Here is a 70492-nt window from a genome sequence, read left to right as displayed (position 1 = left end):
GGTCTTGGTATGACAAAAGATGAGCTCATATCAAATCTGGGAACAATTGCACGATCAGGATCAAAGGTATGGACATTTTTAGATTAGACACATTCACAATTTAATATTTTGACTAAAACTAATAGATTTATAACCCTGATTTTTTGAAATAGGCTTTTCTTGAATCTTTGGAAGGAAAAGAAGGAGTAGATGAGGCATCTAAAATTATTGGACAGTTTGGTGTTGGTTTTTACAGTGCCTTTATGGTAGCTGACAAAGTAGAAGTCTTTACAAAATCTTACAAAAAAGATTCTGAAGGTCTTTACTGGGTTTCTGATGGGTAAGAAGATAGATTTAATGTTTTTAAATTTATTTGATAAATAATGGTTATACATTCAATGATTACAATTAATTAAAACATATTAGCTCAGGCTCATATGAAATCTCTTCAGCTGAGGGAGTTCAACCAGGAACCAAAATAATTATCCATCTACGTACAGACTGCCGAGAATTCAGCGATGATAAAGTTGTTGATGGTAATACAATTTTAAATTAATTTTTTAATTTTATTTTAAAGCCTGATCATTTTAAATAATAAATTTTTTTTTAAGGCATAATCAAGAAGTACAGTAACTTTGTTAGCAGTCCTATTTTCATCAATGGAGAAAGGGCAAATACCATTGAGGTATTTATATACAATTTCAATCATTCTTAAATTTAAAAATGCAATATTTTGAAATGAGTATTATTTATTAGGCTTTGTGGGCTATGGATCCAAAAGAAGTTAAGCCCGAGCAACATACTGAGTTTTATCGGTTTATAAGCAATAGTTTTGATCAACCTAGATTTACAATGCATTTTTCAACTGATGTTCCCATTAGCATCAAAGCCTTATTATACTTCCCAGAGGGTAAACCAGGCCTCTTTGATTTAACAAGAGATGCTTCAGTGGGAGTTTCTCTTTACAGTCGCAAGGTTCTTATTCAAAACAAGGCCGAAAATATTTTACCCAAATATTTAAGGTTCATGAAAGGTGTTGTAGACTCAGAAGATATTCCTTTGAATTTGAGCAGAGAACTGTTGCAAAATAGTGCCCTGATCACGTAAGTGTTAGACATTAATGACTTAATAGTTTAATTGATAGTTATAAAACTTCAAATATTTTTATTTTAGAAAATTGAGAAATGTTTTAACTGCTAAGATCATTCGCTTTTTGCAAGACCAAGCTAAAAAACATCCAGAAGAATACCTTGAATTCTACAAAGACTATAACACTTTCTTCAAAGAAGGACTTGTCACTGCCACAGATGATTCCTCAAAGGTAATATATCTTAATTGGTAAAAAAATATCAATAAAAAATCAAATTTTTTTATTAATTATTGAATTACTTTGCAGGAAGAGATCGCCAAACTGTTGCGATTCGAATCATCTACCAAAAATGCAGGCGAACCCACCAGTATTCTTGAATATGTTGATAGACTTGCTAAAGATCAGAAATATATTTATTATTTAGCTGCACCCAGGTAAATTTATATTTTAACTGATTTTTATCAATTTAACGATTGAAAACATTGAAATTTGAAACAAATTTTCTAGTCGTCAATTGGCTGAACAATCGCCTTACTACGAATCGTTCAAAAAACGAAACTTGGAAGTTCTGTTCTGCTACGAGCCATACGACGAATTAGTTCTTATGCACTTGAGGAGATTCAAGTCTTTCGATGTCATATCGGTTGAGAAAGAAATGCACGAGAACGTCGACGAGAAGGATCAACCTAAAATTGTGAACGAGGCCGAAATCAACGATCTCATTTCTTTCCTCAAGCTCACCTTGAAAAACAAGGCTTACGATGTTAAAGTCACGAATCGTCTTGAAAACCATCCATGCGTGGTGACTGTACAGGACATGGCTGCAGCCAGACACTTTATTCGCACGAAGAGTCATCAATTCAACGAAGATATGCGCTATAGTCTGTTACACCCACGATTGGAAATCAATCCGAATCATCCATTGATCAAGAAAATTGGTCAGCTGAGAAGTACTGATCCTAAAATTGCTGAAATGTTGACGGAACAGGTAAAATTGATTTTTATAATCTATAAAACAAAGAGGAATAAATCCGATAATTAACTTTACAATAATTTTTAGCTATTCATGAGTTCTATGGTCGCAGCTGATCTCGTTGAAGATTCAAAAGGCCTCTTACTAAATATGAATCAATTGTTGACGGCAATCTTGGAGAAAGTGAAATAAAATGTTACTTTCTGTTATACCAGAGCGGGCTAAACCGTAGAAACTCGGTAAACTACCTTGCCGATATCCGGTTACTTCGACGTTATCGTTACATGTGTCATGTGATTTATGAATGACTGAACAAATATTAATCTTGATAAGATCAGACTGGATCTTGCTGTTGTTGCTTTTGTACATAAATGTATGACTTGTCATTTTTTAAATAAATGTTAATTATTGTAAAGAATCACTCTAATTCATTTAGACAGACTTTGTCAACGCTTAAAGTGAAAACTTCTAAGGAGCTCGTGCGTAGAATCACCATCAAAGCATCTAATACTCATCTAAGTTCCATGACAATTTAATTACAGTCTCTTCTCCTTCGAAAAAAGTTTACGCAAAGAGAGTATCGAGTGACTTTCTTGATGACAGGAGACGCACAAGACAATAAAGTCAAGAAGACATGCGCGTGTCGAGCATTGATATTTAAGCGAGTCAAGGAGTTCTCGCGAGTTTATATTATTAAATTGGCTACTCGAGAAGCCCCGCAACAACGACACAGCAGCAGAGTGTTATAAATAAAAAACAAAGTGAGACGCGCGCAAAAAAAAAGAAAAAAAATCCTCGGACGAGAGCTCGAAGTTGTTTTTTCTCACGATAAGTATATAAGAGAATTAAGCTCGTATAACGTCTTTTATCACGGATGCCGCCTCGGGGGGTGCAGGATATATATTCACATGAGTCGAGAGAGAGCGAGAGAGAGAGAGAGAGAGAGAGAAGAAGGGAGAAAAAGACTGACTGGCGGCAAAGATTAACGCTCCTCTCCTCGAGCTTTATATACCTGCGAAATGGAGCCGCCAAGCGCGCGATAAGAAGCCGAGTAAGCAAAAGCTCCTCTCCCATCTGGACTCATCGCTGAGCTATATATAGCCGTCGTCTCTTATATAATACTTATACACAGATACTCCTCCGCTGCTTGAACCATTTGGATTTTGCACCGAGGCTAAAAAGTCCAACGCTAAGCGAAAGCAGAAGCGGCAGCTTGTTCTGACACGCGGCAGTTATCGCAAGCTCGGCGCCCAGTGCAGCAATGATGAACGGACCTGTCCGTGCCACCGGACTCTCTTCTCTGCTGCTGCTGCTGCAGCATCAGCCCTCGCGTAGGCAGAGCGACGACGAGTGTTACTCCCCCCGTTTTGTATACATTATCATATAAAGTTGATATTGTGCATATAAATTTTCAGCTGTAAATTAAGGTCGAGCGTATTTGAAAGCTCGTTACAAGCATTAAGCCAACGTTTTTACAATTTTTGATACTAAAATACATTCCTAAATGGAAACAGAGATTGTCACGCAAGTATAATATCGAAAGAATGGCCTAAAATCGGCCGCAGACCTAGACCTAGATCATTCGCGAGGAGTTTTTCAGACTGGAACACACGAAGTGTGCATTGCGAAAAATTATAATCTCTTTTTATTTCTCTCACATACTGTATTAACGACTCCAGCTCACTGCTGCTGCCGCTGTAAAGTCTTTTCATCCGTGTCGCCTATGGTACAGAAATTCTATCACGGATCGTCACGCGTTACATGTGTCAATATAGAATGGAGAAAGAAAAAAAAGGGAACGAAATCCACAAAAAAAAAGGATATAAAATAAAAGGGAAGCCGATATTACGAGGACGTGTAAAATAAAAGGAGTCGACGAGACCTCAATAATTCATGTGCACTGCATCGTATGATATCGATATCGATGTTATAATCTAGAAAGTTCAAGATACAGTCAAAAACTTAGTCGAGTCATCGTTGATTCAATTTCCTTACGACAGACAAATAGCCCAATAATGTTTTTCAATATGACGGACAATTGTATTATACACGTAATAAGCAAAAGGATATGCCATAACGATCGGTCAATATGCGTCGCGAGTCGATGTAGCGCGTAAATCCAAACACAGATTCGGTAGTACACTGCAGGTGCAGCAGCACACGTTACAATTGTTACACGTCGAATTGTCACGCGTGACAATTTCACGCACGTTTGCCGAAATGTGCCGAAATTTTCGTAAATACACTGATACACAATTAAATGTATTGTGCAAATATATCGTTAATCGGAACAGGGGATATTTTAGACGAATAATACGTGTGGCTTTGCGCAAGTGTTATACATTCGATCTGGAGCGAGAACAACTGCTGCTGCTGCACACGCCCCTGTCGAAACAAATCGTGGCAATAATCGAGAGTGTGCGGGTGTGGGACACGGTGGAAAATTTGAAAAGTATAGCAGTAGGCCAGTTTCGAATCGAATGGGATCGTATTGGCTAATATATATAATATAAAAGTCGATCGAAACGCTCAGCCATACGTCAAACGCAATTTTCAAGCCCGAGCGTGAACTGCGATCATTTATAGAGAATATAGCGCGATCGTGCCAAAAGTGCATATGATATCCAATAGTGCCTAGTTTTTATTTATTTTTCCAAGTGTCGATAATTAAAAACATTTTTTGGAATCTCTCGTCTCGACGTCATCATGGCGAGTCGACTGGCGACGATGTCGTTGGTGTCGTCGTTGCTGCTGCTACTCGTGATAGCGGCAGCCTCCGCGAGACCCTACAAAGTAACCGAGGACGGTGAACCCACGCGAATCGGACTGTTTTCCACGGGAATCGCTGAAGCGCTTAGACGAGACAACGGCCAGAAATCGAAACGCGACGACGCCAAACATCGTCACCATCAGAAAAATACGTCGGGCAAGTCGCACGAGGGCGGCCACTACACGAGCTTCGGCAGCGACGCCGACGGCGAGAAGGGCTACAAGAAGACGACCTACGGCGACGGCGAGAACGGCTACAAGAACTACGACACCTTCCACAAGGAGAAGGCGAACAAGTACGGCTTCGAGGACGAGGAGGTCTACGGTCAGCAGTCGGCCGGATCGAAGAAAGCGCACAAGGGCCAGAAAGCGCATCGTCACTCCAAGCACAAGAAGCACAGTGACCACGACGGAGCTGGTACATGTCGTTGACCTCTCATTTTCTCGTCTTTAATTCGCCATTATATAAGCGAGTAACGTTGTTGTTTTTTTTAAATTTATAGCCACTAGCATGGAAGCCTCGTATCTCGACGGCGAAGACGGCGGCAGCTACTACGAAGGCGGTGGCGACGGCGGCGGTGGCAGCGGCGAATACTACTCCGAGGGCAGCGAATATTCCTCCGGCGAAAGTGGCGGTAGCGGCGGAGACGAGGGAGGAAATTATTCCGGTGAAGGCGGCAGCGGCGAATCCTACGCGTCGTCCGGCGAAGGCGGCGACGATTACTATTAAGCTGAACTGATATTTTGTTACGTATAATTATATTAATTGCCACTAAGAATTGCGTTACCTGTGTATGTTCTATATAAGTCTATTAAGAAACTTTTTTTATAAAAAAAAAAACAAACACAAAAAACAAGATTAAAACAAATCCAAACTCGTGTTTACTAATTTCTTCGTATGCACTACTAAATCAAACGTATAGTATACATATCGTGCGGACTGCGACGAAAATTGCATTTATATACCCACACACTTATATACGAGTGGATAGATGCGGGGCTCGACGTTGACGCATGGCTATAATGCACGAAAAAGAAATCCATCCTTAGCGCAGCAGATATGCGCTTGCACCGCAGGCTCGACTCGCAACCGTGTGCACGCGACCCACTGCACGCGTCTGGGGTTGGGGGGGGTGGATGAAATTTGTCGGCGATTGTCGCTGCTGCTGTACGTATATAAGCTAGCACGACGACGACGACATATATGTCGCGTGTTTTAAACGATGTCAGTCACGCGACACGAAAATATTAATCTCGTGTGAGCCCAAGTGTGTGTACTACTATATGCCGGGTCATCCCCCTCCTTACCGCGCGGTTATCTTCTTCCTCTTCGTTTTTTTTTTGCTTCTTACCTCGTGAAGCGCATAGCTCGACTTTCGCAGTGCACTTATAAAATATGTCGCAGCATTTATATAAGCCAAAGCTTGGCTACGACGACGACGACGACGACAATCGAAATACTCGCGAAAATCGCATTTGCTCGAATAGATTCTCTCTCTCCTCTTTTTTTTTCGAGCTCCGCGCATATAATCGACCGTTTGAATAATATAATATTAATACGCGGACAAAGTGCGCGCGAGGGGCAAAAAAAAGGGACAGAATGGGGAAAGCTCCGTGCCAAGACGAGGTACGAAACGATCGTTCTCGACTATGAATTCGAATATCGTACGGATATTAAAAGTAAATTTTAAGCTAATTTTTTAAAAGTGTTTGATCGGATATATGTGCCGAGGAATATTGAATATATTCTTCTTCGCAAGAAAGGGGGATACGATTTTTTTCTCTCTCTCTCTTTCTCTCAAAGGATTAACGATATATACCAAGAAGTATGAGAGATCGAGAACGAGGTATGTCTGTTATAAAATACTCTCGAGCTAGCTAGCGGCTGGGGCTTGGAATAAAATCTACTACTTGGAATTCCAGAGCACAGTAGTAGCTACGGAGTTCTCTCTGCATGCGCAAAGCTAGTGTATTAAAGGTAACTACGGCGGCGACGGCGCGCGTGTGAAATTAGACTCACGGCCAAAGCTTGCGCTGGATCTGTTCTGCCGTGGGTGGGAGTGAGAGAGTTAGCAGCTTCTCTTGGAAATTCTCGCAAATGCAGAGATTGCTTTGTAAGCAGATATCTCTCCCGGAAGCGCGTATACTAGTACTCGACGACCATCCTCCCGATGCTTCGGGATTTTCGTTAGCAGCAGCAGCAGAGCCTCTCGTTGCGATCCTTCCCTTGATTGACTCTCGGGGCAAAGCAGAAGAGAGAGAGAGAGAGCCACCTCGACGACGTGACCGAGAGTAAATTTCACTGAGTGAATTATAATGTATGTACAGTTCCGTTGCGCGAGCGAGCGAAATGAAAGATTCATCGACGGAGGGAGAGAAAGAGATGCATAGAACTTTATAATATGCGTCGTCGCTTGAGAATAAATGCTTGGCGATTACGTAAACATTGGAGATATAAATAAACTCAAAACTAACAATGAATGTATTATTTGGCTATGAAAAAAAAAAAATATGAAATGAATAATTGGTTGTGAATAAGAATAATAAGCGGCGATGGGTGCAGAGAATTTCTCTGATTAGAGGCTGAAAAAACTGCAGCGCCTCGAAATGACCCACCCTGCACCGTACCGATACATCTCCACACCGTGCATATTATAACGTCGTTATTGTATATATAGCTCCAAGGGGTGGCTGCCGCCACGTTAGCAGCCATAGTGTCTGTGCAGCAGCAGCAGCAGCAGCAGTCTGCGGATCTATGTATACGTGACTGGACTGCAGCGCGCATATTCGCGCGTCCGGGGGCGAAAATCCTATTAAACGAGAAAAGCCGTGAAAAATCTGTCGCCCATGGCTAGGCGGCGTCGTATATATACAGCGATGCAGACTCTCGGCGCGTCCGTCCGTACCCTTTTCATTACTCTTCTATACATAATTTTCGTACCCGCACACACAAAAACACATTGCCTCCATGAACAAAGAGGGCTCGAAAGAGAGATGGATATGTGTCATTTCTATATCGATACGAGATCGCTAATCTCGATTGTACCGGTGCGCACACGTATCATTATCTTGTCGAGTGCATTATAAACTGTCATCGACAGACATTAATCGTCGGACGTTAACGCACATGTTATAGAGTACGAGCCATTTTCAAAAAACCGTTTATACTCGTCCGCACGCGTATATAATAACGTGTATTCTACAAAACGATCGATCGATTTTTCGCTTATAACATACACTAGCTCCGAGCATTGCGAATCGAGCTCACTCATATATCGGTATAGCGTCAATTTATGATCGGTATTATGTCATAACGATATATTGGTGCGCAAGCGCGTGCGGACGAAATGAACGCGTTATACATACGCAGCGAGTGAATCGCTGCTCGCGAGCTACGTATATGTATCGATTAATAGACGAAAGCACGCGACGGCATGCGCGATTCTCGCCGCGCTGCCTAGTATCGACGTGTGCACAATATATATAATATATACATACGATCGATGGGTCAACCTGACATGTGTACGAGCACGTGTATTACCGTGAATTCCGCGCTGACCGCGATTTCGAGTGTCTCTCTTTCTGCAAAACATCGCGGCAACGATCGCAATCGCTCCCGATACGTATCGTGTCGAGCCGCGCGTCGCGAGGCAATCGATTGTGAGAGACGCCCACGACAGATGTATAATGCAGGCACGCTCGCATTTGCCAAGGTATACTGCTGTACTTATGACATTAGGAACGAACGTGCGCGAGTGCAAAATATAAAAGTGCAACGCTCGTGTATGAATATTCTAGTGTCAATAATTAAGTGCAGCAGCTCATGCTGCTCCTGCGCACGTCGAGTCGATCGGGATTGGCGCGTCGAGTGCCCACTTGAGAATGATCGAGCTACGATGACTCCGCAACCCTCGCACGCTTGTATCATTAATTGCCCTCGCATAGCATATAGAAAAGTTCACCCCGTAGCTCGAGACGTATGCGCCACTCTCGCCCTCCTATATATAACTCAGCTCTCAAAAACTTGAACCGATCCCGACGAGTATGTCAATATTGTACGTTGACGGTCGATCCCCTCGCAATATAAGTCGGGAATACCCAAGAGTATCGAGACTCGATTGCGAGTAATAGTGCATATTTCGAGTGCGAAAGTGTTCCGCGACACTTGTCCAAGAGAGCTACAGCTGTTATCTAATATATAGGATTACGAGCCCGCATGACAGTCTATTATAGCTCGCGCTTCAAGCCTCGGGAACGGTGCACGCTTGGCTTCATATCACTTTCTCCCGTCGTCGTCATCGTCGTCGTCGTCGTCGTCGTTGTCAGCGAGAGTAGTAAGACGTGCAGCTGCTGCTGCTGCTGTCGTGGGCAAAAAAGTGTACCAATAAACACTGCTCCAAGTCAATACACATAAAAGTAGAGATGGATCTTTCTCGATCGATCTTGCGGTAGACCAAGTTCATCGCCCCTTCCTCCGTATCGTATCTCTATTTATAAGAGCTCGGTCTTGAGGCCCCGAGCCAAGAGTCGTCGATGAACCACAAACAGCGATGCCTGCCACGGCTGCGGAGCGTTTCCGGCTTCCTCGGACGACGACGACGACGACGACGAGCATGACGTCGACCACGATGCGCCTCTTGCTCGTGTCTTCGCTCGTGCTGCTCATCTGTCTGTTTTGCTTTCCGGATCGGAGCACGGCTCGAGAGATAACCTCCGCGGCTGCGCCTGCCTCGATACCACCAAGAATCGTGCGCCAGGTCGCACCCGTCGTTTTCGTCGCAGCGCCTTCGATACCGGCAGCCGTCGTCAAACCTCCCGATCAAGAATCCGCCGGCACCCAACATCATCACCACAAGGACAGTCACGGCGAGGAACACGGCGGCAAAGAGCACCACCACCATCACCACGAGGAGCACGGAGAAAAGGGCGACAAGGGCCACAAGAGCCACCATCATCACGATAAGGGCGAACACGGAGAGCACGACAAGGCCCATCACGCGGGTCACCACGAGGAACACGGTGGACACCATAAAAAACATCACGACGAAGAGGGAGAGCACGGAGAGCATCACGAAGAGAAGAAGGGACACAAGGGAGGAAAGTTCGGCGAAAAGAAGGGCCATAAGAAGGGCCACAAGACCAGTGGCTACCATCACAAGATGCACAAGGACGAGTACCACAAGGAGCACAAGTTCTACGACGATTATCACAAAGGCGGACACCACGAAAAACACGGCCATCATCACGGACATCATGGTCAGCACGAGGGTCATCATAAGAAGGGCAGCAAGCACCACAAGGGCCATCACGACGAGCACAAGGGCAAGAAGGGACATGCCAGTAAGGGACATCACGATGAGGATCATAAAGGCCATCACGGCAAGAAGGGCCACGAGGAGCATCATCATCATCACGAGAAGCACCACAAGAAGGGCGGACAGCATCATGGCAAAAAGCACCACTACAAAAAGGGATGAATGTTCTGAATGTTATAACGTAGATGTTAATTATTGCATGTCTGTAAGTGTGTGTTATGTATCGACTCTCGTTGTTATATTTGTATTTTATTGTAATAAAGGACTTCATTCACTCGAAATTTTCCTAATAAGATTCATAATTTTTTCACCTTTTATAAAGCAAATTTTAGAGTTTTACTATAAAACGAATACAACGAACGGAAATTCCATACAATTATGAAACGGAAACTATGCGCTCGTTCAAAGCACAAAATATGAGGCAAACGCCATTATAATTGTATCAAATCAAAGACTTAACTTCAGACTGCTATAGCCACTGTATATAATGCATGAAAACTGTTCATAAACTATTTATTCAGGCACGCGCATAAAACAATATCAATTAAACTGGACTCTCACGCGTGAGTATAATGAGGAACTGCAGTTAGAATTGGGGGAGAGCTGCTGCACTGATTAATGCCAATTTCCGTATCGCAGTGACGAGGATATTATTATTTAAAATCGATTATTTACCAGCGATAATCGATTCAACAACAACAACTCGTATTATTATCGACGTAATACGATGAAAACAAAACGTTTTACGGCTGTTAGTGTATACTGTAATCGATGACGCAGCAGAAAATGATAAAAATTGCGTATATATATAAATCTCGCGCATTTCACCGAGTTTGATGAAAAACACGAGCTACAGCAGCTAGCAACAACAACAAAAAAAGGAGGAAAAAAAAAACAGGCGAGTAATTTGCCAACATGTAAAACCGAAAAATTTATCACTCGGTTATACACACGCGCGTATAGGCGAAAGGGGGGAAGATAACACAGAGCGGAACGTCCGTTGCAGCAGCGCAAAAAAATGTCTCCTCTAGTTCCTGTTCCTGCATCCATCACGCTTTAAAAAATTTTCGCTTCCCAACGCGCGCGGGTGCGAGTAAAACTCTCCCTCCTTTCCGCGACTCACTGCTGTCTTCTTCATTCGTGAATCCGCGAACAATGCCCGAATTTTCGATGTTCTCTCTCTCTCTCTCTCTCTCTCTCTCTATCTATCTCCTCTTTTCCTCTTTCACTGGTATATGGCTCGTTTACGCGCGCTTGTGGCTGTATATAATGTTATCGTGTGGAAAAGCACGCCGTACAGCGTTGCAAGCGCGAGATATGCATGTATAGCAGTGAAATGACACGGGACAAGTAGCGCGAGTCAACCGCGTGTCACAACGCAGCATGTAGCGTATAAGAGATACATGACCAATCTACGATCGCTCGAATGCTAAGCGCGCAAAAACAATAACGAAAAAGAGAAGGAAAAAACGAATCTAACTCGTGGTAATCGCTGCCTCGCATGTGCGGCTGCGGCGTCTGTGGTGTATATGTTGTAAAAATAATTCACGATCAAATGAGCGCGAGCTCGAGTTCGCTGCGCGCCCGATTAGCTACGATTGTCGCGCTCGGTGTCGAAAAGTAAAAAAAAATCCATAGGATAGCTGGCTGTGCTATGCTTAAAAGCGCATGACGACGACGACGACGGGTGAAATCGCACGTATTCGGGCGCGAAGTTTGAGCAAGTCGATTCAAGCATCGTATGGCTTAGATAGCATGGCCAAATCACCGTAGCTACTGGTGTATATACGGAATCGGAATTGCATAAGCTACCGAGCGATATACACAACACACGATTCAGCGTAAATCGCTGGAGCAGCGCAGCTCACGTACATAGAGTTAGATAGTAGAGAGAGAGAGAGAGAGAGAGAGAGAGGTCTGACACTCGACTGTCACGGCTATATACAGCCGACTAATGCTTTTCATTAAAGCAGGTTAAGGAGACACACTCTGGCCGTGTTTCGTAATGGGCAGCGATCGTCGTCCTCGACGTCCACGTAGTCGTGGTCCCGCCGAAGTCTATAATACGGGGAGAAGTTGCGAGAAAATACATCATGCGTCCGAGGCGTTCCGGCGTGCCGCTTCCTCGGCTCGTTGCTCACCGAGCCTCTATATCTATATATGTTAATAAAATGTACAGTAGACACTGACCAGAGCGGACTAACGAACGCGCGCGCGGATAGTAGGAGGAAATCGTTTCACCTCGGCTTTGGAATACCCATATATATATCGGATCGATCGTTGTCAGCGGAGCACAGAAACCGCTCGACGCTCGTCGCATGCGATCCAATTATCACGGACACAGTTTGTGACTCTCCTCTCAAGGAAATGAGGCTCCGAACGAGCTTGTTGCTCTTGGGTCTGGGTCTGCTCCTGGGCCTGGTGAACTCTCGAGGTCTGTCGACCTTCTCCGGCCCGGCAGCGATACACGATCTAGAACCCGCGGCTTCTCACCACCACAAGGGCCACCACCACGAGGAGGGCGGCAGCGGCGAGTCCCACGAGGACCATCACCACGAGCACGGCGACAAGGGCCACAAGGGCTACAAGAACCATCACGAGCACCACAAGGGCGAGAAGGGCCACCACGACAAGGAGGGCCACCATCACCACTACGACGAGGAGGACGGCCACAAGAAGCATCATCATCACGACGATGGCTACCACAAGGAGCACCACAAGGGTGAGAAAGGCGAGAAGGGCCACAAGTTCCACGAGAAGGGACACTTCGGCAAAGGCCACAGCACCAAGGGCCATCACGAGGTGCACAAACTAGACGAGTTCAAGAAGGACAAGGACTTTTACGACGAGCATCACGATCACGGACATCACGAGGATCACGGCGGACACCATCACGAGCATCATCACAAGAAGGGCGGACACCACAAGAAGGGCCACCATCACAAGGGCCACCACGAGGGCCATCACGGCAAGAAGGGCCACCACGAGAAGGGACACCATCATCACGATCACAAGGGTCATAAAAAGGAGGGAGGACATCACGACCATCATCATCATCATCACAGCTACGGCAAGAAGGGCGGCCACGACGACCACAAGCACTGGCATCACAAAAAGGGACATTGATCCCTGCATCGCTCAGCAGGAAATACAATTTTTGATATTATTTTTATTATTACATTGTAATAGCCTCGACAGTTTTGACTTGGACGATCTCGTTGCTATACATACCATACAGCTGTAGTGCACCGCACGAGTCACACACTACGTTTTTATTTGTTTTTACCTTTTTATAAATAATTAATTAATAATGTTTAATTAATTGTCATGATTTAAAACCGTGTGTAATTGCCACTAAGGATTTGTATAAGTCTGTGTACTTCCTCTTATTGTAATAAGTATACCGCAAGCAAGTTTTGTATGAATTAGCCAGAGAGAGACAATAATATGCTCTGCTCAACGCTGTGTCTTCTTAATGGATATAATAAAGACTTTTTATCACGAAGCCGAGAAATGCCTGTGCCTGCCCTGTCACTTTCAACCCATCGGCAATAAATCTGCTACACACATACACTGCACGCAAATGATAATAATAATAATATAATCGTCGCGCAGCTATAACGGGATAAGAAATAGCTCTGCGCATAATTTACATGCATATACGTAGTGTATATATATAAGTATAAGATTTGTAGTCGTCGTCTAGGAGGGTAGGGGGAGAAAGACTTTGCGTAAGATCGTTAAAGGAAAATTGTGTGTGTGTAGCCTCACTCCCTTACTCGGAGTAAAACTGCATTATAACGATGTTGCTAGTATATATGCTACGACGAGCGACGAAAACTCCATGATCCGCAGCGGGCCAACTTAAATAAGAATAAAAAAAAAAAAAAAAAAACAAAAATGAAAAAAAGTTACTTTATCGTCGTCGTCGTCGTCATCGTACGTATGTATTATATACTATACGCTTGCGGTGTATAGTACGCGTGTGAGATGTTGCAGTTGCATCCCCTCGTCTATATACATGTAGTTTCCTCCGCACGACGCTAAGGCAAGAAATTACTATCCGTGCAAGCACTTCTATCTCTTTCTCTCTCTCTGTCTCTTATCCGCGTATGTACTTTGGCAGTTGTCTATACACACAGAATAGAAGGGATTCTATTGTGTCGCTGTGTATACTTTCTCGCGCGCGACAGAACAAAAGTTTCGATTATGGCGCGAGTAGTGCGAGAGCTTTCTTAACGCGCAGCGCGTCACGCTCTTTTTCTTTTCGATTATTATTATTATATATATCGTGTCGAAAATTTTTCGATTCTTTTCCTGCTGCTTCCTGCTGTTGTCTGCGGCCGCTGAGTTAATACACACGTACCGTTTTTTTTTTTTTTTNCTCGTCTATGTAATTTTTTTTTTTTTTTTTTTTTTTGACGAAATTTTTATCCGCTCGTTTTTCGCGCTCGTAGATAGAGAGCGTTGCATAAATGCAACAAACGCGAGTCGCGCTGCTCTCCCTCTCTCTCTCTTCCCGCAATGTATATATAGTATAAAAGAGATAAAATGGAAGAGAATGGAAAATAAAAGCGCTCGTGCGAGTGGGTGGGAGGGAGGAGGGAAAAAAAGCAGTAGCAAACACCAAGTCTAGCGGTCTTGATGTGTGAGTGTTGTATGTACGTGTATAAGAAAATACCAGGGTGTGTGTGTGTGTGAACAAGAGTGGAAAAAGACAGAGACTCTCTATTCTCTCTCTCGCTTTCTGGGTGTTGGTGATATCCAATATATACACAGATACATAAGCGCGAACTGTGTAGAGCTGTCCGTGTAGTCTCTCTCTCGCAGTCGTTGAAATGTAACTCCTCTTTCCCATGCCCTTCTTACTGCTACTATATATAGAGGAGGAGATACCGAGTGGTGTTTCCCTGTATAGATGTCTCGGGCAGGTGCAGTGGACAGCACTAACCGTCGAAAGAATTGAATTTTGTCGCCTTACGCTCTTTTATGTGTCGCTGTCCCGATATACGGATATATAGGTATACATAGTACTGTACTCCACAGCGAGCGCGGGATATTTCGTCGTCGTGTCTCGCCTGCCGTTCAGCCACACACGTACCGAAGAGAGGCACATGGTACTGCTGGCCGCTGACCATTTCGCCGACCTCTCTACATTTTTCTTATTGCATTGTTTATTTTTTTTCTCATCCAGTAACTCTCTTCTTTTTCGTTTCTTCTTCCTCTTCTTCTTTTGCTCGGCAGCTTTTCTCCTTTCTCTCTTCTCGCGAGCTTTCTTGCTTGGAATGCAAATGACGAGCTCTCTCGCTCGCACATATTCGAAAGCTGGAAATTGGTTTTTCATCGTGGCTTATATATCGAATTGAAACTTTTTTTTTCTCTCTCTTATAAAGGAGTTAAAAAATAATCGACGTTTCATGATGGTTGCAGTAGTAGCAGTATTATTTTTTTATTGTTATTTCTACACTCTAGGCTAACTCGTGCGCGCTTGATCGAAGCGTGATATATTGCCATGCAAGACTTGAAATTTGATCGAGAGCGCGCGGAGAGCAGCAGAGTAGTTATATAGTTATAGTAGTATGTACAGTATAATTTTATTATTACAGATCAACGGTACAAAAATGGAAAACACTTACAGAAGACGCGGTATAGTGGGAATTTTTAAAAACTCGTTATCACAGTTCGATACATGAAAATAAATGGCGATGCGGCCCAGTGGCATCGTTGATTGGCTTTCGACTAGATCGGGAGTTAAAAAAAATAGTACAAACGAAATACTTCTCTTCCTCAATATAACGGTTAATTTCTTATTACACACAGGGCAGAAGTAGCAGCGGTCGTGTTCAACAGTAGCGAAGATATTACGAAATTCCGTTTGCCTGGGGGCACAGGCATGTGTGTAAGTCTGTGTGTGTGAGAAGAGAGAGAGGCGGCGAGGGAGCAAGAACGAAATAAAGCTATTTTAATGCGGCTCTTCGCTCTTACACGAGGTATTGCCTCCACCACCGCCGCCGCCGCCCCCGTTCCGAATGAAACACGAAAGCTCATCCTTCGGAACACAGACAGACACACACATACAAGAGTTACGAAATGGACAGACGTCGACTCTACGTCGTCGTCGTCGTCGTAGGATATAAGCCGAGACTATATACGTATAGTCTTGCACACGCGCACACACACACACACACACACACACATATATGTACAAGAGCTTGAGCTTGCGCGGGTGTACTGGCATAGCTACTATATACCACCGCCGCCGTCAAGAGTTTGCAGTACGTTCCGCAAACATGCCTTGCGATTGCGGCACAGAAGCGACGCAGAGATTGAAGTAAACTGCCGAGCCAGAGATGCTGCTGCTGCTGCTGTGAGCTTGCGAGCTTACACACGCATGTACGTTTGTATGTATATATATTTATACATTTGGATGTGTGTGTGCGTGTGTAGCAGACACTGCCTCTGCTGCTGCTCCCTGAACTTTAATTACTCTGTCCTCGAGCTCGCGCGCGGCGTAGTACGGCGTTCTCGCTCCAAGCAGCAGCAGCTTAGAGCAAATAACGTCAGAGACTCTTCTTCTTCTTCCTCCTGTAGTGCGTAGGTGTGTGTGTGTGTCTGTCTATGTATGCGTTTAGACGTAATACACACACAAAAGTATGGGAAACCCTTTTCCTTCCTAGCGAGCTTTCTCTCGCTCTCTCACAGTGTGCGTATGTACATGGTGTTGCTGCTATACTGTGTGTGTTGGTATCCTCTCTCTCACTCACTCTCGGTTCCTGCGAAATAGATCAAAGTCGGTTACCGCTGGCGTTATATTGCTTCGCAACTACCGCTGCCTTTCGGTCGCTTTAAAGCGACCGAGAGATACCGCGAGCTTTTATGTTTTATGTACACGTGTATTATTTCCTTACCCTCTCTCATTCTCTCTCTAGGCACACTTGGTCAAAGTCGTTGTCGTCGTCTCCGCTGCTTTCTTTTTGCACTTCAGTACGGGCGGGTAGTAGTCCTCGCAGTTGTCCAGCCGATCCGTGTAGATCTTGATTTCGGTGTGCGGCTCCTTGATGTGATTGAAGATGAATCGGCCGTCCTCGAAGAAGCGTCTGTAGGGATAGCTGTAGATCTCCTGCCACTTGAAGCCGTCGGCGATTTTCGCCGTGTAGATGCTCGAGGCGTCGATGCGGAAGCAGCGGTGGGCCATGTCTCGAGCGAGGACCCAGCTCTCCTGGATGAGGCGGCGGGCCAGGCCGTGACCCTGGTGCTCGGGGTGCACGGCGACGTTGGCGCACTCGAAGACTTTCTGGGTGTTGTGACGGCTCCAGGGATCGGCTTGACGGGACAAGAAGCAGAAGAAGCGGACGAGATCGCGACCCGGCCCTCTGTCGTACTGATCGGCCAGATGCTCTTGCTCGGCGACGTCGTTTCTCGTTGTTTCGATATTGACCGCCGCACCTACGATGCAATTTGTGTCGCGATCCAGAGCGATGATGGTCAGGCCGTTGTGCACCCCCTCGAACATCTGATGGAAGAGGAGCGGGTCGGGTCTGTCTTGCTGGGCCAGGCCGATGTTGACCATCGAGGGCTCGGACTTGAAGAAGGTGTCCGCCATGAAGTGCATGACCGCGTCGTAGTCGCTCATGTAGGCGATACGCAGATGGTAGTTCGGCGCCTGTAATATACCGCGTGGTGTGTTTATTTCGACTCTTGCGCATGATGTCATATACGACGTGTTTGCATGTGCGTCTTTTGCACAGTGAGCTTTTTGTTATTGATAAAGCACATCTGAACGGAAATAGCGTTGAACGATATTTCATGTAGCAAAAAAACCCCGGAATAGCTGTCAAATTTTTCGAATTTTAGGTTAGATAGAAATTAAAAATATCAGTCTTGAGACTTACCGGGGACACTTTACATGTCACTCCGCGGCCGATGATTCTCTTGACAGGATTAACAATGTGTTTGTTACCGAGGAGAGACGATTTAGATACTTGCAGCAATTTATTTAAAACTCGAGCCATGATTATTGAGAATTTGACGCGTGTATTACTACTAAAAATTTACCAGTGACTAATGAAAACATTTCAAAACACGACGATCATGATTGCTGGGAGTAAACTGGCGCGCGCGTCGACCGCTAGTGTGCGTGTGTTTAGCTGCGTGAACAGTGAACTAACACGACATTTTGGCATAGGTGAGAAGTGAGCCGTTGGTCGATCAGGTTTTTTCGGTCGATTTTCGTAATTATTCGTAAATTGGCTTTTTCGATTTTGACGAATTAGCAAATATTAGCGTCGCACGCAGATAATATTCGAATTGAAATCATAAATCGCTTTATCGTCGAACTATCGATATAAAGGATGAACTTTAACCGGGATAATGAAGCTTTTCCTTTTTATTATTTTCAACCCATCCTTTTTCCCTAGCTCAGAAATTATCGCGTTTTCTTCCTCCTCTCGCCTTTTTTCATTTTACAATATCAGCTGCAGAGCTCACAACGTCGCGCTAAGATTATTATTAACGTTCATTAATCAAGTGGCGTATGGTCGTGTAACACGACGGTAGTAGAGTTCGCGCGTCTATACTCTATATACGAGCTGCACAGCCTCTATAACGCAAGAACAATATAAGCCGCCGAGCGCTGCAACTGCTGCTGCCGCTGCTGTCTGCATGGCATGGCGAGCTGCGACGGCGAGTGTCATTAACGCGCCATGCGTAACTATGGATCGCCATTAAATCTCTATTTTGACGCTTATATATCCCTTCCATGCTGCGCATATAGAGCCTATGCAGCTAACAGTGTGATGCGCGCTCGCCTTGATGTCCTAACACTAATTTCCCCCGTCGTGATTAATGGATTTTCCGAGGCTATAGCAACGTCTATTTCAAATTGTAACGCAGCGGTAACGTCGCGTCGCGTCTCTCTATATTTGCGCTTATATGCTTGCGCCAGCTATTGACGCCTGCAGTTCTCTCCATATAGGTGTGTAGTGCGAGGTTAAAAAAAAATATAATGATAATAAACATCGAAAGTCGATCGGTACTGTGGAGGAAAAAGAGAGAGTGATCAGAGAACAAAAAGGAGTTATGCATTCGATGCCTTTTATTATATAGAAAAATAGACGTACAAAATTTTTGCTTCGTATAAAAAATATGTATGTATGTAAAATGGTGAAGAATTTTCTACGATGTAGTATCGCCTTTCGCGCACGCACATTATACATCAGTCTTTATATTTGGAAACGCGAGCGATTAATAATGAGCGAAACTTGAGTTGAAAAAAAAAGAAAAAAATAAGTAAAACAAGCCTCATTGTCGGATGTTGTTGAATCTTAAGGTGCAAGAAAGAGTCGATCGTGCCTCTTAGAATGCATAAGACGCGACGAGCTGCTGTTGTAGCTGCTGCTGCTGGTTACGGTATTGTTTTTTACTCTGCTGCTTGCCAAGCGAGCCCGTCAACGCTTTGACGACTTTCCCGTAATCCTGCCGTTCCGCTTCCGCTTCCGACTCATTGTTGCCTCTCTCCAGATCCTCGATGTCCAATCGAGCCCGCTCCTCGTCCGTCAGGCCGTCGTCCAGGTGCATGATGTCGAAATCGGCCTCGGGCGCGGCGATGCCGTGATCGTCGTCGCCGCCGCCGCCGCTTCGCTCCTGCGCAGGCTGTGCGGGCGTTATTATTACGGCCGAGCCGTCGGAAGCTGCGTATTTGCGCTCCAGAGGCTGGGCTCGCAGAGTCAGGATACAGCACGCGCTCGCGATTAGACACGTTCTCCACAATCTGTTGCTCGTCATTTCGATTCTATGTTTGCTCTCGCGTGTTATTTGCCTGCAATCGTACTGGTTAATTAGCTTTCGACCACGAGAGAGTAGATTATATTATGCATATAGAGATATAGCTTACCTGATATCAAATGAAAGTAGTAGAAAAAAAAATTGTAAACGCCGCGGCCGCTTGCTATGTATACGTGTTGAAGTAGTGACTGTAGGTATTCGACTGAATTCGTCGTTGGCGAAATTCGTTGCTTTTATATTGCAAGCGAAGCGAGAGCGAGAGTCAGTTTTATTTTCTAGCATACAGGTATAGAGAGAAAAAACACACACACACACAGCCTGCGAGCGTTTGGCAATATTCTCTCTAGTCGGGCTCTGCGAGTCTAGAGCCAATGTGCCGAGTGTTTATGCGCTGCATATAATGGCCCCCACAACGAGCGACGCGACTCGTGCAGCGCACACGTATTACACCTGACCTGTAGCTGCAGTGCCTTGTTTCTAAATACTTATATATATATTTGCTCTTTACAAATGCACATGCACGCATACACACGTAGACGCAAACGCTGTTTAAGCACCCAAATGTACTTATGCCTGCTGCTCGTTGGCATTATATATTTTACCTCCCGTATGCGTGTACGTATATCGCCGCAACACGGTGGCAATTCGCGCCAGCCAGCCGCGCTGCACTACATTTTAAAAGCCTAAGTGCACATGCAGTCTGGTCGTGGTTGTTGTTCGTTTTCCACGTATATTTCTACGCACGCGTATATTATGATAATGCAATTATTTATAAGCGCGTACAGTAGTACGACTTTGTCTATGTAATACTTATGAGCTATACGTACCGATGTTGTTGCTGCTGCCATCCACTATGTATGTATAGTTGGTACGAGACTCTTGTTGCGCGTACCGCACGTGGAGCTGAGTACGGTCTAAAAAAACTCGAGTCCTGCCTCGCGCGGTAGCTGACATTCCACCATGCTGCAGTACAGTGTGGGAGCTATGAGGCACAGAGCGAGAGAAAAAAACGCATATAACATTCCTTCTTATACGCTCTCATTTCATCAGCTGGGCGCCCGCGTCTATGTAGTTGTACCCACTTTACGTGCTATCTATTACACGTATTATGAACGGCTTCGGAGATATGTATAACTATGGATGTATTGTTCTTGAATATTCCCCCGCGAGAGCAATCGATGCAACAATATGTACGTTTTACCTAGTTATTTTTTTACCCTCTCGCTACTGTAGGTATCCGCGCGTTTTAAGTGCCCCCGAACCATACACGAATGAGCGAGCTAATTTTTTTTTTTTTAACGACTCTTCGATTTTGAAATTGGCCTGCTCGTTATGTTTTCGTTGTTTTTTTATCTGTTCTTGTTTTCAACGATTTCGTGTTAAGCTCACGTGTTTTTTATCTAGACCTCTCGCATCCTTGGCCACGCCGGATGAAAATTGGATTGCACACACATACGCACGCGTGTGCGTATATACACGTATCGTACACTGTCACCGAATTATTCGATCATTTCAAGCTGCATACAGCACATATACGGGTGCCCATCGATGCGTGTAAATTCTTAGCAAGGGCGACGAGAGGAACGCGCAGATTAACGAGCATGGCGGCACAGCACGTATTATTATACACGCATCGAACCAATAAAGCCGATCGCGTCGCGTCCAAATCTAGGTGAACGAACGTAATCGCGTGCCGCATAAGCTGTACAATAGTTTAACGTATACGTTTACGTAGTCAATGGTAAGGTTCGTGCGAGCGTGCGATTCGACTCGCCTCGCTGTATATAATATAGAAGGTGGAATCGGTGCGCGATGAATACAAAGAAAAAAGCTACGTACAGCGATCGATATAGCTTCATAAATAAGCGATCGGTTCACCTTAAACTATTAACGATCGAATGCGCTTGCGAAAGGTATGCCGTGCCACTGCTACCGCTGTGCTCCCTTTTCGTTCGGGTTCATTCATGCGCGCGTGCGGCATTCATGGGAATAAAATGTGAATCATAACTAAACGTGCATAGAGACACACACACACGCGTACGCGTGCTGTAGCAAGTGTCAATGACATTTATAACGCGACCGCGACGACGACGATCTTGAATCGCATCTACGGTCCGTGACTGGTGTAAAGTACGCAGAGCCGTGAAGTACGTTCGACATTCGCTGCACAAAAGGGTCCTTGGCAGACTTACACTCTGTAGGGTACACACCGGGGCACACGCAGAGTGAGAGAGAAGAAGTGTGCGAGGTATATAAAACCCGGGACTGACCGGTAAATCAGCACAGTTCCACTTGACGATCGATCGAGCGACCATTAATTAAGACTCTTAACGAGTGTGCGAGTAGTAGTGCGAGTTCCGAAGTGTATTCAACAGTCGACCAAGACTTGACTTGTGTGCATCGATATTAGATAAAATATAATCGACATGAGGTGGCTGCAGTCGATCGCGCTCATATCGGCACTCGTGCTGGCTCTGGCTTCGGCCAGTCCAACCCCGATCAAGGCCAACGCCAAACCGCATCATCATCAGGAACGCATGTCCATGCGCAAGATGCACAAGTCCGACCAGCAGGGCTCGGGCACGTCGTACTCGTACGATCAGCGCCACGACGCCGCACCCGTCTCCTACGTACACTACACCACCCACACGACCAACGATCACCTGCCCTACGATCCGGCCTATCATCAGAATTTCGTCAACTCGCATCCACCACCACCACCACCACCACCATCCCCACAGCAATACGGAGCTTACGGTGACTACGAGGACTATCCTGAACAGCGGCAGCATTACCGGGAGCAACCCCTAGCTCCGTACTACGAGCCGGTGCCGCATCTGCAGCCACCCGCGCATCACCAGCACTCCGTTTATCAGCAGTATCATCGCGAGGAGCCGCACTACGCACTCCCGCTGCCACCTCCAGTTGTGGAGTATGCACCAGTAGTACCAGCCCATCACCACGAACCCGTTCACGTTGTGCCCCATCGTCCCCATCATTATCATCCCCATCCTCATCACGACGACGATGGCGACGACGACGATCATCATCACGAACCCCATCATCATCATCGTCATCATCATCATCACGGAGACCACGGCGAGGAGGAGCACGAAGCTGAGCACGAGGAGGAGCAACACGAGGAGAGCGGCGAGAAGGGAGAGAAGGGCTACTCCGGCAAACACGACTACGAGGAAGCCAAGCACGACGATCACGACATCAAGCACGACAAAGGTACGTACAATGTTGCCATTTTCCGCTTGATAATTTTAATTATTGAAAACATTTTCGCAAAACTGAACTATAATGAGATTACCGGTAGATCTAATATTTAGCTACTCGTCACAGAGTATTAGTTAATGAGTAAATTTAAACTAAAACATCCCTCTTAGTTCGAGGATAGAAGCGCAGGATTTGCTTGTAAATTAGAGCACGCTTCCTGAATCGAAGATTCAAATGGAAAACTTTAAAATTTTTCAATTATAATTAGAGTACATATTCAATAATTCGTTTCGTAAATGTGACTTATAGCCTAAATATAACATAGATACTACTAGGTTATTAAGATGCTAAAGACAACGATCACGATAAGGTATAAACAAGAAATGGCTGTCATTTCAAGCTAAAAATTTGCCTTTCCTCTTTTGCTTTCCGATAACTCGGCCATTAGCCATCGAGCGGTAACTTATGTACTACTACGTTGCTAAAAAAAATTATTGTTCAAAAACAATCATTGATTTTTAATAGTAATTTTTGCAATTTTAAAGTTAATACTATGTAAAAGGTGATTATGCCTACCCGAATACATCGGTATAGGAGTATTCATTAGTACTTGAAATTTACTAATCATTTTTACAGTCAAGACTGTAAAAAAAAAACTCAAGTTTAGTATGCAGATTCAATGTAAAATTAGACATCACAGCTGAGATAATTGATTGCTGAAATGTTTCAAGGTTATTTTACATGAAATCTTTGTTGAAGTGTATTTGTGCTTTTTTACACAAACTGCACAAAAAATGCATGAAAATCATAATTGAAGCCAGCATCCACCGTTAGATGGCGAGTACCTCAATCCAGTAGATCTGCAAGTGGCAAAGAAAAAATGACTATATAAATAATAAGCGATTAATAACCGAATCAAAATAGTATTAAAAATTAAAAAAATGTATACATATTGTTCTCAGGCGAGTACGAGGAGGAAGCCGGCCACGAGAACGGCCACGAGGAGTCGGACGGACACTACGACGCCGAGAAAGAGGCCGTTTCGGAGCAGCAGGGCGGCGCCTACGGCCAAGAGTCCTACCACAAGAAAGGCTCCAAGACGACGGGCTTCCACAACGTCTATCGCAAGGACGAGTACAAGAAGAACACGGACTTTTACGACGAGGACCACAAGGGCGGCCAGCACGAAAAGTACGGCTCTCAGGACGCGCGCCATCAGCAGGAGGCAGGGGGCTACCAGAAGGGCGCCAGTCACGACGAGGCCTACGACGACGCGGAGCACGCGAAAAAGGGCCACTACGACAAGGGCCACGAGAGGGGCGAGAAGAGCGGACACAAGGGCGCCCAAGGCCACGACAGCTATCATCGGCAGCACGCGGATTACGCGCAGGACGCCGGCTCGAGACACTCGAGTCAGCGGGGATACAGCAGACACGACCATAGATAAATGAATCGAGATCGATGCACGTTTTTCAATTGTACTGTAAATATTACATAAGTGGGAAAAAAGAAAAAATAAACACTGACAAAATCTTTTGTATACCTGTCGACAAAGTAACAACGCGAGTGATCTCTCATGGTTTCTCATTTCTCTTCCTGTGACCCCGCAACGAGCTACGCTACACGTCTCAAAGTATAACTAAGCTTATATATCGTACATGTGTGTGTGTGTATCGCATGACGATCATGACGATGATAACGAAGACTCTGCCACCTGTTGATACTCATATAGTAACGCCACTTTTACGCTCACGCGTGTGCAGGGGCTGCTGCTGTTTGTTTGTGTGCGCGCGCGATAATAACGAAGGGAGAAGATACGAGAGAGCGAAGCTTCATGCAGGCTATAATATCCTAAGGGGTAAAAGTTAAAACGAGACACGCGCGTGAGTTTACTCGCTCGCTTCTCGAGTGTACACGAGGTGTGTTTTGTTTCATCGTGACGTGTACGCGAGAAAATCATGATAGTGACACTTGTGTTGACGAAATTTATAAGAGGCAGATAAAAAAAAAAAAAGACCTCGATGCCCGCTCGTCGATGACAAGTAGGCAAATTTGTCAATAGACCATACGTGCGCGCGAGATCGGAGTCGTTTTATACGCACACAGGAACTCGCATTATAGATACCGAAAATTAGCATGTCCGCTGCTGCTGTTGTCGTTTGACGCAACGTCCCTCGAAGTAGGTTTACATATAAAAACGAACGAGCCGCGAGCGACAGAGCTCATTGTCAATCAGGTGTGCAGCGACCAGTGTGTATAAGTGATAGTGTGCACGTTTAGATAGCGAACAAAAGATTTTTTTCGATCGATATATATATATATTTCGAGAGCGCGTAAATCTAATTTTTCTTCGACAACCTCGAGGGCGCCCGTAATAATAATAGAAAAATAAAATGAAAGCAAAGCCGCCGATGCAGGTGGTGTGCCTGCTTTTTTTGCTATTAGCTCGGGATTGCACGTCGAGGGAAATATCGTCCGGGAATGAGAAAGCAGCTGAAAATAAGCAGCCACAGCAGCAGCCGAAGCAGGAAAATAAAAAGGAGAGCAAAAAAGATACGAAGATAGCTGCGGAGAGCTACGTCTTTACGACGAAAACGAGCGATAACGATCGGTCGTCGGACGTCGACGTTGCTGCAGCGCCGGACGAGCATTTCGGGCCGGCTTCTCGTTTTCATCGTTTCGCTGGCGCCAGCGGCAGCCACCTTTATTTTCCCAGCTTCAATTATCCGACCAAGTACAAGCTTGACACCTTTTCATCAGGTTGTAGTTTTCTATAGGCGCATTTATCAGCTACTATCCCCTCGTCGTATTATTGTGTTCTGCACCCCCGCCGATCGAGCGTATACGCGTCGAGTCCCGGAAGCAATGAAAAATTAATTTTATTCTTTCTTTGTAATTAGTTCTCGGGGATAAAAATGACTTCGATTTTTCCGACGACTTCAAGCCACCGGACTCGGGGGAATTCGATACCGGGGATGATTTATCGAGTCATCGTGATGGAACTCACGAACATAATCATCATCATCACCACCATCATCACCACGACGAGCACGAACACGGCGAGCACGGGGAGCACGGGGAGGAGGGCGAGAAATCGAGCGAAGGGCACGAAAGCAAGTCGGAGCACGAAAATTCCAAGGGATACAAGGTACAATTAATTCGAGGATCAGAGAGAGCAATTTTTTAATGAAAAAAATCGAGCGTAGGTAGAGGAAAAATTCGATAAAGCCAATAAAGAAGAAAAGGAGAAGAAAGAGAAGAGCGGCGAGTTCGAGGCTGAAAAGGGTGAGAACAAGTCGCATTTGGACGAGGCCAAGACGTTCGTCGCTGAGAAGGAGGAAGCCAAGGCGGCCAAGGGCGAACACCACGAGAGCTCCGAGGGCCACAAAAAAGGCTCCAAGACGACGGGCTACCACAACGTCTACCACAAAGACGAGTACAAGAAGGACACGGAGTTCTACGACGACGAGCACGAGGAGCACAAGGAGCACAAGTACGCGCACGAGGACGAGCAGCAGCAGCACGCCGAGGCCGAGCACAAGCGCCTGGAGCACCTGGACGAGGCGCACGAGCATAGCGAGGCCGCGAGGAAGGGCCACTTCACCAACGGTCACCAGTACGGGGGCGCCGAGGGACACGCCAAGGAGGAGGGCGCGAGCGAGCACAGCAGCAAAGAGCAGGAGAGCGCCAAGAAGCACTCCGAGAGCAGTAGCAGCAGCAGCGTCTCGCACAGTAGTTGAGCCAATGCGCAGCGGTTGTTTGTTTGATTGTTTGTTAGGTTTTTTGTACTTTTTTATCCCGTCGATTTTGTCCTCGTGAAATGTTAAGGAAAAATAAATCACTTTTTTGTCGAGGAACGAACTTTTTTCTTCTAATTTACCACTCTGCTCCGTCCGTACGTATCTGTGGACTATTTTTACCGATCAATGTGTCGATTCTATGGAGCAACAATTTACTTAGATAATAATGATGAAATCATTAAATCATTAAATGAAAAAGCCTGGAGATTGGAAAAGTGATTTAAAAAAGTAAATTAATATTTTGCATTAATTTTTTATTCATTTGTCGTACAAATACGTATATACTGGTTTCATTCATCTGAATAAACTAATCCAGAAACTACATAACGAATTTCCAATGCGAGTTCGATAGAGTGCTTTTATTTCAAACGTTTTGAAGAGGAAAATTTATAGTGATATTTAGATTTTTTAAACATTTTGTAGCGGTGAACTCATAAAAGAATAGATAGCATGACTGTTATGTATGATATAACATCTTGTACGATCTGAAAGAAAAAGATTTTGAAATTAACTACAATATAAAATTCAGTATACTTTCATACTAGGCTGAAATTTTCAAAATTCAGTTGCAGTCGTGTGAATGGGCCACATTTCACGCCAGTAAATTTTCTTGATCTAGCCAACATTAAAACTACATGAATTCTTGCTTTAACTGGAAAACCATACCACCCACAGTTATAACTGTAAAAAAGTATGTATTAATTTTAGTACATTTTATAAACAATTTTTTATTTCTGTTTTAATAAAAACCAATTACCAGTTATAATAAACTCTTTCATTGGAATCTATGATTATTTGACCAACTAAATTGATCATAAATGAGGCTGTAATCACGATGAGAAATATTGTGGCCATTTGTAGACATGCTATGAAATTAGTTTTCCACAATACAACGATCTAAAAATCAAAAACTTTTGAATGAACTTCTGGAAAATACACAAATGATATATTTTACCAACAATCCAGAAAAACTGAGGGCTCCAAAAATCACAACTGATGCCATAAATAAAATTTATGCAATAGTATGACGAAAAATGTCTTTTTTCGCACATTTTTTAGTGCGCAAAAAGCGTTTTTGGACACTTGTGTGCGGTAAAATGCCTCATTTTGGACACGGGTGTGCGGTAAAAAGCCTTATTTAAATGAAAGTATTTTTCGTCTCCTATTGCATAAAATTTTGTATGCAACACGTGCCCAGCTTTTTGCGCACAGTGTGCGGAAAAAACACCCACTCGTGCCGGCATAGCCGGCACTCGTGTCTTTTTCCGCACACTCGTGCCCAAAAACGCCTTTTGGGCACTTGTTACATAAATAACTATTTTTCTCCTGACTTATTTAACATTTGAAGATGTCTGTAATTAAATTATTATGAAATTCAACTGTGTTTTTAAGGGGAGGCTCTCATGAGACTCGATCAAAAAATCGATTTTTTTTTTTTTGCTTACTTAGATAGCAAATGTCCCGTAGAATACACCCCCGAAACCCTTTTTATCAAAATCGATTTAGTCAAAAAGTTATAGGCAAAAAACCGAAGCTGTCTTTTTACGAGGGAACGATGTATGTATGTATGTACATTCACTTTCTAAAACTTTAAACGCGTTTTTCTCGAAACTATGTTTTCTGAATCGGGCGGCAAGATATTTCGAAAAGTACTGCACTTAGAGATACGCTTTTTTTTTATTTTAAAGCTAATTAAATTGTCTGGAGGTTGAACCTATAAAATTTTAAATTTTTTCATTATTATTACTTTTTACAGCCCTTAAAAGAGCCTAAAAAGGGGAAAAAAAAAGAAATTTTTTTTCCGAAGTCCGCCATTTTATCAATTTTTAATTTTTTTGCAATTATTTAGGTTCAACCTCCAGCAAATGTCATCTAGTTTAAGAGGAACTTCGCATTTTTAGTTTCAGGCAAAAACTGAAGGCGCTAGCTTGCCGCCCGTTGAGGTACCTTTTTTTAACACGACCTCTATATTTACGAAAATTTGTAAATATAGTTAAATACATACTTTATAAGTACCAAAAAAAATTCAACTGCATTATTCACTTCCTTCCACGAAAAAAAAATCACGAAAAACATGTCATTTTTGAAGCGCTAGATGAGAGCCTTCCCTTAAGCTTCTTTAAATTCTGAAGTTTAAAAAAACCTGAGGGATTCAACATAATCAGAATGCAGCTTAATAATTTGTTTTTCAATAAAACTATCGACTTCTTCATTTCGATCAAAATATTTATCTTGAATTTTCATATTCAAATTGTTCAATTGATATCTGAAATTGATGATAAAAATTGACTGTACTTGATATTTTTGAACGAAGGGTTGGGGTGGAGTAATAAACTCACGCTATTAAATAAAATTGAGTTTTGCAAGCAGAAATCGTGCACAAAGTACTTGATATTAATGTCGTTATGAATAATCCAGCACACATAAATATTAATAAATCACAAAATAAAGGTACATAAAAATTCTCCCCATGGTTAATTAAATAAATTGCTGTTGTTACATGAAACTTGCTGATATTATACTCTCCTGGCATTAGAATATTAACAGCAGATGGTAATGATATTGGCAAGGACGCGTAGATGAGGCACAAAGCAATAATAAAAACAGTAAAATTTTTTGACACCCTGTAAAGAATATCGTTTTCTTGGTCGAATATTTTTTTCTCGTGCTTGTCAGTAATTTTTAAGTAATAAACAGTTGTATCTTCCCTGAGTCGTTGAATCTAAAAATTTATATGAGTAAGACGTATCCTGACTTCATCTCGAATAAAAAGTAAATTATTTTTTAATTCAATTAATACGTCATGTTCAGATGTAAAGTACAGAATATACAAGGTTGTATTGGCGATGGTCCATACTAGCTCACACCCACATTTAATTTTGTCCTCGATTGACATCGTTCCTTTGTTCATTCTGGTATAGATCCCACACAACTTATTTTTTTTTTTTAAATTGATAATTGATTTTATTCACTTAAAAATCAAATTAATGTTGATATATTTCTTACCACACATATGCCAAAATACGTTGCATAACCAACATAAAATGTTCTAATTAGAATTTTCACAATTTTGTTTTGATAAGGCCACGCGCCGCTCAACTGAAGGGCACACCTAGTCCAGTAATGACGTTCTCTTGTGATTTCATCTGTAATTTTTACTAACATATTGAATTAGTTCGAAATTATCTTTTGCACTCAAATATCGAGTGCGACTGACAAGTACTTTTCATTGGGTATCAACACGGGCTCCTCGATTGTTGGAGTTCATATTTTTATGTATGATGTAAAAGAAAGAACATTTTGAACAACAAAAACTGCTATACCCCATTTTTTTGTGTATTTGAAAATTTAATTAAATGTACAACGAGTGCACACGTCTTGATTTTGAACGTAACGTCCAGGCAAGTAGGGTCATGAATAAGGTTCTTGCGCGAGTTAAATTATCTATTGATAATATAATATTTCCAAGGTAGGAATTGATAGGATGACTTTATAACTTTATTTATGAAGTTAATTAATAAGTACTTTTATTTAACGTCTTTACTTGACGAGATCTAAGATAGAACTGATTGTCTGTCGGAGACAACTTACATACGATGTACAAGTTGGCGACGATCAATACATTTTATATTCCTTTACCATTGTTAATAATGTTTATAACATGTATACTAAGAATCCCCGTTATAACTTACAATAGTCATAAATCAATATATCGATTATAAATAATAAAAGAATGATATGAGTATAAATGATATAAGATTAATATTAATATAATATACAGGGTGCGGCAAAAGTATGGAGACACCTGAAAATTTCGCATAATAAGCTTAGAAAAAAAAATCAAAAACCTCATAACCAACGTATTTTTCGACGAGGAATCCAATGGTGATCTTGAATTTGACCTTGAACATAACCTTCAAGCTCCAGAGACCCAAAAATCGATTTTTAAAATGGAACCCCTATTTTTTATTTCAGATTTAAAAAGAGCGGAAAATTTTACGTATAAATATGTACTTTTTTTTCAAGGTCATTTTAAGGGCGTTACAGACGCAAATGAAACCCCGATTTAACCTAAAATTAAGTTCGAGTAAGGGTTTTTTTTTAACTGAACCGCCTCCAAAATGACCTTGAAAAAAAAATAAAATACATATTTTCATGTAAAATTTTCCGCTCTTTTCAATGGTGACCTTCAATTTGACCTTGAACATAACCTATACGCTACGGTGAACGAAAAATCGATTATTCGCACGGTAACCCCCATTTTTTATGACAGATTTGAAAAGAGCGAAAAATTTCACGTTCAACTATGTATTTTGTTTTTTTTTTTAAGGTCATTTAGGAGGCGGTACAATGAGAAAAAAACCTTTACTTGAACTTAATTTTAGATTAAATTGGGGTTTTATTTGCGTCTATAACGCGCTTAAAATGATCTTGAAAAAAAAAAAAACAAAAAATACATGTTTCAACGTAAAATTTTGTGCTCTTTTCAAATCTGCAATAAAAAAGAGGGGTTCCATTTGAAAAATCGATTTTTGGGTCGCTGGAGCTTGAAGGTTATGTCCAAGGTCAAATTCAAGGTCACCATAGGATTTCTCGTCGAAAAATACGTCGGGTATGAGGTTTTTGAATTTTTTTCTACGCTTATTATGCGAAATTTTCAGGTGTCTCCATACTTTTGCCGCACCCTGTTTATTGTAAAGAATAGTTACTATGATATAACTCGCGCGCGACTGTTAACTTTGCTAAATTGCATGAGATTATCATTTCACTATTCACAATGTATTCTTAAATAATTACTATGAATGAGAACAATCATATACTTAATTATTGAATTATTCTAATTACAAACTTCTTAGCTACTGTACTATCATAGCTAAATAATTAATCAATGGCACATTAAAATTTAAAGTTTCAAAAAGAAAAAAAAAGAACTGTGAATTTAGTTTCAAATTATAATAATTAGACTGTCATTCTTGCACTTATATAATTTTTTGAAAAAAGTATTTTCACGATTGTGAATTATTCTATGATAAACTTTTCGCTATAGCTATAAACTAAACACTTGACTTTCTGATATTTTGATCCAAAAATGTTAATTTTCTTCACGTCCGCTCATGCCTTCTTTATTTTTATCTATATTATCGAATACTTCTGTCTCTACTGCGGTCATTTGTCTCGCTCGAGACAAACGCGTTCGTGCAAGTTTCTATAATTAAAATGTTACATACACATATCAATACAAATATTGATGTGTATTTGAAGTGCATTTTATAGAACGTTTTTCAAAAAGTCGTACGCAGATTTTTGGAGAATTTCGTTCAATTTTCACTTCTAAAAGCTGTTCTTAAACAGCTATTTATTGGTTGTAAAAATGATTATTATTTTTGTGGGGAAATATGAAGATCAATATTTGATATTACGTTTTGTATTGGAACAAGATTTATCATAATCAAAGATATCATGTTCAATTTCGAGCTTTTTGATTTCATCAATAGATGGAGTATCGTAAATTCGTAAGTGGGAAAATGATTTTAGTCAGATATGTATATTATATATTTATTAGTAGATATGTCTCTTCCACAATTGTATTCGTTGATTAGAAATACAAAGTTCCTTCGGATTATAAGTTTATTCAAAATTATGTTTTGAATGATAAAAACTAGCAGTTACTGCGGCGCAATCTCCCCTGATAAACCTTTGCTAAATAGCTACAGCGTTTAAAATATTGTTTGCATAAACAATAGTGCTTTTTCGCGTTTAACAGTTACTAGTTCATAGAGATTAGCTAGTATTTGATCGATCGGTAAACGTTTTCCGGTATAAACGACCGATTGAACTTCTTGCACACGAAACAGAGCGATCGCAATAGATAAAAGCGCCCGCTCACGCCTGCCGAATCGTTTATCGAGCCTGCGAGACTAGTTCGTGTGTGCAAGTACGTATATAATAGCAGATGTATGCAAGCCAACAAATTATTTCTCGATTGCTAAACGTCCCCTTATCGCTCATCGTCGTGTAGCAGCTATATCGATGATTGCAGCATTCGGTAAGATATTATGTACGTCATCATATCGTCAGCTTCGGCTGGCAACGTGCTATGTTAGTTTTTTCACTATTCTTTTGCTGTAACTTTCAAAATACAATGAATCGTTACAGCGTAAATATTTTCGAAGTGATTTTACATACAAGAGTGTTACTTATTTTCCAGGTTGCATGAAACTTCGATTTCATGATTTAAACATTTTTTGGGATCTGAGCATGAAAAACCTTCCTCTTTTTCTCTGTCAATTGTCAAGTCAATAGGAAAAATATTTATAATTAAGAACAATGCTGATATTCATAGGAAAATAGATCAAAATGCGAGCGATATTCACACCGCTTCCTGCTAGGTTCTGAAACTTTTTCAGAAATCTCCGAGAAATTTTCAGAAAGTTATCAAGAAGTTGAAAATGTTCACACTAAAATGATTTTGGGTCTTCCGGGAAATTTTTCTGAAAGTATTTTTAGAGGTTGACAGAAATTTTATAGAGATTTTTTTTTTTGAAAATTTTTGCGGTTAACTTCCTAAGAGAGCTATCAAAAAGCTGAAAAAACCCGCTCTTCGATTCTTAAAAAACTTTTCAATTGTTTAAATGGTAAAAGCATCGCAATGAAAAGGAAAAAGAAGAAAGAAATCAATTGATGTTGAGGGCTGGAATGAAAATCTCATGAAGCCTCATAATGTAAAGTAAAAAATTTACGGCCAATCTGCTACTATAATATATGCTATTATAAAAATATGCTACTACATATATGCTACTATAATAATATGCTACTATAAAAATATGCTTTTTTTTTGTGAAATTGTTTATTCCCAAAATATCGTTTTTACAGCTTAGTATTGAACATATACAAAAAAATACTTTAAATTTTTAATATAAAGATTAGCCGGAATGGTCCTGGCGGACACTCGCCGACTGCCAATTTTGTTTATATGGTATCAACCATATAACTATCGTACCATCTTTTAGGGAACCTTTCTTTGGAACTTACAAGAAAGATTCTTGGGGGCCTTGATGAAATTTTTTTTTGAGTACTCTACGAAATATTCTTAGCAACCTTTTAGAAAACTTTTCGGAAATTTTCTATGAAAATTTCTGGAAAATCTTCTAAAAGGGTTTCATAATTTATCATAATGCTTCCCAAAAGCTTTCATCAATGCTTCCAGAATGATTTCAAGGAAACATCCCTGAAAGGTTGAGGCTATACTTTATGAAACTTCCCCTTCGAATCTTACGGAAACTTTCACGAAACTTTCTAGAATATTTTTTGAAAAAATTTCTTGTAAGCTTTCACAAAAATGTAGAAAAACGATTTTTCATATTTCATAACAGTTATTAAAGAAGTTATGAACTTCCAAGGTTTGATTTTAAAAATTATTATAGAACAAAAATGAGTGAATAACAATTTATCATATTTGAATCAATCCGCATTCCGCAGTTTGTAGAGAAATGAATTACAAATATTAAAATTTGATAAGTTTTTGTATTAATTTTAAAACTTTTTTTTTATAATTACAATAATTATTATTACACCGTGTATAGAAATCTGATTGTTTCACTTTTAAAAATTTCAACTATAGAGAAATATCATTGTCGTTATGTAGGACATTCCTGTTTTAATGACCTAGTAATTCAAAAATCATTAGTATTTATTTAAAATGAATCATTATTGTATCACTTACAAAGGCCACAGTTTTGAAGCTTATGTTCATACCCAAAATAGCTTTCCAACTGCAAGATCTCATCGTCCTCGCCATAACCATGATTAAATTTTTTCTGATTTTCGGCGTCCACTCGTACCATTCATTGGAGTAACTGTAAAAACAAGATCATCTTGTACTCACTTGCAGTGATGCACTGGTTCATATTTACCACGTCCATCGAATTTCTTCGCTTGTCTCGCTAACTAATTGACTCGGAAAACATCTAGCTATTAGAATGAACAAACATCCAAAGAAGCCGTTTGCTATTATCAAAGTATCCATAGAGAGCCCATTTTTCAGTTGAATTACCATCTACAGGAATGGTAGAGATACAATAAAGAAAATAAATTATAAACAAGTAGTACACAAGGATAGTGAGTCAAGGTAGAAAATTTATAAGTTATCAATTGTTTTTCAAATGAGCGAAGGGAAAAAGACTGACAAACTTGGATACCATAAATCCTAATACATTGAATGAAGCGAGAGTATTCATTAATGTGAACCGCATGAATGGGCGAATCAATTGATCGATGGCATTGAACAATCTGAAATTTTTTATATCTAATGAATTATTTTCGATTGAAGAGAAATATTTGAATGAAATTTGATGGTACGATATAATAACTCAACTCAATATATTTCGTGTGAGCTAAAATACTTTCAATCAACCTTCTTTCAATTTTTTCATTCAAATCAAATTTTGAACCACGATGCGTAAGAATTTTCAAGCTATATTTTTCATATTCAAACGTTCGCTAAAATAGTTAACTAATATCATTTTTTTCGAAAACGTAGATTCAATCAATAGTATAATATGATACGTGTGACTGAAGCAGGCCATTATTGCACGGCACGGTTAGCACCCGAGCGAAGGTCGGGTGCTAGTGCCGTGGTAAGAATGGGTTACTTGAGTCACATGTATCTTACGCTTTTTTATAACACTGTGCTAAATTCACGTTTAGGCCCCCTTTGGCGAGATATAAGGTGCTCATAATAGCGTCGCGGTGCAATAATGAGCAGCTTAAGTCACGACAAAGCGTGCCTTAAACATAAACTTTAGCCACGCAGTGCTATAATTCAATTTTACGTTTACTTTGTATATGTAAATCTGTTAATTATAAGTGAACTGCAAAATAAGTAAGCAGACAGCAAGGTTGCCATCATAGTTGTCATTATCAGCACACCAATCGTTTCCAATGCAAATATGTAACCATAGTAGTTGTCGTGGCTAAAAAAATACTTAGTATAGAGAAGCTGACCTTTAACGTTATCAACTAAATACATCCAAATGAACGGGCCGTACACAAACGACAGAAAAAGGACATAAATAAAACCTGAAAAAAAACGAGTTAAAGGGAGACATACACCAATTCACTCCTCTTTGTCATATTTGTGATATAAACCACAGTTTAATGTCAATCTACATTTTCAACATAAAATTGACATCTGTGAGCCATAAAAAATGAGGTTAGAGTTATTCAGGTGGGAGTTCCTGATAGGTATCAAAGTCTTCAGAAAAGTATCTTTTATGGGATGAATTTTGATTTAGACTTTCATATCAGTTCTATTATTCAATATGTGCTCAAAAAAATTAATAAATTTTTTTTATTTTTATATTTACTGGCAGCTGTTAATCTAAGTTGATAACTATTTTTAAAATTTTTGATAAATAATTTCTTTTCCATGATATTATCTTTCATTTTCCATTGATTATACATTATGTTTATACAGGTAGCCAGCTAAAATGAGTGAATTCGTTTTTAAGAAAATTCAAAAATATCGATTATTGCATTAAATATTTAAATAATACTTGTTTCTTATTAATGAAACATGATATTTCAGCAATAATAATAGCCAAATGTTATGTACCCGTTAACACGGGGTAATAACTTTATTGTTGTGTCTGAGTGGGGAGGGAACATGAAATAAAGTGTACAACGCTCGAGTGAGATTTACACACAAGACTTTATTACAAGAAAACTAATTACAATTAAACAAGCTTACAAAATAAGTGTGGCCGATGCTCGTCGACCTGTAGGGCTGCAAGCGCCGTCGGGACGTTACGGTCGTGGCTGTTGCTGGGCAACGAAATTTGGTTCCTTTGATAAAAAAATTTCTTCGTGAGTCCGAGCGATCTGATGAAATTTATCATTTAGCCACATATGATCGAACTTAAAATGAATAGATTCAAAAAATTAAATAACATTACAGACGCAAAAATAAGAATCAGTAGAACGATTTGCATCGAAATGCTTTCAACTAAATCCCGTGTATAGTTACTGTATGGCCAGAAAAAAAACTAGTTTGAACAGCACTTTTAACCAATAAGCATGTATCGAAAAAAACTCTCTGGTTGCCAAATAGAATCACCTACCCAGTGAATGAAAGGTATCAAAAAAGTTTGCTTAAATTTAGCTCAATTCAACGTTTTTAATAAATTGAAGGCTATTATTCAGATGGATTATAATAGTAAATGTCTTTCTCTACTGAATAGAATTTTTGCAGAATTTTTACTTTCAACTTTCATTAATAAAATAACATATAAGGGAAACGATACACCAATGAATGAAACATTTTTTACCAGTAAATGAAACCATTATAATTAATGATAATATATTCAGAAAGTTGTTAAAAACTATTGAAATATCAAGTATTAGTGCTCAATTATATTATAAAATTTCACTACCGATGAATTAGTTCATTATAATTAAATTATATTAATTTATAAATAAAGTTTCATTCACTGGTGCGTTTTCAATCACTGGGGAGGTGACTCTACTATTTTTATCCATTTTTTGATAATTTTCGTTTATTTTGCGATAATTCTTTAATTTCGTGAGACTCGCAGTTTATTGCTGCTTTGAAAGTTTACTTAAGTACTTTATACTTTCTCTAAATCTAATATCCATATATATTGATTGTAAACGTTCAAATGATTATAAACATATTATAAGATATCATGAATTTATTATACACGTGTTATTTAACTTTGTGGATTTTTTTTCCTTATATAATCATAAGGTAGTTGAAGTAATGTACATAATAAAAAAGTAAGTTGAATTGAAATTTCAACAATCATTACCATATCAATAATTTTTCTCCTTTTAGCAAAGAATGTAACCTAAATAATAAAAAGTTCATTGCTAACGAGTACAGTAATTTAATTAAAAAAATTATAGTTATATCAGTAATTTTCATTATACGGATGGATTAAAAAGTCCTTCTTTATTTATCCATAATACAAACAATGTCTTTAGAATTACATGGTTGTACAGTTTGAAAAAAAAACAACTAAGATTTTTAAGAAAAGAATTTTATAAATATGATTTAGAATTATACTTCATATTATTTTCATATAAAATGTATTTTTCAATTTGAAATAAGTATTTCTTTTGTTATTTCAACTCTGGATCGACAATAAAGCTGTTATATACGACATGGTTGTTTTTTCAACCTGTGGAATATTAAGTAAGCATTAATACGAATAATTTTGATGTACTTTGAAGTACTTACGAATGTAACAGTACTGAAATTGACCGGAACTCCGCGACAAGCCATCAGGCAACAAGGTCTCAAGGTTCGAACCATCATCAAAAAGAGTAGAGATTTGACTTTTGGTTTGAATTCATACCACGAACTGCAATAACTGTTTGAATTCCATAAAATTAATGTTGAATCAAAGTTTCATCAATTATTTTTAGCACAGGTGTTATATAAGATCTTACCATGCTAAACCAATATTTTCACTTGCATCTTTCATCAGTTGGCTAGGATAGCACACAAGCATAAGCATCATTTTACCTCCCAGAAAGGCCAAACACATTTTAAGAAAATTCATAAACATTTTTTTCTTCAATTCAACAATCATCTACGATAAAATTTATTTTTTAAAGTTATGTATTGTAAGTAAGAAATAAATTAATTTTTATCGATAAACAAAATTGTATGCGATTATGTAAAAGAATCATCTTTTAAAGTGGCCAAGTAATTTCTTAACCAAACACAAATTACTTCAAATTTATAAAAATCAAAATGAAAATTATGATATGCGATGATTTTTACTGTAAATCCTGAAAGACTCATGGACGATATTATTCCAATCGAAATCGTAAGAATGAATGGTGATGAAAATCGATTGTAGATCTGGACTAATCTGCAATAGAAAAAATGATTCAAAATGTTTTTGTTGGTTCAAAGTTTTTGTTCACTTTCAACTAAAATACAAATTTTATATTCTGCAATTCTTCTATAACTCAACTTTAAGCAATTTTTATGTTCGCAAATTCTCTCAATAACTTTTCTTGAAAGCAACAAATCATGTGAATAACAATTAGAATACAAGTGTTCTTGAGTTTGAGGTCGGTCTTGTAAAGTTTCAATTTCTTTACTGCAAAAACATTTTAATTTGTTATTGAAATTAAATTTGTTCTCTTATAAAAGTATATAGGGTACTTACACCAGTGATTGACCGCTTTCGACCAGTAAATGACCAATTTTGGATGTGCAGTAATTATCGCTTTTCCTTGTTAAATTATGATCGAACGTAGAAAACAAAATATTTTCATATGATATTTGCCAAAATGGTCATTCACTGGTACCTGGTCATTGATTGGTCTGACTACCCTACGTGGAAAAATTTTTCTAAACATACCTAATATGTTTGAATTTGTGAATAATATAATAGGTAAACATAACAAATGGCGCCATGCATGATGTGGCAATCAAACCTGCCTGTACCACACTTATTGTTCCATGAGTCAAATAGAAGAAAAGAAATTCATCTTGGTCGATAAAAAAGTCAGTCTTGAAAACTGCACTTTTTCCTGTTAGTACAACCATCATAGATGCTATAACCCCAACTCCTAAATAAGCACCAAGTACTACACCTACAATAAAAAAAATTGCCCGTAGTGCTCATATTTACCTCAATAAATAATAAATTATCACATAGACAAGTCAGTTTTTAAATTTTTACAATTTTTTGGTCGAAATTCAAGTTGCACCCCGACGAAAATTTTTCTCATGAGAAAGTTTTATAAAGTCTATAAAAGTCTTAAAAAGTCTTACAAATGTTCGGATTTCGTAACCTGATTAATGATTTTAAAGAGTTAAAAAGAGTTTTTAAAAATTCATAGAACCTTTTGGAGACTCAATTTTTTAGCTAAAATATTAAGTTTTTTTTTCATTTTTTTTTTATTTTTTTATATTGTTCATTAGACTGGAAGCAAAAAAAAAAAATTTTTTTATTTCGCCCGGACCAAACGGAAAAGTGATCTATGTACCAAAAAAATAGTCTGTGCAAAATTTTAGCTCATATAAATTGAGATAACCCGTGCCGCCAGTCGCTTGAAGGTTTTTAAATTCGATTTAAATTAATTTTTACCGCTTCTTTACAGCGATATTCAAATGGCTCTGTAGCCGTCAATTTTCAAGCAAATAAAACTTCGAACCCGTCAAATTAAAGGTCTTGAAAAGACCTTTAATTTGCTTTTTTCAAAATTTTGATTGCTTCAAAATTAACTGCTGTAGAGCCGTTTGAATATTGCTAAAAAATAGAAAAAAATCGAAATTTTTCTAGTTTTCTAATAGCTGAAGTTCACTCGGAGAAACACCAATTTTTCCTAAACTCCGGGGTATTCTTTCGTGTGTAATAAGCTAAAAAATGACGTAAGTTTCGACCAGAATATTGCATCCTAGCTCCGTATAGCGGCATTTTAAATATTCAATTTTTTCGTATTTTTTTTTCTTTCATCCGTCTAATGATTACACGCTTTTTATTATGAGAACATTCACAAAATACTGAAACATTTTCCAAATACTACTGATGATTAAAAGCATCTCAAGACCTATCTTTTAAGCCCCCTAACGAGCTTATAGGTGTCTCGGAGTTAAATCTACAGCCAAATTAAGAATATAATCATTAACGAAGTTGAAAAATAGAATCGCGATTTCAAGCTTAACTATACTAAAGTGTCCTTTAATCCCCAAAAAAATTTGAAAACAACATTTTCGACGTATTTTTCGACGAGAAAACCAATGGTGACCTTGGATTTGACCTTGAACATAACCTCTAAGCTACAGCGAACCAAAATTGATTTTTCGTTTGGTGACCCCCATTTTTTATTGCAGATTTGAAAAGAGCGGAAAATTTTACGTTCAAATACATCTTTAGTTTTATTTCGGGTCATTTTATTCCATTCCTTATGTGAGATTATTCTAGGTTATGTAAGGTCTTTTAGCTTACAACATCGCCCTTAAGTGACCATGAAGATATACTTCCATAACCTAAAAAAAAAACCAAAGATGTATTTGAACGTAAAATTTTCCGCTCTTTTCAAATCTGCAATAAAAAATGGGGGTCACCAAACGAAAAATCAATTTTGGTTCGCTGTAGCTTAGAGGTTATGTTCAAGGTCAAATCCAAGGTCACCATTGGTTTTCTCGTCGAAAAATACGTCGAAAATGTTGTTTTCAAATTTTTTTGGGGATTAAAGGACACTTTAGTATAGTTAAGCTTGAAATCGCGATTCTATTTTTCAACTTCGTTAATGATTATATTCTTAATTTGGCTGTAGATTTAACTCCGAGACACCTATAAGCTCGTTAGGGGGCTTAAAAGATAGGTCTTGAGATGCTTTTAATCATCAGTAGTATTTGGAAAATGTTTCAGTATTTTGTGAATGTTCTCATAATAAAAAGCGTGTAATCATTAGACGGATGAAAGAAAAAAAAATACGAAAAAATTGAATATTTAAAATGCCGCTATACGGAGCTAGGATGCAATATTCTGGTCGAAACTTACGTCATTTTTTAGCTCATTACACGCGAAAGAATACCCCGGAGTTTAGGAAAAATTGGTGTTTCTCCGAGTGAACTTCAGCTATTAGAAAACTAGAAAAATTTCGATTTTTTTCCATTTTTTAGCAATATTCAAACGGCTCTACAGCAGTTAATTTTGAAGCAATCAAAATTTTGAAAAAAACAAATTAAAGGTCTTTTCAAGACCTTTAATTTGACGGGTTCGAAGTTTTATTTGCTTGAAAATTGACGGCTACAGAGCCATTTGAATATCGCTGTAAAGAAGCGGTAAAAATTAATTTAAATCGAATTTAAAAACCTTCAAGCGACTGGCGGCACGGGTTATCTCAATTTATATGAGCTAAAATTTTGCACAGACTATTTTTTTGGTATATAGATCACTTTTCCGTTTGGTCCGGGCGAAATAAAAAAAATTTTTTTTTTTTGCTTCCAGTCTATTGTTCATATGGTTGCTCGTACAGTTTTCCCACCGTGACTTTTGACGAGCGTGGATACCGATCAAAAAAGTCTTTAAAAATATTTTAAAATTTTATCAACACTTATTAACTCTTAATAACTCTTTATAACAATTATTGTCACTTGTAAACATTTTTTAAAATTAAATAAGCGATTCCTTCTGAATAATTGGAAAACAAAATATCAGGTCTCAAATAAATTTTTAAAATTTATTTATATCATTTAAAACTCTTATAAAGTTTGATTAACTCTTAAATTTCATGGTACAAAATCCGAACATTTATAAGAATTTTCAAGACTTATTCAGACTTTTAAAGTGTTTTTCAGAGTTTTTAAGAGTTTTTAAGAATTAGAGTGGTGCAAGTTGAATATCGACTTAGAAACAGATTATTAATGATTAGTTTTCATAAAAAAATTTTAATAAATCTCTTTATAAAATTTTACTTACATCCAAGCACCACACCAATTTGGTGTCCTTTCTGCATGGTTTCAAGCGTCTTCATTTTTTTGTTCGAGTCTTTTAAATGATCATATTCGAAAAATAAACTCTTAACCAGAACACGAACCTATAAAAAAGAACATTATGAATTTCGTTAAAATCTAATTTTCAAGACACGTACTTTCTTTTCCATTAATATACACATCAGATATGCAAAAAATGTGCACGACAAAACTGCTAATTGAAATAGAGTCTCAGTTAAATCTTCTAGATCTAAAGTTTTTCTTCTTCTTATTAAATATATAACCTGAAAAAGAAACTGATTATTAAAATTGATTCTTGACGTGCTGAAAAGTATTATAAATGAAAAAATCGAGATAATAACAGAAGCTTTCAATGTTATAGATGCATTGATGATGAAAAATATTCTTCCTATATATTTCAATTTTTTGTTCTGAAACGGCCATATAAAAGTTGCTTTCATCATTTTTACTATTAGGGAAAAATTTTTTTCATAAAACTCAATAATTTCTGAATTATTATCGCTTAAAAATATTCTCGTCATTATTGCATAATTTTTTTATTTTTAATCATTCCCAAAGTTTATGAATAATCAATGGAGTTGAATGTAAAATACATCATTCAACAACTATAAATGAGTTTAAATAAATAATAAAGTTTGATAAATTTGTTTAACATAAAAAGACATGATATTAAACCTTATTAGTTTTCATAAAAAGGAATGCAAAGTACATTTTACGAAACTTTAATATGATGAACTTGAGTTTTACAAAAAATAAAGCTATTTGCGGTAAACATAACATTCAATCATAAGTTTGTTTTATTTATTCATATAAGCGTCATCTTTTATTCGAAAATCAAGGTTTCCGGGTATACATTACCGATTTTCTTTTCATGAAAATATACATGACCATAAAATCGACGTTCACCATCGAACTTTTTTTTCATTTCTTAGCTGACATACACTCTGATGCTGAAAATAAATGTTATATACAAAAACGTGTATTTTCTAAGCTCTTAATAAATAAGTGGCTGAGAGCTAGAATTCATAATTCGACATGAAAAAATAATAGTTCTCGTGCGTTGTTTATTTTTTCTTTCGCTTTAGTTTTCGTACACTATACACACACACGAGGAAGAAATGCAAACGCGCTTCGATGTGTAGGCGTGCGCAAGCGAAGCGAAGGCATAAGGAACAAGATTGAAAAAGAGAGTATGGTATAGCTATAAGTAGTTGCCTGCGCGAACGAAAAAGTTTTCCACTTTGACTCCGCTCTCCGGGTGGCGCGGGGGATGAGGCAAAGGGACACGAATGAGAAAAAAACAGGTATATAATAGACGCGCGCGCGCTCATGTAAACCTACTATGTGCGCGAGCGGCAAACAAAATGGACAAATAAAGCGTACGTTTTCTTGATTTTACGTCCGATGTATATATAGGATATTCCTATACGCGCCTCGATACCGACTCAATCTTCTCTTCTCGCAGCATCCCCGATATAGTTTTCCGTTCTATCTCCGCTCGCGCCCTACGTTCGCTTGTTTTCGAAAGTACTTTGCATCGGGCGCGATCGCGCCATTGCGCTCCTTTTCTCTTTTTTTTTCTGCGCTTTCCTTTCGGTACTACTTACACTCGTATATGTACAGCACACATATCTCTTTCATCGAGGCAGTTAAACTTTGTTCGATCGGTTTTGGCGTTATATTTGTACATGGTCCTATACGCAAGAAAATACGCATTATAAACTTTTGCCTCGCGTTGTTTCTTTATATTTGTATTTTTTTGTAGGTCGAGTACGCAGACTTAAATACGAGAATCTCGAAATTTAATACAGGTAGCTCAAACGCGTTTTCGCGCTCGGAGCTCGTCACGATAGCTGCTGCTGCTGCATGCTGAGCACAACGAGAGGCATGTAGTAGGGATAAATAAGAGAGAGTGAGTCCGGCGTCGCAGGTTCGTGAATCGTGTGTGTATACGCGTATATTATTATAAACTCGCGGTATTCAGGTTAACGCGCGCTACTTTTGCGCGTCGTGCGTGGTGAATTTCATACGCGCATCGTCATAATAATATCGACGCGCACGTGATTATGACGCTTGTAATACAGTAAACAGAATCGCGTTGTGCGCGGCGCGACATCGCGAGTGCTGTCTCTGCCGCTGCGTTTGGGGCCAATAAAGAAATACAAATAAATATATTACGTAAGCATAATAAAAAATTTGGAGAGTCGGAAAGTACACGCCAGCCGCACGCGATTTCGTCGATCTCGTGCCCGACGATGTATTGTACCTACGAAGATTTGCGCCACGACGAGGCCTGCGTCGGAGTGACCAACGCGGCCAATAAATCTCGTCTCTGGCTCTACAGCTTATCTGCCGATTGCGACGCGGTACGTATATCTTTTCCTTTTCTGTTCTTTCTTTTTTCGACGTGCTCCACGCGATCGTGTACTTGAACTCGATCGAATTAACCGATAAAACAATATAATGCGATATCTCGAGCTCGAGACGCGTTTGCTTTATCATATTATAATTTTGCGATTGTTAAATATCATAGTGCCCTTACACGCGAGTGACCCCGATAAGTACCGGAGGAGGAGCGAATCTGACCGTGGACACGTCGAGATGGCAGACTTGGAGAATCGTCGACGTCGGCGACGACGAAGCCAACGAGCATCTGCCGGCTGCGCATCAAAAGTACGTAGCAATTCCTTTCTCCATTTTTATGTATTTCGTTTCAGGCACACCGTATATAGTCGCAGCAGATGCTCGCGAGATAAAGTAAAAAAGGAACGAAGAAGGATAAAATGTTTTTCTCGTTTCTCTCGCACATAGGGTCGTTTACTGTGAGCTGACGCCCGACTTAGGTCAATACGGCATTTACGAGCTGAAAATTAATAACGCCAACGAGTGCGACCTCCTCGAGCTACGACAGCCGGTTAATCCTTACACGAGTGAGTATAAACGCTGCTGCCCTCAGCTCTCATATGTGTCGGGGTGCGCAATAATAGTACGTCTCTCTCTCTTTTTTAATAGCCCTAGCCGTTACTGCCGCAGCAGTCGTCGTCCTTTTATCCTTACTGTCGATATTAAAAAACATCTCGGCTTGTATAAGAAAACATCGTGCCAAGAGGAATGGCGGTAACGACGAGGACGAGGAGTCGAGGGTCGTGCTGCAACCCAAGCGCAGAATTAGATCGATCGACACGATTCGCGGGTATTATAATTAAAAATTATTATATATTCCACGAAGAAAGATCTTGAATTCACCTCGTGTTTGTTCTTGCGAATTGCACCAACTGGCGCAGCATGAGCATACTCACGATGATCTTCGTGAACAACGGCGCGGGCGGCTACGTGTGGCTGGAGCACGCGACCTGGAACGGCCTCGCAGCCGGAGATTTAGTGTTTCCATGCTTCATGTGGATCATGGGTGTGTGCATACCCTTATCCATCTCGTCCCAGCTATCTCCCGGGAGGGCCAACGACGGCAGCGGCAGCAACAACAAACGCCGCTACTCGGTTTGCTTGGCGATCGTCAAGGTGATTCAAGCCCTCTAGCTTCTCTGTATATACACACACGCATGCACGTACGTACGTATAACGTACATACATAGTCTCGAGCCAAGAGTGCAACCATGCGTCTTTCTCCCTTGCTACGAGCTAGCTAGCTCTAGAGAAGCGAAAAGATCTCCTCTCTTTGTTTTCCTTTTTAAAACCGTCCTTCCTTCCGCATGCAGACAGACACAGCAGACACACGCGCACTACTAGTACACACACATCGTCGAGCGTAAGATTTATTTTTCCAAGAGACCGAGTGGAATTACAGAAAAACGCTTCCTTTCTTTCTTTATTTTTATTTCTTTTTTTTTGTTTCTTTCTCGTTTTCTCGAATACATACACCGCACCCACGCACCACCACCGATGACGAGAGCAGAGAAGCTTGTATTTGTTTTTCATCGGCCTCTCGCTGAACACGCTCGGTGGTCAGACGCAATTGGAGAACATCAGAATTTTCGGGGTGCTGCAGCGCTTCGCAGTCGCCTATCTGTTCGTCGGCATAATCTACGCCCTGATGTACCGCAAGGATTCCAAGGTACGACTCGAACGATAACTCGAATTTTCGCTCCTACCTTTGAAAACGACTTAGAATCTTTCAGGTCGATTGTTCGGAGACGTGCTGATACTTCTGCCTCAATGGTTCGTCGCTTTGGCTGTGCTCGCGGCTCACTGCGCCATCACTTTTCTCCTCCAAGTACCGGGCTGCCCCAAGTACGTCAACATGTTTGCTCCGCTGTAATCAAATACGCAATCGAATTTATACGAATTAATCAATTATCGTTACACTTAAACGCAGAGGATATCTCGGTCCGGGTGGCTACCACGAGGAGGGCAAATACTTCGAGTGCGCCGGAGGCGCCACCGGTTACATCGACAAGCTTCTGCTCGGCCGGAGCCACGTCTATCAACATCCGACGATCGATCGGGTCTACGAGTCCGGCCCCTTCGATCCGGAGGGTATCCTCGGTAATGTACACATAAACACCTCTCGACGTTCAAAAAAGCTTAGTACAATAAGTAAACTTTACTCATCGCACAGGCTGCCTCACCTCGATATTCCAAGTCTTTCTCGGCGTGCAATCCGGCCAAATTTTACGCGAGCATAAAAGTTCGAAAGCTCGGGTGTCGAGGTGGTTATCGTGGGCCTGCATACTCGGGGTTGTAGGCGCCGCTCTGCACTACACCGATGTCGTTCCTGTTAATAAAAATTTATGGTTCGTACTTATATATTATATATTATATATTGTATGCACACCTACACGCAGAGACAGTTGGGTTGTAAAAGAGAAAGAAAAAAATTGTTCTTTTCCTCATCTTTTCATCCCTTGTCGTATCGTAAAGAGAAGACGAAGAAGGGGGCAAAAAATACACACAAATTCTGCTGTCTCTTTTATAATGAAAAAAAATGTGGGTTGAGGAAGAAAAATTTTTTTTTTCTCCTTCCTCCCTTCGTGTTCAAGAGGAGAGTAGAAGGGCTCTGAGTAGATAAGTATACGATCGGGCGCAAGGAAAAAGATGTATGTGTGTGTTTGTGTTTGTTGGCAGGTCTATATCCTTCGCACTCGTCACGACGTCATTTTCTCTGGTCTTACTGTCGATAAGCTACTTACTCGTCGACGCGGCGGCTTTATGGAACGGCGGCCCGTTTCGTATTCCAGGTACAGCACTGCTCTTCACGTGGCATCTATATCCTATCACGAGCGAGAGATCTATATTTCCATCAATTTCATCTCGATGTATATTTATTGATTTCTCCCTCTCTCTTTTCCTCCTGGGCAATTGCTAGGTATGAACGCCTTGGTGATGTACTGCGGTCATCAAGTTTTCTACGCCATGTTCCCGTTTCATTGGCAATACGGCAGGATGGAAAGTCATCACGGCTGGCTGCTCGCCGAGTCCCTGTGGTGCTGCTCCCTCTGGATCTGTATCGCTTACCTCATGCACCGTCGTAAAATCTACGTCACTCTGTAAAGGAAGAAACAACAACATTTTCGCAAATAAATCTTGATTCTCAACGATTGCCATTACACTTGCGTATCTATCTATCTATATAACATAGAAGCTGCTGCTGGCGCTTCTCGCGCGACTGTGTGCCGATCTAATTATGCGATTCCTCGTTAAAAGCAAGGAAGTGTTGATTGCCCTAGCGCCCCGCCGTAGTAGAGTAAGAGAGTAAACACAAAAGGAGAGAGAGCGTAGTCGGTAATAAGTAAAAATGGCTCGTCTCGCGCCATCGCGGCCGTCTTGATTCGGTGTATAAATAGCAGAACTTCTGTTGGGGCAGAGTCTCCTGATAATGAAATAAGCTCGCGCCTTGGGGAGGCGATTACCTACCCCCCGACTTGGCATTGTCGTAATTTTTCTCTCTTTCTGTCGCGCCGTGAGATAACAACCGGCTCATGGATGCTTAAGCCAGTATATATACTACGCATTTGTATAATACACACATTCGCACAATGCGCTGCCATTGGACTCTCGCGCGCGACGAGCTGCTTTTGCAAACACATCGTCGTGCTATATATATATTCCGCTGTCGTTTTTGTTGCTATGCACAGAAAATACAGAGGCAGAGTCGCAAAGGCAGCAGCAGCAGCTAGTAGTAGCTGAACAAGAGAGCAACGCGCGAGGAGAGAAAGAGAGAGAGAGAGCGACGCAAAACTCTCGGCCGAGCACTTTCGTTAATTAAATGCCGCGCGTTGTTCGGTTCAGCTCACTCTCTCTCTCTCTCTCTCTCTCTCTGTCTCACTCACCCCAGAAGCAGCAGAAGCAGCAGCAGCTTTGTACGAAAGGAGTAGTATAGTGCGGGGGTAGCTGCTTTGCTTTTTAATCGAGTTATCGTTTTAAGCTGGGGCCAGCCCGAGCACAAAGCTCCTGACTCTCCTAGAGAGTCTAGCTCTTTCTTCCTTGCTACCTCCACTCCACCTCTCCTCGTGCTGCGCCTGCAACCCACCCCGCGAGTTGTGTAATGTGTGCTGCTGTAGTGCACGGTGCACAGTGCAGTTTCTTTATAGAGCATAAAAGCCCAGTGCATTGTATGTAGTACCACCACCGCCACCAGCACCACGTCTCAGAGAGCTTAAAGAGCCATTGCGTGAACATATCGCAAGCTCTATGCAGCAGCGGCGGCGGCGGCGCGCTAATTAGGACCAATTATTCGCCCTCGCGACTGGGGCAGGCAGCAGCAGCAGCAGCAGCAGCACCTAAAAGTTTGGCCTCGGCATATACTACTACTAGTACTACTAGTGCCATGCAGCATAACAGCAACCAAAATTACTCTTGTTTTGTTCGCAGCTGCCAGGCTGGTCTTGTGTAGGCGCGCGCGCGCGCGACGTCGTTGGCGTAGTTCGAGTTAGCGGACTCAAATGCCTCTCTCTCTCTCTCTCTCTTCTCGTACAAACGACATTAGCCTCATTTTTTATTTTATATTTTTAAAGTAGACGGCGTTTAATTCGCATGTAAATTCATTTTTTTAACACCAGTGCCTCACAAGCACGTACATCGTAATTATGTATAGTATTATAAGTAGCAAAGTTTTTTCATCGTCCAGTCGACTCGCTACACACTCACACACACACGGTAGTATTACATTTTATACGCGTATACACCCGCGACTCGTCGTAATACAGTCTTATTTAACGAGGGATGATCAAACGTTATCGCGCGCCCACTCGTTTCTCATTAGCACTAAAAAAAAGCCGAAGCAAAGCTGCAAAGCAAAGCAAAAAATAAAAGCAGCAGCAAGAGAGCCATGGCCGCCTCGTCGACACTAATAGTCGCTGACGGAGTGGCTCTTCCGTTACTTAATTTTTCTCTCGTCATATGAGCGCCCACCAGCGAGAGCTGAGCGATGTATATAATAATATATATCGTCGGTGTGCCACCCAAGAGCCAAGATTTATATAACAGCTTTGTGTAGCTGCCTGCCGGCACGCGCTCGCGAGCTTGCAAAGAAGAAATCCGATAATCTTGTCCTGCACGCGCCACCTCGCTCATCCCCCCGCCTGGTTAATATAGCGATCTCCTTTTTTTTTCGACATCAAACCGAGCCGCGCCGCAACACCTTTATGTAATACGTCTGCATTAAAACATGGTAAATTTACTTTAGCCCCGATGATACTCGGTGTACGGCGTTGGTGGTGGTGATACCCTGCCCGTGGAAAATAACTAGAGTATTACACCTAGTTCGTTTTAATCACGTTACGTTATATGCGTCGTCGTCGTTGTAGTGTATAGCGTCGCGCGTACGGTAATATTTCGTAATGTACTTGTGTGCCCCTGTGTGTGTGTGTGTGTGTGTGTGTGCTCGTGCCTGCCTGCGTAATATACTTAATGGATTTTGGCGTTGTTGTGGCCCTTCGACTCCCGCCCTCCCTTCCCTTCATTTTATGAATATAATAGATCGTTATTAGAAACTATCAAAGTCCGCATAGCAGCGCCTTGTTTTCCAACGAAACGCCCTGATTTAAAGGCGAAGGTCCTCGAGAGTCGAGTCGACGCGCGCCAAGTTACACAAAGTCTCGAAGCGAAAATAGATTAAATCTACAATCGTATATAGTCCGGCGCTCGTGCCTATTATCGCGTCGCGCGCTGAATAAACGCTATCGCGCCACGGCGTTGTTTGTGCGCGCGATGACTCGAATGTTTTTTCAAGTATAAATACTTGGAGTTCTCTTCGATCGCTCCGATGGATTAAATGCCAAAACGATTTATTTAATGGATCGACGATGATAACAAAATGTTCATGTTTATGAATTGCCAATGCGACTTTCTGGGAAGTACATAAGCTTCTCTGGGCCGCGGCGCTCTCATCGGCCCGGGGGCTTACCGATCTCTGCGCTACACTACTCGCGCTGCTGCTTCTGACAGAGCCCCTGAAGGTGTTAACTATTCTTGTAATCTCTCCTGAGGTTCCTGGGTATAATCCAAATCTCTCCTGCGCTGCATTGTGTGGTGAAAATAGAGGGTGAAAAAGTATAAGTACTAGACTCTCGTCTACTCGCGAACAGATAACTGTTGGTAATTCGTTTACCAATCGATGAATCAAATTTTATCCTCCTTCTTCAAGAATGGTATAATTAGAAAGAATCTATGTAAAACGATAATGAATCTTCGAGGTTTTCTTTGTATTAAAATCGAGTTATATACCATTGATAAAACTTGTGAAAAAAAGCTACTTCCCGAACCATTTCGCGTTAATCCATTCATCCGATTATAAAATGCCAATCGTGAATATGTGCAGCTGCGACGACGACGACGACGACGACGACGACGACGACGACGATGGCACCGTACTACGCTTTGATGCACTCACGGTTGTTATTCCACAGGGGCGCCAGCCGCAACTTTTGTGTGTCGTCGCGGCTTCATAATAATGCTCTAGCTCTCTCTTATAAAACCCCCCACACATTTCCGGCTCGTGAAATTCAATTAATTGCTCGGAAATGTTTTCTATACGATCCGCCGCCGCCGCCAAGCTCGCGTCTTAATATAATTGAACGATAAATAGTCGCTGCTGCTGCTGCTCACAGCTCTCGAAATCGCATTTCGAGCAGCAGCAACGATAAGAATACAATGGAGAAGAAGGACGACGACGACTCTGTATGTGGAGGGAGATGGGAAGGCAGCGTTTAATGCAATCTTCTCGGAACTATCTGCGCAGAAGATTGTCGTCGACGATCGTAGTGCTTTCTTGTGCGAGCGACGGCTCGTGCGGGAGTCTTGCTTGCTTGTGAGCGAGCTTGCAAGCTAGGGGGAGGAGCAGGAGATAGAAAGGCAAAAAGCGCTGATTGCTGCAGTTTAAATTTCTCTTATACTTACTTAACTTTGCGAGTAGAGAGAGAGAGAGAGAGGTGATATGTATCTATATCAGTCATGGGAAAGAACGAGAGATAGATAGATAGATAGAGAGAGGAGAGAGAGAAATGGGGGAAATCTGAAAAATCAGCGAAGCAGTCAAAATAGGAACGACTCGGGTGCTTATAAGACGAATAAGAGAGATCGTCTCGTGACGTGCGCAAGTCTGGCAGAGCACTGGAGAGAGAGAGAGAGAGACGAAATAAGGAGAAATTTTCATCGTCAAAAGCTGGTGCTGCAGTAACAGTGACGCGTGCAGCAGCAGCAGCACAACGACGACTATATTATAAACGTGTATACGTATTTAAATCGCTGATGCAGCAAATGAAATTCGCTGTGAGCTCCACTCGGCGTGGAGGAAGAGGCTTATATGCACGAGCTGGGCGCTTTTCTTTCGCTCGCTTTGTTAATAAGGCAAAATTTCCAAATCTCGACAAACTGATTGTGCTAGATTTTTCATTTTCTTCGTGTACGAGAATGTTACGCGACGCGGTGGAGGCACGTAGCTAGTATAAGCTAACTGTTAGCTAGCTCTAAGCATGATGGCAAAAAAAACTAATGGAAAAATTGCAGCAAAAGGCCAAGGACCTCCGAACCAAAATAGAGGAGGAGAGAGAAGCTTGTAATTCTCACTGCAATCTTGAGCAAGAAAGATCGATCGATCTCTCACTCTCTCGCGAGCGGTGCACAGACTGTATGTAAGGTACTAATCAGTGAAATGAACGTCAAGATTGAGTGCTTTTCTCTCTCTCTCTCTTGCAAGCTCGGAGCTTGCAGCAGCAGCGGCAGCCATCCAGACCATGTAATATATAGAGCAAGATTGAGCTCTGGGTGAGCGGGTGGAGAGAGTGAGAGAGAGCCCAAAGAAAGAATGACGAGTGGAGAAGAGAGAGAGAGAGAGAGAGAAATTCAATCCTACGCGAGATTCCTATGTGACTAATGAACGAATTCATTGGCTTATATATGCTGATTCGCGATTTGAATTCTTCCGCACCGGTCCCCTCATCGCAAAGCTTCTCTGGATCTGAAAATAATTCGATCAATCTTGATTTTTTTTATCGCGCTTTCATTACTAAGCGCCGCTATATTGTTTACTAAAAAAAGGAAAGGCTTAACTCAACCCTGGTAGAAACGTTCAACATTTGACGCCTGCAAGTAATGTAAATCACCTCAGTTGTCCTATACAGACGTTACGAGTTACGACACCGTAGCCTGATCCACCTGTAAAAATCGCATCAACCGAATAAACAAGTAGTTCTCGTGACTAAAATAAGGAAAAATTAAATTTGCAACGAAAAAAATGGTCGATTGCTTTGACTTGATATAATTATTTTGACTTTGACACCTGCAGATTTACAGATTTAGGTATGCTTGTCATCTAGTGGCAGAGACTGAAAATAAAATAACCAAATTAGAAGTGTTTAAAAACTGGCCTAAATTTATTGAGACAATTAAATTGTCAATTTCAGATAATTTGAATTACGCTTGATATTTATCCGACGATAGAACATATAAACATTTCAAGAAATAAACCGACTAATGGTAATGTATTTTGAAGAATTTTAAATGATCAATTATATGGTCGTTAAGTCATTATTAATGTTGACCCTTTCTGCAACACACTACGAACGCGTGAAAAAATGTATTTTTATTCAAGCTCACGTTTTATATGCACACGTGCGAACACGTGCGTATATAAGTCGAGCTAGCGAGCGACACGATCCACCTAGTTCAAAGAGAACCTAGATATAGGCACGACCAAAAGAAAAAGCTAAAAAGCACGGCAATATCTCGGTGCGGCTAGAGAGAGACGGGTAGAAAGCTCCTGTGTGTGTGTATGCGGCGCGTTAGCAAACAGCAGCAGTAGTAGCAGTAACATTATCTGTATCTGTATACATGTTTTCTCTATATAGTTGCTTTCTTCTTCTTTTTCTTCTTCCTCTTCTTCTGCTTCAGCTCGTTATGTGAGTGTGTGTGTGTGTGTGTGTGTGTGTGGAGTATACGCTTTGCTCCGAGGAATTTCATTTCGCGAACCGTCGATAAGCTCGTTTCTACGAGCGCACTGCTACTACCACCACCCTTCCATACCCCCTATGCTTGCTTGCAGCAGCGCGCGCGTGAGCTAGCAAGAAAGGCACGGGAGTTATATACACGCCCCACTAGTTTGCTTCTAAATGAAAGACGAACTGCCGACGTTTGTGCTGTGTATATATATATATTACGCGAGAGCACGTGAATCTCCCGTATTCGGAAGGATTCAAAGGCTGCGCGAAAATACCCTCCTTGGTTACAAAAATAAAAGAGAATAACGCAGGTAAAAAAAGAAAGAAGAAAAATGTTCGCGATGTGTACTTACGCGATCTTCGACGCTTGTACTTACGAATTAAGCGCGCGCGAGCCGGGCGCAAATTGATAAAAATCGCGCCCACGTGTGCCACTACTGCGCGCGAAACTTTTAATAACGTCACGTATGTAACTGCCTTAGTCATTTCGACTGCAAACTCTCGCTATTAAAAGCTTGGACGTTTTCGTCGTCGTCGTTGCTGCTGGTGCTGTCGTTGTTTTACAACCCTCCGCGCGTGCGGATGAGTATTGCCCTTTAACTCCGCTTTCGACGAAATCGTTGTTGTTGCGTATTGTTTACCCTGCGTCATCTATGTAGCTGCAATCGTATATATGGGTAAAAACGCAAATAATGCCCCAGCGCAACGCGCGGGCAGCGAAAACGTTCGGATTGCTCAGTTTTAAACTCGCTTGCAAAGGGTTAAATAAAATTCAGAAAAATAAACCAACATAGGTTTTCGATAGGTTTTTACCTCAGCTTTCTACTGGTGAGGTGAAAGTGGAAAAATATGCCTCCATAACCTCAGAAAATATTGAACTCTGGAAGTTACAACGTGTTTTATCTTTAAGTTCATTTTTTGAGGTTATGGGGGCATATTTTTGCACTTTCACCTCACCAGTAGAAAGCTGAGGTAAAAACCTATCGAAAACCAATGTTGGTTTATTTTTCTGAATTTTATTTAACCCTTTACGAGCGAGTTAAATACTGAGCAATCCGGCCGTTTTTGCTGCCCGCGCGTGGCACTGGGGCATTATTGGCGTTTTTACCCATATGTAGACTATATAAGTTGGCGGGGGTGGCCTATGTACGTGCTTCAAACCCTTCTATATTTCTTAATAACGGCCAGAAGCAATAACAAGTTTCGACAAGTCACGAGTCGTATCACCGAGTAAAAGCTCGACGTGAGAGCTTCGTCTGAACCTGTGTGTGGATGTGTGTAAATACATGATACACGACTGCGTGCATGCATGACACGAAAGTTGATGCTTCAATACGTCAAACGGACGCGGTATTGTATAAATTGTGAACATTTTCCTGCTTGAAAATTCAAGTTGAATACGGAGAATACTGGACTTTGATGAGATTTCCAAGAGAACTTGAGCTTTAATACTTGTCATTAAATATTAATAACATAGGCTAGGTGCACCTATTACTGTGCCTGTCCATATTACTGGGTGTTAACATGTAATCAAATTTTCAGTAATGGGGACATTGAGGGTTATGTCTTGGGCACAGTAATAAGTGTTTTACCCTAGTCCAGTAAAATTAGTTAGTAATCTATGATAAAAATATGTTATTTTACAAAAGTAGAAGTAATTACCTTTGATTTGAGCCCACCTAGGTATTCTTTCGATGTCTGTAAGTCCCTTCTATTGTTATTGACAATTGAGGCGTTTTTAATAAACAAATGAACCGATTCCAATGTTAAAATTACCTTGAAAAAAAATGAACTATGTTTTTTAACGTAAAATTTTTCGCTCTTTTCAAATCTGAAATAAAAAAAGGGGGTCACCGCGCGAAAAATCAATTTTGGTTCGCTATAGCTTAGAGGTTATGTTCAAGGTCAAATTCAAGATTACCATTGGATTCCTCGTCGAAAAATACGTTCGATATGTAGTTTTTGATTTTTTTTATGTTTATTTTGCGATAATTTTAGGAGTTGCCAAATAGTTTTGCCGCCCAATTTAACATGTATTTTGCCTATATAAGGGCTAAAATGCCGGATTTCCGGGGCCTCGTTTTCGGTTATAGAGGCAAATACCAAGATCCTTACCTACATGGCTTCAAACTACATGTAACCAACTACTTTCACACAAAATTTCAAAGAGACTGATGTTACTAGAAAAAAGTTACAGCTTATCGAAATCTCGAAAAAAACGCCTTTTTTCATAATGTTAGCACCTTTAAACAGCTCTATCTCCGTCATTTTTTAACCAATCTTAAATCTGCGCACGGCAATTTAAAGTTAATGAAAATACCTTTAAAATGAGACGTTGCAAAAGTCAAAATTTCAATCCTATCGCCATCTACTACAAAAAAGCTAAAAAACGATAATTTTGCGATTTTTCATCCCCCTTCATTGCCCTCCCATAACCGGGGGTTGGTCTATCGAGCTCTACATAATTTTTTTACGAAAAGTACATGTCTTGACCTAAAAAATGCGACCCTCAGAGTTAAAAAATATGCACCGGTGCCCGAGTTACAAATATTTGAATAATACGCAAAAATAGGTAAAAACGGCTATTTTTGGACCTTCGAGGGGCCCAAATTTGGCTGAAGGCTATTTTCACATACCCAAATAACATACTAAATTTTGGGGCAGATCCGAGAACCCCCCGCACAAAATTTGTACATATATGAAAAAACTGCTCATATATATATCAAATGGAAGGTCTTGCAAAGACCTACAACTTTTGTTTGAAACTTTTTTTCATAAAACGTATGGTTTTCAATCTGCAGCCGAAATAGTATATTACTGCCCTAGGCCGGGAAAAATAGAAAAGTCCCAGGACATGTGAAATAAGCGACCGAGGCGAAGCCGGGAATCCTAACGAATCCCGGTGATAAACACCGGTTGCGAATTTTTTCACTTTTAACATACAGTCAGATCTAATTGGACCACAATAATAAGTAAGTACATTACCATTACCTAATTCTTAAAACAACGAGACCAATTATAGGTTTTTAATTAAAAATCGCTGTTACTTGACGCTATAACTTTACTTTTTTTCATTTGGGCTTTAAAAAGTCGGCCTTACGCCACCTAGCTGTAAATTATGGACACAAGGTACCTGAAAAAGCGTGAAATTTTTAACATGATTGCTTTAGATCTTTATACAAGAGGTGTCTTTTTTTAACATGATGCGTTACGTTTAATGCGAATATTACAATTGAATTGCATAACATCAGATCATTATTCAAGTTTCTCATTACACGGCTGACTTATCCTACCTGTGAATAATGAATTTTGACCACAAAACATTCCATAAACATCAACTGATCATGAGACTAATGAGTGGAAAGGCCGATTTTGTCAAAAGGTAAATCAGTCAATTCTAATGTCACGCATACACACAATAAGCAAAATATTGCATATTTTTTCATGGTTAACGGCCATTTGTTTAATAAATGAAAAATTTTCTCTTTCATTTACACGTCATCTAGCGGTAATGTATGAATTACTACAATCCTGGAATCGTAGATTACGCAACGAGTTGGAACACCTACTCCGCACGAGTTGAGTATACTATTTTTTGATACAGCTGCCGAAAGTTCGTTTTTCCGTACTCTTACGAACTTTCCGCACGCTGTAGCCGCAGCGCCGGGATCTGTTACTTTCGAAGCATCCTACTGACTGCGAAAAACGAACTTTCCGCAAGATGTATCAAAAAATAATGTTGAAACACGTGGAATTTTTAACACAAGCCTTGCCTGACTTCTCAATAAATGAAAAGTTTATTGTATTCTTTAAACATAATGCGTTACTTTTCAAGGGAATATTAAAATTGAATTTCATAAAATAACAGCAGTATTCACATTTTTAAATATAAATTCTCATATTTGTCAAGTTAATTTGAAGTATATTTACTTTAATTTTATTATTAGCACCCTTTCATTAATTATAGTATTTAATTATTAATTTTAATTTATTTTTATGTAAATTTATTTTTCACATAAAAAGCATTGGTTTTTAAATGTAACTTTTGTCATTCTAAAGCGAATATCGTTCGGTCGAATTTTTTTCAAAGGAATGTTGTAGTCGCGATCACCGAGCGCTTACATCGGGTTTATTACAATGCGAAAGACGAGAAACAAGAATGGAGAGAGAGACAGACATACAGGAAACTTACAAGGAGCTTCTATAATCAAGATCGGAATATCTGCGATATCCGCCCCCTTACCCCACCAAGCCACCTATGTAATAATAGGCTTGACAGATAATTATAAAGTAGCGGTAGCATCAGTCCGGGAGTGAACTTTGTACACGACGTGGCTTGGACTATACGTATATGTATATATGTGTCTATATATGTAAGCATGCTCCGCGGTGGGTTATACGACGAAGGGCCAACTTGGCCAATTACGAAGTTATCTACGTACATATATACATACATACATACATATATACGAAAACACGTACTGCTCCAAGTACTATAACGCATCTCGAGCTTCAGCCCTCAACCTCTCACCCTCTCTTCTTTGCTATTCCTCACCTCAAGTGCGAATCTTACAACATATTCGACGCTGTATATATATTATATATAGCGACAGACTATAGATATATAATAGTTCTGTGTGTGTGTGAGTGTGTGCGTGTGTATGTGTCGAGTGTACGCGTGGTTTAATAGGATCTCTGTCGAATATACACGAACAACTTCTCTGTTCTTCTTCCTGCCTTGACTAGCGCGTAGATCGACCGCGACCAAAGAGAAATTGTGGGGATAATGTTTAAAACATCGTTTTCTTAAAAACACCTGGAGTTTTCGTAAGATTAATTGAGGAGAGAATTGAATTATTTGATAAAAACTATGCTGGGCAAAAAGAACTCGAATAATTTCTTCATTTCTTCGGAAGACGAATTAGCGATTCTCTAGTTCCGAAATTTCTCACGAAAAAGCCATTTTAAGTTGTTTTATAGGGCTGCGTGACCCGAGCCCGCTTCGAGTACTTATAAGGATAACGCTTATATGCACGACTCGGTACCAACTGTTATTACCACGGTGCAATCATAAACTTCCTTGAGTCAATGCGTGGGAGCTCGTTCGGTATTAGAGCGGACTGCGAGTGTAGAAAATGTTTGAGATATCGGTAGATTCGCGAGGGATATTTATTCTGGTCAGTGTTCGATCTTGCAGTAGTGCGAAGTATGGACACTGGAAACCAAGTTGAGTTGGCAGAGCTCAATCTCGGGTTATACGAGCTCGATTCGATGTGTAGCTCTGCCAACGCAATTTTTTGAGTTGATACAGCTCAATTCATATTTTTCAATGACAACAAACGTGAACTGAGCAATATCACTCGTTTGTAAGTGAACATAACCAGAATGTTCATTAAAATGAACATAGCAACATCTGACAGTTCAACGATCAGCAACGATATAACATTTAGTTTCGAGGACTATATTTTTGGGCTCATACAGCTCAATACAATTAACTAAATTTGGTTGAGCTGCTGTTCCTCAAGAGGGTTTCCAGTGGACAATGATGTTCGAGTGGGGCAAGTATAGACTTCACAGTGAGAGCTGAAAAAGCTACTCGCATAATATACAATTATCCAATGATAATTAGATAGTTGGATGTACATACTATATACAGCGGAAAAAAACGTTTGACCTTGAAAGAGTGATAAATTCGAATACTAATCAAACATTCAAACTTTATCTTTAATAATATACCTGAAAATCGTTTATTATTTTGAAGTGCCAGTGCTGAAAGATGTTTTTTTCTGTTTTTGAAGTGACACCATATTAATGTTTCATGTTTTTGAAGTAAAATTGTATGCTCTTTCAGAATCTGTCGTTGGAATGAACAAGTTGAAGCTTTAAACGCAGAAATACCGAGAGCCGAAGTGGCATCTTTAACCTTGGAGCGTGAAATGGCATCTTTCTGCTCTGCTCTGCGAAGCGGCATCTTTCGGCACTGGCGCGTTGATTTATTGAACCGAAAATTATTCTCAACACATACATGTTATATGTTAGATGATAACCATGCAATTCTTTCGCCGAAATCTGACCGCTTAGCATGATTTTATTGTTACGACACAAAATTGTTGGTTAACTCGTGCTATGCAATTTAGGATCTTTTATAGTTTTTGACAAAAGTTTCATTAAAGAAGTAAAGAAAATTGATCGAATCAAATTGATCTTAAAATTTTACTTTTGAAGAGCGCACTCTCTTCAAAATGCTACATTAATTACAGCCATTGGTAATTAGAATCTACTTTACTTTTTCAATTATTTTTATATTTCCTCTTGCAGATTTTTGTAAATAAGGACAGTCGCCATCTAGAATTGAAGTTGTGATTAATTATGATTTCATTTTCATTAATTTCATGTATTGTATATGGAAAAAAATGAATCATTAGTGATACATTTTTAACGTGGATAGAACGTAAAACTACCTCAAAAAAGTCCATATTGTTACTGTTCCATATGTACTCATCTAAGAAACTTGTGAACTTTTTGAACTTTAAAGCAGAGTTATGGAAATCAGCACTATTAAGTTGATTATAAATAATTCATGAAAAAAGTTGTAATTTTAAATGAAATCAATCAATAATTTAATGCTTTTACATGCCAATGAGTTCATCTTCGCGGAGAAAAGAAAAACTTTCTATATTAATATTTTTAAGAGTGTAGTCTTTTACTATACAATGTAACGTCCCGGAAAGGGACTTTGATTTTTGTGAACGAAATGTTCACGTAGCCTTGGATATTTAGAGCTTTTCTCGAGCTCCGTCCATTGAGAGGACGAAGGTCGAGCGGTTCGCTGAGACCGGCGACTCACGAATCGTTAAGTTGTGTGGGAACGAGGGTCACTTTCGTCCCGGCGAAACGATTGCTCGTTCATCGCCAGGGCGGCAGTGATGTCATTAGGAAAATGTATATTTATATTGCAATCATAATCAAGCAGTAGGTTTGAAGAGAAAAGAAGATCAGTTTTATACTTGAAGAGGGTCTTATTATTGACAAATCCGTTTACTTACATTGTTAAATACAAATCTGTACCGTGTCTGGGTGGAAACCTTGGCCAGGGCGGCTTGAAGAGAGGAAGAGAGAGCACTGGCACTAGTCGGCGGCTGGAACACAAGTAGTTGGACGAGGCCTCGATGTCGCGATATTTATATCGTTTTTCGGCGGTTTCACTTATTATTGCTTTCGGAGGATGTTTATTGGTTTAATTAGCGGCGAAACAATAGCTGTATATCTCTTTTCCTCTGCTCTCGTCGCCTGAGCCAATGTTCGAATATTCCAGAACTCGGCTTTTACATAAAATATAACTTATTTGGATAATATTATTTATGGTAACTTAGATTTGAACGAGATAAATATTTTACCTAACTTTGTTACTGTCGAGATATCTCTCTCTGCTTCACACTCACATTGACCGGCTGTTGCATTTATGTTATTCATTACTTGGTAATTTTTAGAAGAAGGTAGTTGGAAAAAGACTGGAGCAAAAGGGATAGCTTTAATCACCTCCGGCTCAACGTGGTTGGGCGCGAAGCTTATTTGTTGTTACGTCTGGGATTATTTTGTTGTGTTAAAATGTTCATAAATGTTACGGTGCTCTCCCGAATATTTGAGAAGCAGCTAGGTAGATTCTTTGTTTGTTGGGAAAAAACCATATGGGTCGATACTTTCGATAACGGTCGTATAAAGGTGCGAAATTCCGATCTGTGACTCGGTGCGATTCGCAGAGCACGATTGCGGTGAAAAGATTCGGTTGCGCGTGTAGTATGTTGCCTAAGCGTATTGCGTTGGCTAAGCGTAGTGTGTTGCTTAGGCGTAGGCGCTTCAAGGCTTGTTGGAGGATCTGAGGTTTTTGAAATTTTGTTGCCTATATGAGGGCGACATTACAACAATATGTCCACAATGCGACGAGATATTTACAGTACTTATATCTAAGAAGGTTACGTGCTTATTTATAGGGCCCAAGAATAAAGAAAAAGGGATGGATATCAAAAGTGGATAATTCGATGTTCTCCTTACGCGATATAAGTATTACATTAGAATAATTGAAAAGTCAAATCTACAAGGCATGTTTCATTCTCGATCAAATGCGTGATTTTTTTCACTACCAACTAACGGCGTTAATATGCGTACGGAGTTTTTTGCACGCGCGTCTGTGTGTGGATATTAAAAAACTTTTAATATATTACTGCCTGCGCGAAGAGAAAGCCGCAAATATGTGTCGCTCGCTCACGCGTTATACACGGCAGTCATTCGAAAAAAATTCATTTTTACGCGCTCGCACGCGCGTGGGTGGGTAAGTAAAAAAAAAGTAGGGATTTTAGAGGTGTTTAACACGCGCGAATCTATACACAAATACAATGCAATATAGCGCAACGTCGCTCGCGCGGCTCTTCCGATCGCTCGCGCGGCAATATAACACTATATCTGTGTGCGATACAAAGCGCTACGTATTAAACGCGAGCTTGCGGCTGCTGCTGCTGCTGCCTTGCCTGCCTGCCTCGCTCGCGAGTTCTTGTATGTCAGTCTTTTCAAAGAGAACTCGAGGATGCATCAAAGTATACAAGTCACGCCGATCGCTTCGTATTCTATCTGTAGAATATATACCTGAGAAGGAGGAGCAGGCCATGCTTTGCTTCGAGCTTGCACACACATAGGCGAATGCACACACATACAGATTTATACTTAAACACAGGACTACTGAGAAATACACGTGCGTTGCCAAGGACTACGACATCGATCTCTTCTGTCTCGCTCTCACTCTCTCTTAGTCGAGCGAATAAATTTTCGCAGAATACACGTTTTCCGCTGCATAATATATAGATATATACTTTTATAGATACAAACCCATGCACACGCATATACACACACATATACCGAGGCAGACAGAGAAAGAGAAGTGGGAGAGAGAGAAGCTCTTGCGAGCCTCTCTTTTCTTTCTTTTAAGCTTGCCATTCAAACACACAACGCACATTTCGTACTCTTGATCTTCCTCTCGTTCTCGCTTGCTCCCTCTTTCTTCGCGCTTTTATTTAGTTTTATTTTATTTTATTTTATTTTTTAGCCTTTCTCCTCTTTGCGCAGCTCGTCCTTTTTACTTGGTATACATATACACGAAGTACCATTGCTATTACTCTTTATTTTCACTAACATCAATAGCGCATGTACATAATAGTCGTCGATGGAGTATATACCACGCGAGACCGATCGACGCTCACGTAAAAACCCTATTGGTATGGCCGTGGCATCTTCTTGGTAACATCCGAAATGCTGCCCTAGCCTCTCGATATACACTCACGCAGAATAGGTCCAAATGCACGAGAGACATTTTTTGTCCTTACGCATATTTTTTTTTATTTGTAAAATCGTCGTTTCCCTTTCGTTATCCGAGCTTTTATTCATATAACGCGTGAGTAATGTAATACATTTCATATATATCATATGTATATATATATCTATCATAGGTATATATATCGTATATATATATATATCATAGGTATATATAATCGCATCTCAGAGGGGGTGCGTATCATAATTAATTCCTCGGATAAAGATAATTAGCATAATGCGCGGCTGAGGATCGTCGACTTCTCTCTCCCTCATATAAACTATATAGGAGCGTTTGTATATAACCGTAAGTACGTTGGGCTTGTGTTGCTACTCTGTATATATCTGCGCGCAAGCAAGTCTTTGGCTCTTGTTGTTGTTGTTGCTGCTGCTGCTGTCGCTACTGTTTGGCTCGCGCAGAAGAGGCGTAAATTACGCGTTAATTGTAATTTATTATAGCTAGCTAGAATATACCCCCCTCTCCTTGCACACTCTTTGCTTTGCAGACTGCTTTCGTCTCTCTTCTCTCTCTCTTTCTCCAGCATCATTCTATGTTAATTATGAGAGTTGGCAGGCTTGCTTTCTCTCTCGTTCTCTCTCTGGCGCTCTCTTGCCTGGAGCCAAAGCTATTCATCTCAGAGCTTATACGACTAGCTGCTGCTTCAGCCTGTACTGCGTTACGGTGGTATACGTTTATGGTATATATAGTACGCACCACTGGCCGCAGGCACAGGGATTCGATACATATGCCGCAACTGTGTGTGTGTCCGAGAGCCTCCACGACTAGGACGACGACGTCGACGTCACATATTTAAACGCACACACATGCATAGACACGCATACATGTGCGCAAGCGTGCGCGATTTACGAGCTTTAGCTGTCCTCTGACATTTTAACGCGTATGCTCGAGCTCCTAAATATAAATATTCTCTCCTATACGCGCGCCACCCAGCAGCTCTCCTATATACTTTTTTCCATATCGCTTTTGTTGTTTTTATCGCTTTTTCCATGCGAGAGAGTCCCTAGGCGCGTGATGCGTGAGCGCGCGACTACATGTACCGCTGCCAACGCGTACATACATATAGGCCGTAACACATACGATGCTGCTGCTGCTGCAAGCTCTCGCAAGCTCGGTTGCGCGTATACACGACGAATAGTAGTATATAATACATGATATAACACGCCCGCGTTTGCGAAAGAGAGAGAGAGACTTTGGCGAATCATCAAACTGTGTGTGTTAGTGGGTGTGTGCGAGAGCGCAATGTTACGCGCGATTTTACGCTCCGATGGGAAATTTCCCCGGATAAAAATTGGTTAGATGCTTCCGGGCGCAGCGGAGGAGGTGGAGTTGGAGATGAAGTTAGCTATATACAGCTATCCTACATACTATACCTACGCAGTATATCCTACGGCGCACTACGGCGTTGTTATGTACGATAGATCATACGTGAAATTTCATCTACGCCGGATAAACATTCGATTTTCTTGCTATATGCTTTTTTTTACAACGCGGCGTGTGTGAGACGATACGCCTATACGTACTGTATAGACGTATCACGAGCGATCGATTTCGCATCGAGGCGAGAAAACTAATTCGCGTGATTTGCGCCGGTAACAATTCGTAAATACAAACGAGCACGTATACAAAAGACAAAACGAGTGGAGATAGGAATTTTGTAGCTCTCTCGTTGCCGCGCGAGTGTCTCTATGTTATAATTTACAAAAATACATAGCGCTACTGCATTTGTCGAACGGTGGTTACTTTATTTATTTTGTTCGTCGTCTTGCTTCTTCTTTTCCTTCTTCTACGTTCCACCCTCCTTTTTTCATTTTAACCTTCCTCCACGACGTCGGTGAGTTATAATGCGTTCTGCGCGAGTTCTACTTCCTTTTGCCATGGTCGACGGCAGCGACGGGCTAAAAGGAATTTTTTTCGTCAATGACACTGTAGTATACGTGCTCGAACTTCTTGAATCGAGACAGAGAGCGACATTTCAGCGATGCTGGGGGCCGAGGGTATAGGTAGGGAGAGGTATGGTTAAAAAGAGACTACGTCGAGGACGAAGACGACGACGAAGAAGAAGAAAATCTTTGACCTCTCTCTCTTTTTCGCCGAATCGGTGTGTCAGTCAGTCAGTATATATATTGATATCGGTTTTTCGGAGGTTGGATACGTCATTGAAATCCTCCACCAAGCCAAAATACATCGGAGGCAAGTATTTCACTTTGAGCAAATATTTTTCATTGAAATGTCATTTCGTACGTCAACACGCACACACACACACACACACGCGCACGCACACACTAGGGCCCTGAAATTTTTCGTCGTCAAGCTCGCCACACACGAGATTGGCGAAAAAAAAATTAAAGCTCGATTACTACTACATCTCTCGTTCTCACTTTCATCAATCTGCTGCTGCCGTTACCGGAGAAAGAGTGACGCGCTCGTGGCGAGAAATCGGTAGCTATATAAAACAACGAGAGCGAAACGTCGGGATCGTCTCTCCTATATTATTTAGGATAGAGAAACGAGCTGTATGTGAGAGGGTGTCGCGATAAATATATGTATCTCGTTTCGTTTTGTAGAGACGAGTAGAGAGAGAGAGAGAGAGAGAGAGAGAGAGAGAGAGAGCATGATAAATCTCCAAGAGAATGAGAGAGAGAGAGAGAGAGAGAGAGAGAGGCAGACTCGAATCAGAGAACAGGAAGCTTTCTGTATTGGCGCGATGTCGGAATGTCACAGCAGCGGCAGCGGCATCGAGAGAGGAGGGAGTATTTCCTATATATCGAGTCTCCCTGTACGTGTGCACACAACAAGTAGTATCATACAAAGAGACTCGAAGCCGAGCAGCCGCCCGCTCCGCTGCAGCCGCACGAACGCGTCGCTTGGCTCTCCAGCTCTGTACTATACCGCTTCTTCTTTCGCTCGAAGCTTGTGTGTCTGTGTGGGTATATGTGCATAGCCCCATATCCACCACGTACATACATGTATGTACACACACCACCGAGCACGCAACTTTGAATTCCGTCTGCCGTCGTTGGGGCGAACGCAAGTACCCGTGCACGCGCTCGGTGCAGCTTGCAGCTTGCAGCGGTATAGTGTCTCTGAACAAAAGAGGAGCCTTGGCATACCTAATCCCAATCGCTATATTGTCATTGTTAGCTGCGGCTTACCGTCTCTCTGTCTCTTCCTCTCTCTTTCTCTCTGCCTCTCTCTCTTTCTCGACTGATGCCGCGTGATTTTTCTTCCGATCTCGAAACCTTCCTTGATCCATCAATAGGCTCTCTCTCTCTCCCCTAGCTCATTGCTTCCATTCAGGAATGCGTATCAAGATTATATATTACATCAACGAGCAGCAGCAGCAGCAGCTTCAAATTGTAATTAGCATTCGTTGAATTTTTCCATTCAAAGCGCACGGGTATTATTCTCTCCCTTGCGCCTTCGATGTATTTAATTTACAGCCGAAGCGGGCTCGAATAGCCACCACCTCGCATAGCATATAATACGTTTTAACGTTAATATCAACGCGCGAAGCAACGCTCCGCACTGGGTCTTATCGCGAGAAAACCGACTTCCTCATCTCGCACGTCCGCGTCCGAAGCGCGCGCCTGGGTAATCGAAAAGAGCGACGCTCGCGCTCGAGCTAAGTATTACTCTCGGGAAATATACTTTTGCTACTCGCTTTTCTTCTTCTCTCTCATTCTCTCGCGCATTGGATCGGACAAGCCGAAGAAATACACGTGTATATAGGGTACATTTGCCATTGAACCAAGAGAGAATCGCTTGTGCACGCAAAGATAGAGAGAGAGAGAGAGAGAGACGGACGAACTGACTACATTCATTACCAGTAAACCTCTCTCCCACCCCCTCTACCCCCTTCTGCTGTACTTTCTACTGCAGTAGATCAATCTCATTTGATGTTTTCCTAGACTTCTTTTTTCTCTATACTTTTTCTCGCGCTGGAGTGTGTACCTCCTGAGCGGCAACGCGTACCACTTTTCTCTAACGCCTTTCCCTCTCTCTCTCTCTCTCTCTCGTTTCTGCGGCTGCAGCAGCAGCCCTCAAGCTGTTGCCAATAGCCCCGGTGGCTTTTCTCAAATGAGATTTTCTGTATTTTTTCATTTGACTCTTTATACATTCAAACGTATAGCATCTATAGCTCTGGACTTTCTCTCTACTTTCAGGATAGCTCGCTCGAATCGAGCTAGCTACGTCCTGAGTCGCGCTCTGCGCTCCATGCGTACCTTTCAAATGCTATAGTACATCCCGTCCGACCCTTCTGCAGGTTCGCTCGTTCGCTCGTCGGTCAAATTTTTTATTTTATTCCTCGTCGCCTTATTTTCATTCAATTTGAGTAATTTAAATTCAACATCCTGGCCTGAAGTTTCTCTCTTTCTCATACTCCTGCTCGTACTTCGATAAGAAATTCAATTATACGTTGATAATTGCGGCTGCGATACGTCGTCGTCGTAATCGGGAGCGAGAATTGTAATCGACATCCTGAAAAGTAAATAGCCTGTTAAAATACGCGTAGCTAGTAGTAGCTGTCTTTGCACTCGCAGGAGAAAATTTGCCATCGTGTGGCGCAGCACACAATAGATGCATCATAGCCATGGCTGCTGCGTTAAACGCGGATCCTGAGCTTTTTCTCTTACGCGCATATATACGTATACGCTAGATTTCACCCGCACAGTAAAAAGTTCACCTCGTGTTGCTAAAAGCAAATAGCTGTACCCGATCGGATCCGGTGGAGATGTGTGTGTGTGTGAGTGAGAGCGAGCGTAGGAATAAAAAAAAAAAGGAGAAAACAGAAAAAAAATCGAGTGTCGACGGAAAAAGCAGAAGCAGTAGCGGATCCAGCCAGATGGAAAGCGAGAAGAAGAGGGAAGGGTGTGGGAGNTGGGGTGAGTGAAGAGATTCTCTGATGGGTGACAGGCGGACAGCTCTTGTCTGGAAAATCTCGATTTTTCGCGCCGCCATCGCGCTGCACACGTGGGTATAAAGCACAGTTGTTCGTATAGCTAGACTACTACTACCATACAACCCGGCGCATATAAGCGTCGTTGAGAGAGAGAGAGAGAGAGAGAGAGAGAGAGAGAGAAAATGTTCGAAATATGCGGACAAAAGAGGACTTGCGGCGACGGCGGCTGGTGCGGCAGCAAGCTCGCAAGCTCGAAGCTCTTTTCGAGAGTGAGAGACTTGTAGAGAGACAGAGACCCTCTTTCCCCCACGAGTATTCAAATATTGTAGTACGTAGTAGCAGCCTCGAAGCTACGACTATGTCGCCTCGCAGTTGCATGCGGCTCTCTCTCTCTCTCCCTCTCGCTCTCTCGTGCACGCGACAAGGAATACTATTACGACCAGCAGCTGTGTGTATATCGTATACGCGTATAGCCGCTGTCTACCTTACACGCAGCCAAGCTTCAGCATCCGCATATATATACACGCTACACTTATGCCGATGGTGTATAATGCGAACTTGGTTTTCTCGATTTGCCTCCTGCCGTCTGCTGCCTTGCAGTCCCTGAGAGCTTTGCTATTTACACTCTTAGCGCTTGCGAGCGAGCGAGGGAGGCAACCAACGACTCGGTACCAGCTGATATATATGCAACGCACTCGACTCTCTTTTACCACTGCCTGCGAGACGTGTACATAATAATATATATAGTATAAGATATTCTCACTCGTATTTCTTCTTCTTCTTCTTGGATGCGCCAGCGCGACGCATTTTACTCGCTCGCGACGTCTCGACTTTCCACCGTCGCGTCCCTTTGGTTGTTGGCTGCGGTGGAGAGTACGTATATGTATTTGTGCTCCTGACAGGCAGCAGAGACGCTGCATCTAGATGCTGAATACTAATGCAAGATATCAATATAAGATATCTTGATTTTTTGTGAGCTGGCTCGAGTTCGCTGCTACTGCTACTCTCATAATATAATTGCAGATATATATTCGTTCCATGATGCAGTCGAGTGTTAATACACACTTTCGTATGCACATGGACGAACCTCGCAAAGATTCGTCTCGATGTTTCGAGAGTTGATGTGCCAACTACTACTACTACTGCATAGCAACTTCTACTTCCTCCGCTGTATCCATACACTGTTATGTGTGCAGTAGTATAACGTATATTAGTAAAACTCGCCTCTATACTATAAGATGCTGCTGCGCCGTGGCCAGTGTGTATACCCTACCTATGCAAGCCCCCGTAGAACACGGCCGATTAACTTCTGCTTCTGCTGCTACCTCACACAAACACACACACATACACACGTATAAGCGTGTGCGGGGGGTGGGCACCGGCTCTTAATGTGTTGCTCCAAATGTAGGGCGTAATAAATTTGAAACTATTAGCGGTGGTGGTGGCGGCGGAGGCGCAAGACAACGACCAGCTCGTTTTACGAATTTACTCTCGCTCGCGTTTGTGTGTACATAGTATAGAGTAGAGTCCATGCGCGCGCGGCTATATCTACCTGCGCTCGTGTACACAATATACACGCAGCAACGCCGCTTTGTTCGCGGAAACTGCCTCGCAGCGTAAACCGGTGCAATTCTCTTTTGCTCTTTCTAGCTCTCTCTCTCTCTCCCTCTCTCTCTCTCTCTCTCTAACGAGCGATTACACATTTTCCGAATGCATAAATTTCATTGTCTTACTCTCGGGTAGGCCAATAATATGTGGAATCGTTTTATCCCATTTTATAGTTACGGTTATACCGTGAGACACTCACGGTTACACGCCTGTATAATAATGTAGCCTGCGCGAAATCGAGGCAAATACATAATACATAATACAGTGTCTGTGTATGCGCATGTGTGTGCATGGATGCGGTATATCGGCTGCAGCGCGAAGCTATAAATACAGAAGCACGAGGGGATGCGGCTTTTCCCTCGACGGCGATATACTTATCTCTCTCTCTCTCTCTTCCTCTTCCTCTCTATCAACTTCAACATTTGGCATTGACTCTATTGCTCTTTCTCGCTCTGTATCGATATGTATTGAGTGCGTGTACGTATACGTACTCAATATGTCAGTCTGTAAGTATATCGGCGGGATATGCATCTTTTTCTTTCGTCGATATTCAATCTTTATATATAAGAGATATATACGTATTATGCTTCCTTCCTCCACTTCCACTTGTCGTTGTTGTTGTTTTTTTTTTCGTTTACATCATCGCGCGCGCAAGAGAGGATACATCGATCAAACTGCGTATTACATCGAAGCGCGCGAGCTTATAAAGTTTCGCTTTATCACGGGGCGCGATACGAACAACGTCTCTCTCGATGATGAGCTTTGTGGTATACACT

The 70492-nt window shown here is 41.1% G+C and overlaps 8 protein-coding genes across 8 annotated transcripts in view; 5 read left to right on the top strand and 3 right to left on the bottom strand.

Moving 5' to 3' along the window:
• Positions 1-2439, top strand: part of LOC106656954 (heat shock protein 75 kDa, mitochondrial) — a 3511-nt gene extending 1072 nt beyond the window's left edge. The window contains exons 4-12 of the mRNA XM_014378172.2: positions 1-66; positions 153-319; positions 406-515; positions 591-664; positions 736-1082; positions 1153-1300; positions 1376-1503; positions 1577-2057; positions 2130-2439. The exon at positions 1-66 is cut by the window's left edge and continues 162 nt beyond it. Coding sequence (XP_014233658.1) covers positions 1-66; positions 153-319; positions 406-515; positions 591-664; positions 736-1082; positions 1153-1300; positions 1376-1503; positions 1577-2057; positions 2130-2234 — 1626 coding nt within the window. The 3' untranslated portion in view covers positions 2235-2439. The remainder of the gene's footprint in view (positions 67-152; positions 320-405; positions 516-590; positions 665-735; positions 1083-1152; positions 1301-1375; positions 1504-1576; positions 2058-2129) is intronic.
• Positions 2440-4748: 2309 nt separating this feature from the next.
• Positions 4749-10288, top strand: LOC106656838 (histidine-rich glycoprotein). The gene is made up of 2 exons (XM_014377992.2): positions 4749-4848; positions 9636-10288. The coding sequence occupies exons 1-2, from the start codon at positions 4749-4751 to the stop codon at positions 10286-10288; spliced, it is 753 nt and encodes a 250-aa protein (XP_014233478.2).
• A 2205-nt stretch (positions 10289-12493) lies between these two features.
• On the top strand, positions 12494-13252 carry LOC106656837 (histidine-rich glycoprotein-like). The gene has a single exon (XM_014377991.1). The coding sequence runs from the start codon at positions 12494-12496 to the stop codon at positions 13250-13252; it is 759 nt and encodes a 252-aa protein (XP_014233477.1).
• Positions 13253-16707: 3455 nt separating this feature from the next.
• LOC106656973 lies at positions 16708-18247 on the bottom strand. The gene is made up of 3 exons (XM_014378198.2): positions 18019-18247; positions 17035-17789; positions 16708-16899 (listed from the first exon to the last, which is right to left on the bottom strand). The coding sequence occupies exons 1-2, from the start codon at positions 18136-18138 to the stop codon at positions 17052-17054; spliced, it is 858 nt and encodes a 285-aa protein (XP_014233684.1). The 5' UTR covers positions 18139-18247; the 3' UTR covers positions 16708-16899; positions 17035-17051.
• Positions 18248-19480: 1233 nt separating this feature from the next.
• Positions 19481-20098, bottom strand: LOC111694523. Its single transcript, XM_023463012.1, has 2 exons — positions 20019-20098; positions 19481-19943 (listed from the first exon to the last, which is right to left on the bottom strand). Exon 2 carries the CDS (start codon positions 19907-19909, stop codon positions 19481-19483), a length of 429 nt encoding a protein of 142 aa, XP_023318780.1. The 5' UTR covers positions 19910-19943; positions 20019-20098.
• A 2237-nt stretch (positions 20099-22335) lies between these two features.
• Positions 22336-26871, top strand: LOC106656836 (sarcoplasmic reticulum histidine-rich calcium-binding protein-like). Its single transcript, XM_014377990.1, has 4 exons — positions 22336-23143; positions 24094-24543; positions 26032-26279; positions 26377-26871. Exons 1-4 carry the CDS (start codon positions 22336-22338, stop codon positions 26869-26871), a joined length of 2001 nt encoding a protein of 666 aa, XP_014233476.1.
• Positions 26872-38075: 11204 nt separating this feature from the next.
• On the bottom strand, positions 38076-39219 carry LOC106656835 (odorant receptor 67a-like). The gene is made up of 5 exons (XM_014377989.1): positions 39132-39219; positions 38934-39062; positions 38401-38543; positions 38189-38321; positions 38076-38129 (listed from the first exon to the last, which is right to left on the bottom strand). The coding sequence occupies exons 3-5, from the start codon at positions 38541-38543 to the stop codon at positions 38076-38078; spliced, it is 330 nt and encodes a 109-aa protein (XP_014233475.1). The 5' UTR covers positions 38934-39062; positions 39132-39219.
• Positions 39220-44417: 5198 nt separating this feature from the next.
• LOC106657013 (heparan-alpha-glucosaminide N-acetyltransferase-like) lies at positions 44418-47948 on the top strand. The gene is made up of 11 exons (XM_014378242.2): positions 44418-44799; positions 44967-45106; positions 45245-45363; positions 45446-45626; positions 45718-45952; positions 46347-46505; positions 46560-46681; positions 46767-46936; positions 47010-47184; positions 47516-47628; positions 47757-47948. The coding sequence occupies exons 1-11, from the start codon at positions 44689-44691 to the stop codon at positions 47939-47941; spliced, it is 1710 nt and encodes a 569-aa protein (XP_014233728.1). The 5' UTR covers positions 44418-44688; the 3' UTR covers positions 47942-47948.
• Positions 47949-70492: the final 22544 nt, after the last annotated feature.

The sequence above is a fragment of the Trichogramma pretiosum genome, unplaced genomic scaffold, assembly GCF_000599845.2.
Source record: "Trichogramma pretiosum strain Unisexual culture from Peru unplaced genomic scaffold, Tpre_2.0 scaffold14, whole genome shotgun sequence".
NCBI lineage: Eukaryota > Metazoa > Arthropoda > Insecta > Hymenoptera > Trichogrammatidae > Trichogramma > Trichogramma pretiosum.
The sequence above is the reverse complement of the archived record's forward strand: the minus strand, read 5'-3'. Positions and strand labels throughout refer to the sequence as shown.

What these genes read in the sequence shown, in the direction of transcription:
- LOC106656838 (XM_014377992.2), top strand. Translation starts at nt 4,749, where the DNA reads ATGGCGAGTCGACTGGCGACGATGTCGTTGGTGTCGTCGTTGCTGCTG. An exon ending in CTACAAAGTAACCGAGGACG is followed by an intron (nt 4,849 to 9,635) that starts GTGAACCCACGC and finishes CTCCCGATCAAG; the next exon opens with AATCCGCCGGCACCCAACAT.
- LOC106656837 (XM_014377991.1), top strand. Translation starts at nt 12,494, where the DNA reads ATGAGGCTCCGAACGAGCTTGTTGCTCTTGGGTCTGGGTCTGCTCCTG.
- LOC106656973 (XM_014378198.2), bottom strand. Translation starts at nt 18,138, where the DNA reads ATGGCTCGAGTTTTAAATAAATTGCTGCAAGTATCTAAATCGTCTCTC. An exon ending in TGACATGTAAAGTGTCCCCG is followed by an intron (nt 17,790 to 18,018) that starts GTAAGTCTCAAG and finishes GGTATATTACAG; the next exon opens with GCGCCGAACTACCATCTGCG.
- LOC111694523 (XM_023463012.1), bottom strand. Translation starts at nt 19,909, where the DNA reads ATGACGAGCAACAGATTGTGGAGAACGTGTCTAATCGCGAGCGCGTGC.
- LOC106656836 (XM_014377990.1), top strand. Translation starts at nt 22,336, where the DNA reads ATGAGGTGGCTGCAGTCGATCGCGCTCATATCGGCACTCGTGCTGGCT. An exon ending in CGACATCAAGCACGACAAAG is followed by an intron (nt 23,144 to 24,093) that starts GTACGTACAATG and finishes TATTGTTCTCAG; the next exon opens with GCGAGTACGAGGAGGAAGCC. An exon ending in CGCCGGCTCGAGACACTCGA is followed by an intron (nt 24,544 to 26,031) that starts GTCAGCGGGGAT and finishes CTTTGTAATTAG; the next exon opens with TTCTCGGGGATAAAAATGAC.
- LOC106656835 (XM_014377989.1), bottom strand. Translation starts at nt 38,543, where the DNA reads ATGATTGTTGAATTGAAGAAAAAAATGTTTATGAATTTTCTTAAAATG. An exon ending in GAAAATATTGGTTTAGCATG is followed by an intron (nt 38,322 to 38,400) that starts GTAAGATCTTAT and finishes GAATTCAAACAG; the next exon opens with TTATTGCAGTTCGTGGTATG. An exon ending in ATTTCAGTACTGTTACATTC is followed by an intron (nt 38,130 to 38,188) that starts GTAAGTACTTCA and finishes AATATTCCACAG; the next exon opens with GTTGAAAAAACAACCATGTC.
- LOC106657013 (XM_014378242.2), top strand. Translation starts at nt 44,689, where the DNA reads ATGTATTGTACCTACGAAGATTTGCGCCACGACGAGGCCTGCGTCGGA. An exon ending in CAAGTACCGGGCTGCCCCAA is followed by an intron (nt 46,682 to 46,766) that starts GTACGTCAACAT and finishes ACTTAAACGCAG; the next exon opens with AGGATATCTCGGTCCGGGTG. An exon ending in CCTGTTAATAAAAATTTATG is followed by an intron (nt 47,185 to 47,515) that starts GTTCGTACTTAT and finishes GTTTGTTGGCAG; the next exon opens with GTCTATATCCTTCGCACTCG.